This window comes from Bidens hawaiensis, unplaced genomic scaffold, assembly GCF_021521415.1.
Source record: "Bidens hawaiensis isolate Kalapana, Puna unplaced genomic scaffold, B.hawaiensis_p1.1 tig00004551_1, whole genome shotgun sequence".
NCBI lineage: Eukaryota > Viridiplantae > Streptophyta > Magnoliopsida > Asterales > Asteraceae > Bidens > Bidens hawaiensis.
In genome coordinates, this window is record NW_027491277.1 from 1227278 (window position 1) to 1299366 (window position 72089).

Consider the following 72089-nt stretch of genomic DNA (forward strand, 5'->3'; position numbering starts at 1 on the left):
ACACGTGTTCGCCTAAAACATAATATTTATGTTCTTCTAAGACACTTATTATAACAAGGTTCAAGGTGATACCTGTTGTTATAGTCATAGAAGCTTGAATATAGGCAAATTAACTTACAAGTTAAGAACACATCATAACAACTCATCTCAAACTGAAATTATCTACAAATGACTTGACAAAGTCGTAGATAATATTTTGGATCCAACAGCCCGAGGGTTGACGAGAGATGAAGTTGTGGAATGGGACTAAAGCCCGTGGGAAAAAGGAAGTATGAGGGAAACCTAACTTAGCAGACTGGAGATCCCAAGAGCTAAGTTCAATAGGACAACTTAATCATATAACCGAAGGGTAGTCACTGTGGGGGCATCGCTAATGTATATGTTTACATACAAGCTAATATATATGTTTATATATATATATATAAATATCCTCCAAAAAAAATAATAAAGGGAGTTTAATTACTTCATAGTCCATTCCTATTAACAACGGTGACATGTTGTGAGGTTAAGTATAATGTATGGTTGATGATTTTGTGTAAATCGTGTTAACCTTAATGTTTTTAACGATTTGAGATAAAATCACCTATGTGAAAGAGAAGTGGGGTCGCTTCGAATGAAACTGTGGAGGGCGCAGTTCCTAGAGCTTTCACAGAACCAGGCTAGTGTTCCATGACCATAACGGACACGACAGTGAGGGGATGTACCCAGCTAAGGAGAGTATTGTGTGAAGGCGTATTGTTGTTTCCACAAATGGGGCTCTGTTCAAAGACATCGCGTCTACAAACCTCTAGGAGGCTAAGTACGCTTCACGAAGGAAGATTTAAAGGGTAACACCTTCCTATCTTGAAATACTCATCTGTCGAAGTTTCATTGGAAATTCAGTGTGTTTTGATTGATCTCCATTCATGTGGGGGATTGTTAGAAAAATTTATTAGTGAAAATGGGTTTTTTACTAACTTTGGACATGAATAATATATTTATATATGTGTTGTATAAATATTGATTTGAGTGTCCAAAACGGATCTTAGATGAATGAATATCAATGCTCGAAGTTGTATGGTTGGAATAACCAAAGAAGAGAAAATTGGATTTATCTTTGACACCGTGTCCCACGTAGGAGCGCATGAGTGTCGCGCCTGCATTACGGATTGTAGCGAACAGTTTTTTGGACCTGGTCAAATAGTTTGTTTCAAGTCATGTCATGAATAAATATGATGATTTTGATTCACCACTTAAATCTAATTAAAAGTATTTAACCATGTTAATTACAATAATTAATTTCAAGTTTATTACAAGATTAATTATCTTGTTTATGACTAAATTAATTTTATTGTTTATGACATATTAATTTTGGTTGAGTATTTCTCATTTTGTGTAAGTATATAATGAACTTGTTGGTTCATGTTGTAATAACACTTAAAAAATTTTGGAGTCACTTACACACACTCATGACAAAATTTAGAGAGGAGCACTCTCTATACTTATGTTTAACAACTTCAACAAATTTTCCTACATCTTGATAAACACCAATATAACCGGTGACTTCCTCGGGTTCGTGGCCATCTCCGGCAATACACATACTGTTCCGGTTGTTGTACCCTGGGAGACAGACGTGCTTGAGAGTAGGCACGAAATCTGTTTTAAGGGCCCCGTGTCTAACACGATCCTCTACAAACCGTTACCCAATTTCAATAAACGAATTTTTGTTTTGAAGAAACATTTGTTGAAGACTCAAGTGATGAAAACTCGTGACATGGATGCTAGAAGAAAGCTTATGGAAGCACTCCTAGTAAGATATGGATTGAATCATTTTGGTATACAAGTTTGTATTTTATATTCTTTCTATGTACTTTTGTAAACGGTATTGTACTAATTGAATTTCCCACGATTAACGAGAGTATCGTTATTATATTTTTATTATTATCTTAACTAAAAGTGAACCATTTTCCTACACATACCAACCTTATATAAATGATAATATATATCCATGAAACTAACATAAAAAAGTATTCTTACACAGATTATCATACCTGTTAATCAATTAATATATACAATGTCATTTGAGATCATGTGCTCATGTTTATCCCAAAACATGATTATCCAAAAAACCATAGTACCTGAACTTTGATGGTATAGTTATCCTTATAATTTCAAGAATTTGAAATTGATTAATCATGATAAATTTGGTGTCATTAATATTCTGTGTATGGCAAATATTTACTTGATTTTATATTTTACAATTAACAATTGTATAATCAAGCAAAATATAATACCGGAAATTAAAATATAATAAAATAATTTTTTTTTTCATTTCATATTAATGGAAAATAAGTTAGTAGAATAATAAAGAAGATTTAAAGTTGCAAAAAGTGAATGTAGTTATTCTTATTTATAGTAGTTGAAAGTATTGGATATGGAATGTTTAAATTTTGTATACTAATCCCCTGTTATTTGTTAATATTATCGGAGTTGTTAGAATATTTAATTAATATATATATATATATATATATATATATATATATATATATATATATAAAAACTTATAGAAAAAAACAAAGATTTCGGATTCGTTGGAAGCATGGTAAATGACTTTTAACCGGATTAACTATTTTTTTTTTAAATTAATGTGAAAATATATGTTCTGAAGTATTTTGGTCTGAATTATAAAAGAAAATATTGAAAACTAAATATTGATTTCTTATTGATAAAACTATTTATACTACACAAAAATAATCATATAAATAAATGACATATACTTCATATAGCAAATCGGTATACATATAGATTATAAATATATAATTCAACTTCTATAATTTAATGCTAAACACCAAGATATATAATAAATATTCTCTATGTTTGCAATATTTATACACACATTTTCCCGAGTTTAAATGCATATGAGAAGATTTTAAATTCAAATTTGAAACCAATCTTATATAAAAAAAGTAATGCATTGTTGCTCGAATCACAGTTTAAAAACAATTTGTAGTTTACCATACAAATTTAATCTTTGACAATAATGCACTTTTATTCGCTTTAATTTGCAATTACCTGTGACTTTAAAATTATATTCTAACAAACCCCTAACGTCAATTGTAATATTTTTTTATTTCATCATTAATGTGAATGAATGAATCGATTAGGATTTACATATAATAAAAACAAAGTTGAATTAATATATTGACATGACTTAGAAGATAAGGATTATATATTGAAATAACTGGAAAAAAATGTGAGGAGGGCTATGAGGATGACAAGTGGCAAAAGTAGGTAGTCTTTTATTAGAATAGATAGATATTTTATACACAAAAATGTTACCATTTTTATGTTTTAGTAGGGTATTGAATATTAATATTAAAAAAATTGTATGTTAAAATTGGTTTTAAATGATTTCAATTATGTTCTATTGACAAATAACGGTCTCAACTTAACACTTGGCTAGCGATAGTCCCAACTAAAGGTGTATTTATTTACAACGGTTTGTGACTAACAGAACACTAACGCCGTTAGTTGCACGTCGCCGAAAAACTCACATTTTTCGTTAGGAAACTCAATCTTTTCGACTCAAGCCTCTTTGGCTCTTCGTAACATTAAATCGGACATTTATGATCATTCTTCTAGTAAAGGCCTCAATTATTGAGATCGTCGGAACCCTAGAACCACCGTCGGATTCAGTTGGTGGTGCTCAAGTGGTGGTGGTAATTGGTTGGTGGTGAGCCAGTTAATGGTGGTGGTGTTCAAGTTGAGTTTTTCCAACAAAAAAAAGTTAATTTCCGGTCAAAAACGTTTTTCCGTCAACCTGAAAACTAACGTCGTTAGGTTTCTGTTAGTCATCAAATATACCTTTAGTTAGGATCGCAAACAGACAAATGTTAAGTTAAAACTATTATTTACCAATAAAACATAATTAATATTATTTAAAAGCAACTTCTCTCACTTAAAACATTAAATGAGAATACATGGTGTTAAATAATAATTGACAAAGTTGTGAATTTATCGAATCTAATATAGCTTTTCTCAGTATCAAACTAATGCATAAAAGTTTGTACAATACAATGTCATAATCATCCTTCTAGCACCCTAGGTTTTGCCACAGCCTTCTAGTCTTGTGATTTTTGTTGGCCGCTCTTCAACCTCTACTTTTTAGGCTAAACTACAAGCTAAAGATCATGTATCATACAATGTTTTCTTAGTCGGGCTAATATGACATATAACCTGTTGATAGCCGGTCATTTTAAATACAAATTAAATTTTAATATCCAAAATACCATTCATTGATCAAGAATAACTCATCCTATCAACGTGATCAACTCTAGAGCATTCCTATCTCTTCTCCTATCTTAAGTATAAAACTATACTAAAATCAGTACACATTTTTTTCTTTTATATTAAATAATATTTTTTATATTTTTATTATTATATTTTTTTTTCTCATTGATTCAAAACCACTTTAATTTTCTTTTTTATTGATTCACAACCAATTTAAAAGAATATCAAAAGATTATATAGAGTGAACATAAACTTTTTAAATATATAGAAAAATCATTACATTTTCTTTTTTCTCTACTCACAATACCATAAATCATTCCTTAAATTATAAACATCTCGCTCACATGAAAAAGCAACTTCTTTTGTTCCTAATGAACATTTGAATGATTTTTATTACAATATGAATGTTGAATTTGAAACAACACAAATTAAAGTTAAGGACATGTAACACTAGTATCATTAATGCTTTTTGGAATGAAATTCCAAAAAATTGCAAGTAAAGATTGTCATTAGTCATACTACAAATACAATATTACGGATATTACCGGTTATAATCTGAATAGTATCCCGTCGGCCTACAATTTAAAAAAGTTAATGCTCTTTATATTATCATCTTATAACTATTATTTTATTATTGCTATATTTAATACAAAACGAAAAGAAACTTAATTGAAACACCCGCACAACTACCAGTCACCACTCAATAAACACGAGCATTGACTTCCTTAGACGGACTTAATAACAACCTCGTCAACACTCCAAAGAACTAGAACGTCATATCTTCAAGATAGTGATGCTTTGCTGCAGCTAATCAAACCAAAACAAACAATTCAGCAGGTCTGAAATTTATACGATTAGGCCTACGGTTTGAAAAAAGAATTAAGCTTTGTATTCATTTGGAGGTTATAATTACATACACGTCCTTTTAAAGGGTTATCAGATTTAAATACTTTTAACCTTCGCCTATTGGCTAGGAACATTTCTAGCTAAGGAAATGTTTTCCACAACTTTCAACTTTCACCTTATTTTCTTTTTGGCACTCCTAAACTAACGAGACATGAACTTGTGGCCATTAATTGTAAAAGAAGCTTGTGGATACGGTGGTGTTACCAGCGGTAGTCACAGGCGATGTGGGTGGGTGGTGGTGTTATGTGTAAATTTAGGGTTTTATGGAAAAGAAAAACGAAGTGCTTATGGTCGGGGAGTATATGTATACCGATTGATTTTATACCAACCACAACTTTGACTTGTCGCGACCGTTTTTACCGACCACATATGGTCGGTAAATACGGTCTGATCATAACAATTTCTTTTATAATGGGACCTGAATTTTTTTTAAATGACACAAACATGTCACTACATAAAAATTAAAAAAATGCAAAAAAACAAAAGAGTTAGTGTCTGTTAATTTTAAAGTGTTAAAAGAAAATAAGTTAAAAATTGAGAGCGATGAAATACAATTTTTAGTAATGGAAAAAAAAGTAATAATAATCCAATAACTCTTTACACTTATATGGTGTCCGACATGCATACACGTCATATATATATATATATATATATATATATATATATATATATATATATATTAATTTTTTTAGATGTTTGTTTGATTGAGATTTAACCCATATCGACCAGATAAGCTACAGTTATTATTATTAGTTAGGAGTACTCGATCACGGGTTGTAATATATGGGGGACCCTCGAGCCACTGGTTTATTGTGGAGCCTTTGGATGTTTCCCTCCATTTATTGCAACATCACATGCATCAATATCTCTATGTGGTCTACAAATTTCTTTTCTTTTTTCTTTTGAAAAATATCATACACATTTCCTTTTCAATGTCCACTCACGATTTTAAATTCTATTTGGTTTTCGGTATACGTGTTTCTTATTTTCTTAGACCATATATAACGACACATACGGGTTTGATGGACGACAAGGATTGTTGGAGGGCGGTCGTGAAGCCTGTGGTGAAGGATGCGTTTGGACGAGGCGTGTGAGATGGAGAGAAAGGCGAGGAGTATGTTTTATAAACACAAAATTATCATGAACACAATTATCTTAAATTGTTTACATATTAATAAAAAATTATTAAATATTATTTGCATTTAGAAATTATATCACCATAGTAAGTTTTATATTTGTTTGTTTGCGTTTATTTAAATGCGTTCATTTATGTTTGTTTATGTGTATCTGTGTTCGTTAATGTATGTACATATATGTTCCTTCATGTTCGTTTATCCTTGTTTAATTATGGTTGTGAACTATTCGTTTAGATTTTAAATAAACGAACAAGAACATGTTTAGTTTTTAAATAACAAACATGAACACAAATATTTGTTCGATTAAGTGTCGTGTTTGTAAAAAGTAAAATGAACGAACACGGACATGCCTTTATTCATGTCGATTCGATTCGTTTGCAGGTCTATATATGATTTATAAGACAATTACTTGTAAAATAGTTTGAAAATCGAGTGGAATGAGAAATTTCGCCACCTATAAGTTACAAACACAAAAAACAACTTAAAATTATAAAGTAACATGGTTAACCCGATTAACCCGACCTGACTAACCCGAAACGCGAATAACCCGAACTCGACTAACCCGAACCTTAATAGGGTCGAGTTGCGGGTTAGATTTTTTTAAGGAAAACCCGACCCGATTAACCCGAAACCCGATCTGTTTGACCCGATTAACACCCCTAAACACTGCCACCACCACCAATTGACTCACCACCAACCAATCAACACCACTTGAGCACCACCAACCGATTCCGACGACGGTTCTAGTGTTCCGGTGACCTCAATAATTGAGTCTTTTACTATAAAAAGGTTCCTAAAGATCCGATACAAAGTTACAAAAATGTTTAGGATGAAAATGTTGAGTTTTCCTGAAAAAAAAATGTGACTTTTCCGGTCAAAAACGTTTTGCTGTGACCTGTAACTAACAGCGTTAGGATTCTGTTATTCGCGGACCGTTGAGAACAAATACGTTAAAAGTTGTGACCGTCAGCAGGCAAATCATTAGTTGAGACTGGCAACGACCAAAAACGATATTTGGGATTAATAAAAAACCAATATACCTTTTGATAAAATGAGATTCTATATGTAATGATTGATTTCATTCCATTAAATAAACTTCCATATATTCATTCCCTCACAATAATTCATTTCATTTATCCTCTTACTCCGACATATCAAACAATATGTTAGTGTATATGATTTCTTTTTTCTATTGCAAATAAGTCACCATCTTTTTTTCGAAATATATTTTATGACTCATTGCTAGTAATTGGACATTCAACCTCATAACAAAGGTTGTCGCATATCCGTCAGTAGAGTCTTTACTCTTACCCTGCTTCCTTACTGACCTTAACTAATGCCGGTCATTTTACCATCACTAAAAGCCTGGCCTTTTGTTTGTGTATGTGTTTATTAAACAATTAGGTTAAAACCTGTGTAACACACAAACTGATAACAAAACAAAAACATCAAAATAATTAAATTTTATAACATTCATAACATGATACAACTATATGTTAATAGACTCTACATACTTCATAAATCTATAACTACTTCTCATAACATAAGTCAAATTAACTTACATATTACATTAAATAGAATCATGAAACATAAAGAATTATGAAAAATAAATGTTACAATAGTTATACATAAATTTAAGTTTTCTATAACTTAGTTTCCATCCTCTGTTATTTGATTCTTCGACCCTTGGATAATGTATCAAATTTTATCACCTTTGATTCAGAAAACGATTTCTGTTTAGGCGAATAGACGCTTGTTCATCGTTAAGAAGAGTTTCTTTTATTTACAAACTTGTGCATGACCATTGAGAAGAGTTTCTTTTAATTGTGCATATAGATTTGGAAATGATCAAACAGCCTGCACAAAGAAGAATGATATAAAAAAAACCCCTTTCCCTTTTGATTTATCCTTTAAGTTAATATTGTTCAAAATGTTACCACAAATGTTACCATTTAAGTTAAACTGTACAAAATGCCGGTCATTTTACCATCGAAAGCGTGGCCTCTTGTTTAATGTATTTGTTTATTAAAGAATTTAAGATATCTAGAATGATGACTACACCATATTAAAATTTTGTACTATGCACAAAATATATGTAAAATAATAAAATCAAGTACAATAGTTAAAACACATACATATGGATTTATGTAATGGTAACCAATGAACCTCACATTTTCCCTTTAAATAGAGCACACCCTCCCCTTCAATAGGTCACCATATTCTTGAAGAAACCCTAGTAACATTATTTGTCTTTGGCTAGCCATGGCAACTCACTCAGTTACTAGGATCTTCATCTTCTTCCTCATCTTCACCGTCACACTTTCGAATGCATGCCCAACTTGTGTACCAAAGGGTACACCCTACTGCCCTAGGGACACATTGAAGCTTGGAGTATGTGCGGACGTTCTAGGTTTGGTTAATATTGTGGTCGGGGCCCCTGAATCGAGCAAATGCTGTGCATTGCTTGAAGGTTTGGTTGATTTGGAAGTCGCGGCTTGTCTTTGCACTGCCATTAAGGCTAACATCCTTGGAATCAACCTCAATGTCCCACTATCACTTAGCTTGTTGGTGAATGCTTGTGGCAAGACCCTCCCAGAAGGGTTCAAGTGCGAATAAAGATCCGACACAGTAGAAGCTTTCGTTTAACTAATTCTTCATTTTTAATATTCGGGTTTCTTTTAACACATCGAAACCCGAAAATGGAAATGGGATTTATTAAACTAATGGGTTCTATTTTTTATTTCAGATTGTGAATTTGTTAATGTTGGTGTTCTTAATTAGGGCTTTCTTTTGTGGTTTGCATTGTGCTTTTTATTTTTTTCTTTTCTTTGATTTTCTGGATTGAAGACATGTTATATTTGTGTCAATAATTGGGCAATAATTATTGCCTGTGTGATGTAATGATTTCTTAATCATGATTTCTTTATCATGATTTTTGTAAGCCCTATTAGTTATAAATCAAATGAATTTGCATGTGCATGTGTATATATATCTTTTCTATTAAAAAATGTTTAGTAATTTATATGTTTATTATCATCTTCGCACCTCCTAACTATGGTCACAATTACACCTTCACACACCATCACACAAAATACATTGATCTATCTCCTTGAACTCCTCCCTCACCATCAAGCCACAACCGTATACTCAGTGGCGAGGCTTGGACGAAAACGCCGAGCGGCGGATGAAATACGCATTTAAAAACCATAAACGGAGGGGTCCGGGATCAAATTTTCGGTTAAAAACGGGTAAACTTACACTATGTATAAACAATGTTGGATGAAAACGGCTAAATTTACACTAATGCGTAAAAAAACGGAGAGGCCGGGGCCACCCCTGGCCCCAACTATCCTTCACCCCTGCGCATACTTTTTTTAGAATTTGTTATGTAAATAAGTACAATAGAATTGCGGACCAAGGGAGGGTCAAGAGGTCCACCAACCCATTGGTTGTCGCGAATTTGTTATGTAAATAATTAAGTACAATACAATTTTAATGAAGATTTAGTTTGACACTTCAAATTTTCAATGAGATTTTTTTTTCTTTACGAAAACATAAAATTTAATTAGGAAACGTGAACTCTTTATATGAAGACATGTATATTGAGAGGAAAAAGCAAGTTCTTTACTATCTATTATCTATGTGTAAAAACAATTTATTCCAGACTTTCGTCGTTAGAGAGATTTTGATCCCGCCACTATTTATTCTTTCCTCCTCTAAAATTTAGGTTTTCAAGGGTTTCTTGTTCAATTTGTATCTCTAAGATTTTATCATTATTCCGCAATTTGGTAGTTGGTTCAAAATCGCTTAGTGACAAGCCCTCATGGGTTCGTTGTTTCGTTCATGTGGTTTGATTTGTTGGTGGTTCATGACATGCATGGAGGGGTTCAAATCATTGTTATGTACATGGTGGATAGATTAGGTACTTGGTAATGGTAGTGATGAATCAAGAACACCTATAATAATTGATATACATACAAACTAAATACTTAATAAAAATAAGATGCCATTGTATATGTTAATTACGCGGTACAAAAATATGAGATTACACGTGAAGGAACGTAGTGGTTCATAGCAGATGATAGAGAATCTTTAGTGGGGCATATGGCACATTTCATTAGTAAGAATAATAACAAAAAAAATATATAAATGCTTAAGAAACAAATTGGACCCATTCTCTTTTACATAGATGCATGTTTGTATGTTTACAGTTTTTGTAAAGTGCTTTTAGTTTTTTTTTTAATATTAGTTATAGTTATATAACTTATATATTCTAAAGTTTATAACACATAACTCCACTCATATGTAAGACTGTAAGACTTTTCATAAATATCAATGCAATATTTGTATTTATATTTTGTTGTACTAACTAATAATATAATGTATATAATTATACGTTACTTCCAACCTTCATATAATTATATATATATATATAATTAACATAAAAGAATTGAAAAGTGTTAAATTTTAATAAGATGTGTGAGCTACAAAGGTTGGAAAGTGAAGTTGTATAAACATAGGATGCAAATGCTTTAAATTCTCTAGTCATATGCATTATTAATGTTGTAAAGGTTGCATGATCTACAAAGATTGGAAAGTGAAGTTGTATAAGCATAGGATGCAAATGCATTTAATTCTCTAGCCATTTGCATTATTTTTGCTCTAAAACATGAGGATCACATTATGACAAGGAAGAAATGAAGATAAACTTAGGCCCCGTTTGTTTTTTTTAGAGATTTAAGTCTGAATCTGAATACCACATCTGAATGTTAAGAGGTGGTTCAAATGTCTGAAATCTGAATCATTAAGAGGTGGAGGCTAGAGACGAACCTCTAGTCGTCGGAGATGGAGCCTAGTCTCCGGGTTAGAAGTTAATGGAGGCCGGAGACAAACGTATGTTTTTTTGGGTTAAGAGGTTTTCAGACCCACTAAAAGCTCTTACTGGTTCAGATGCTATTAAGACGTTAAACCTCTTAATGCCAGAAAAAAAACAAACAGCCCCACGTCTGATTACGTCTGACCGAATCAGACGTTTTCCTCTATTCAAAGAAAAGAGGCAAAAACAAACAGGGCCTTAGTCATTATACACTACCATCGATCATCAATATTTAAAATATAAAAAAAACATATTTCAAACTGTTAATTGAGTGAGCGTGTTAATTGCTAGTCTTTATTGATTGTTCTTATTTTTCGTTGGTGCATGTATTTTGTGTCCCATGTTTTTTTAATGTAATTTGGCCGTTCAAAAAACAAAACAAAAAAGAGTTAAGTGAGCATGTCTGGTCCAGTGGATAGCTTTGCTGTTTTAACATGTGAGCCATAGGCTCGATTCTTCCAAGTCCTTGTTGTTTCTTTTCTTTTTACAAGCCACATGTAGGTATTAGTTTCTATTGGTTGTCCTTTGCTGCCCTGCCTTAATATCATTTAGGTTCCTTTGTTCTTGGTATTGGGATAAAGATACAGAGATACAGAGCAGTATGTTTGGTAGTGAGTTTTTATGAGCTTGTAGCTTTAAGCTTTAAAAAAACTACTAAAAAAAATCGTGTTTGGTTGAAAAAGCTTAAAACTTTTAAATTATGAGAAAAAACTCTATATTGGAAAGCTCCTACTAGTAGTGTTTAAAAAAAATTACAGGTTTTTAATATTTAAAATTACTCAAATAACCTTCCATATACATTTAGTACTATGTTTTTTAAGTCATGCCCATTTTGGTCATTTTATCATTTCATTAAAAGCTCAAGCTACTCTGCCAAACACGTAAATATATCTAAAAGTATTAGCAACCAAATATATGTCATTCATTGTATTATATTGTTTCCATGTTAATATGCCAAATCTTATGCATAATTATCAATGTCTTGTAACTATATATGTAATTGTCAAAGATGAATGAAAGGCAATCAATTATGGTGAATATCATCTTCTAATATGGTATCACGCCTCTCTTTCATACCCTAGCCGTCACCGGCTCTTCTTCGATCCAGCCGTCACTGGCCTTTCTTTGATCCCTACCTTCCGATGTCTACCATTGTCCACCCCGCTCTCACTGTCACCAACATCCGAAACTACATACCCATTACCCTCGAACTCGAAAACGGCCAATACACCTCATGGGTTGAGCTTTTTACAATCCATTGCACCGTTTTCGAAGTTCTAGATCACATCACCGGTACACATCCGGCCACCTCGTCTTCTGCTGACAAAGAAAAAGGCAAGGAAACTTACCTTGTCTTATGGGATCGGCTCGATGCTATCGTCAAACAATGGATTTATAGCACCATATCCAACGATCTCCTTATGACCGTAATCAAACCGAAAGCAACCGCTAAACAAGCCTGGGACGCTATCGCTCACTTGTTCCAAGATAATTAAGCATCTCGCGCTATCGTTCTAAAGCACCGGTTGACAAACACCAAGCTTGAAGCCTTCCCCAACATCTCAGCCTACTGTCAAGAATTGAAAGTTCTTGCCGATCAGTTAGCGAATGTCGAGGCACCTATCTCAGATACAGATCTTGTCTTACAAATGGTCTCTGGATTAACAAACACCGAGTACGATGCTACCGGAATGTTTATCAGTCAAACACTCCCTCTACCAACATTCTTTCAAGCAAGATCTCGTCTCACTCAGGAGGAATCTAGGAGATCTGGTAATGTGGTTAACCCCATCGGTGGCACTGCTCTTCATACCGCCACAACCAACCTCAAACCCCGGACACACGTAACACTTGGCAGAACTCTGTCAGTCGTGGGTCTTCCAACACCACTACCGACAACCGTGGACATTTTGACTCCTCTATGTGTGGTCGTTGGTAGAGGCCGAAGCAGTGGCAGGGGAAGAAACACTCGTAGAAGGGGTTTTTCAAACACTTCAAATATCCATGCACAAATGTACCCAGGTTATTTTTCTCAAAATCAGTGGAGTTATCCTAACAATTGGCATACACCACCTACTCCATATCCTACTACCCCAACCACCAGACCCATATTTTCCAACTCTCAATCAGGTATACTAGGCCCACCTCCACAAGCACATTATACTCAACTCTCCAATAACAACCACTATGTGCCCATCAACATTGAGCAAGCCATGCACACCATGACGTTAAACCCGGATCTCCAATGGAACCTCGACACGGGTGCCACAAATCACATGCCCAATACGACAGGTACTTTATCGTCTTTTTCTAATAATCGCATTTCGAATAATATTGTCGTTGGCAACGGGTTCCAAATCCCAATCCTCGGAACCGGTTACACCAAACTCAACACCACATTTAAACCTTTGCACATCAATAATATCCTTTATGCACCCAATCTCATTAAAAACCTTTTATCTGTTCGTCGCCTTACTATTGATAATATGATTTCTATTGAATTTGACCCTTTTGGTTTTCTTGTGAAGGACTACCAAACGCGGATTCCTATCCTCCGCAGCAATAGTATTGGTGACTTGTACCCGCTCCATCTCACAACTGACACCAAGTTCACAAGTCCTACCACCTTTGCTGCTCTTTCACAGGACCTCTGGCATAAACGACTAGGGCATCCTGGACGGGATTTACTGCATTTTTTAAATAAACAACATGTCATTTCTGTTGAAAAACCTTATGTTAACCGTATTTGTCAGTCTTGCATTTTTGGTAAACATGTTAAATTACCGTTTTATGATTCATTATCCACTACTTACCTTCCGTTTGACATCTTACATAGTGACTTGTGGACCTCCCCGGTACTTAGTACCGGTGGTCACCGATATTATGTTTTATTTCTAGATGATTTCACCAACTATCTATGGACCTTCCCTCTAACTAATAAATCCCACGTCTTCTCTGTTTTTCTAAATTTTCAAAAATATATATATACCCAATTCAACCTTCACATTAAAACCATTCAATGCGACAACGGAACCGAATATAATAATCGGTCATTCCACGATTTTTGCACTAAAAACGGCATGTCTTTACGATTCTCTTGCCCCTATACTTCTTCCCAAAACGGTAAAGCCGAACGCAAAATTCGTTCAATTAATAATATTATTCGCACCCTCCTCACCCACGCCTCCATTCCCGAAAATTTTTGGCACCATGCTTTACAATTAGCCACCTATCTCATAAATATTCTACCAAGCAAAACCAAACATAACTACACCCCTACACATCTTCTCTACCACAAGAACCCCACCTATGATCATATCCGAACCTTCGGTTGTCTTTGTTATCCATTACTCCCCTCCACCTCAATAAACAAGTTACAAAACCTCTCCCCCCCTTGTGTTTTCCTTGGCTACCCCTCCCATCATAGGGGGTATAAATGCTATGAGCTCTCATCTAGAAAAATCATCGTCTCTCGACACGTAGTCTTTGACGAATCGATCTTCCATTTTGCCACAATGAACCAACCCACACCCACATACCAATTTCTACACAATAATCTTACGGATTCCGCTCCCTTCTTCTGGCCCACTTTTCCAATACCTCAAAGTCAACACTCCACACCACCGTCCCCTGCCACATCCTCCTCGTCTCCCTCTCAAACACTACCCACAGCCCAAAATTCTCCCATTCCAGCTCAACCCACGGCCCACAACACACCTTCGGCCCAGTCACAAACTCCACCTATTACACCACCCAACTCCCCATCGTCCCATGACCAAACTCCATTTCACCAAACAACACCATCCTCATCTCCTCCATCAACTACAGACCCTACACCAACAAATACTTCCCCACCTCCACCTACCCGTACCATGACAACCAGGAGCATGGCTGGTATTACCAAGCCCAAACAAATACTTAACCTACACACACATACCACCTTGAACCGATTCCGCGCAACCCCACTGAAGCCTTAACCAACCCGGTTTGGACTCGTGCCATGACAGACGAGTTCAATGCGCTTATTGACAATAAGACGTGGGAGTTAGTACCTCGTCAACCACACATGAATGTTATTCGTTGCATGTGGATTTTTAAACATAAAACCAAATCGGATGGCTTTCTTGAACGTTATAAAGCCCGTTTGGTATGTGATGGTAGATCTCAACAGGTGGGAGTTTATTGTGATGAGACATTTAGTCCGGTTGTCAAACATGCCACGATTCGGGTCGTTATGAGTATTGCTTTATCTCATGGTTGGGATATAAGTCAACTTGATGTGAAGAATGTGTTTCTTCACGGGAATTTATAGGAGACGGTTTTTATGCATCAACCAATGGGTTTTCGTCATCCGCATTTACCGCATCATGTGTGCAGATTAAAGAAATCATTGTATGGCTTGAAACAGGCTCCGCGGGCTTGGTATCAACGTTTCACGATTATGTGACTACTTTGGGATTCCGTCAGAGTTCTTGTTATCACTCTCTGTTTATCTATAGGCGAGGTCACGACACATCGTATCTTCTTCTCTATGTAGACGACATTATTCTCACCACTTCCTCGCCTAAGCTCAAACAACAACTTATGACACATCTTTCCAATGAGTTTGCTATGAAGGATTTAGGATCTTTGAGTTATTTTTTGGGATTATCGGTCTCCCGGGACCCTAACGGTATGTTTCTCTCACAAACAACATATGCACTGGACATCCTCAAACGTGCAAACATGGAGCATTGCAACCCCGTGTATACACCCGTTGATACTGCAGGCAAATTAAGCTCTAACGCCGGAGAGCCTCTGGATGATCCAACTGTGTATCGTAGACTTCCGGGTGCACTTCAATATTTGACATTCACCCGCCCCGACATCTCTTATGCAGTGTAGTAGATTTGCATGCACATGCATGCTCCACGGACTGCTCACATGATAGCTCTTCGTCGTATTCTACGGTATGTCAAGGGTACTTTGAATAAAGGTCTTTACATGCATCGCGAATCCGCGTCTACGTTAACCGCTTACATCAACGCGGATTGGGCCGGTTGTCCCGATACTCGTCGTTCTACATCCGGCTATTGTGTCTATCTTGGGGGAAATCTAGTTTCATGGTCATCAAAGAGACAATCCACGGTCTCTCGTTCTAGTGCGGAAGCCGAGTATCCTGGAGTAGCTAATGTCGTCGCCGAAGTATGTTGGATCCGTAACTTGTTGCTTGAACTAGGCCGCCTCCCTTCTCGGACCTCAATGGTGTATTGCGACAATATTAGTGCAATTTACCTCTCGGGCAACCCGGTTCAACACCAGAGAACCAAACACATTGAGATCGACATTCATTTCGTTCGAGAACACGTTCAACGCGGTCAGATTCGGGTGTTACATTTCCCGTCTCGATATCAGTTTGCGGACATATTCACGAAGGGATTGCCAAGAGCTCTATTTGAAGAATTCCGTTCCAGTCTAAGCATCCTTGATCCTCCACCTTAGACTGAGGGGGTATATTAGCAACCAAATATATGTCATTCATTGTATTATATTGTTTTCATATTAATATGCCAAATCTTATGCATAATTATCGATGTCTTGTAACTATATATGTAATTGTCAAAGATGAATGAAAGGCAATCAATTATGGTGAATATCATCTTCTAATAAAAAGGCTACCGCTACTAACTATAGCTACAAGCTAGCAACTTCTATCCACCAGCTAGTTTTGTCAAACAACCCCTAATATGATTATGTGCAGGTTAGATATTTTTGCTCTGTTTATGAATGTGTACACAGCAGTGAAAGATGCTGCCAACTAGTTGAACCATATCAATTGAAAGAAGCGTACGTTACTACCTTTATATGAAAATATTGATCAATCATTTGCAACCGTTTAAAGAGCCCTGGGATGTTTATGTGGTAGAGCGAGCATCTCTTGAACATGTAGTGATCCATACATGCATTGAATATTCAAACTTTCTTCACCTAAAGTTATTCGCTACTCGCTAGATATATTATCACCATATTATTCAACTTAATTTCTTCATAATCTCAATCGATTCAACCCTCATATTACAAGAGACAACGATAACGGCTCTTTTGATGGGAGAGAAGATCATCAATCAAGGTTTTTTTTAATGACTAAACTTTTACGTTGCACTCTATGGGGTTTGAACCTATGACATCCAATTTCACACCTTAATCACCTTACCATCCCATCAAAATGAAAATGACATCGATCAAGGTTTTTGCTCTTGAATAAGTAAAATGAGAAGTGTAAATTAAAAAAATGGCTAATAATGGCTTTTTTTGTTTTCGAGGTGGTAATTCACGAAAAAATAAACAGGCTTTGGGTTAGTTAACAAGACCCATTCGTTAAACAAGTCAATATGAACACCACTCATTTAATAAGCGGGTTGACATATTAAAAAAAACTCATATTTGGACTGTAGAAGTTAAAATATTCTTATTTTTTTAAACTTTTTTAAAACTATTTATAATTTATTACTACAATGGAAAATATTTTTTTCCCGAACACACTCTTCATTAAGTAGCCCTTTTCAACAACCTTATTTCACTAGTTCTAACTAATGATTCTTAAATATTTTTCATTACAACTAACAGTTGTTCAATCTTTTCTATTGTAAGTTTGTAACCAACAATTCTTTAATCTTTTACATTATGCTCCTCTAATCTCAAGCTAAGTTTTCTATAAGTTTATTAATTAGGAATGAAAGATAATGAAACAAAAATAATTAGAGACACCAACAAAATATTGATCATTCAAAAGCTTGAGTTATTTGTTTAAATTGTTAAGCCGCTAGGTACTAATCATCTTTGCAAATGAACATTAAACGGGTTGACAGAATCACGACACAATTTTAAGAGTGTGTGTGTCTGTGTGACGACACAACAGAAAGGTTGAAAGCCTGTAAGGCCCAATAATTTGAGTAAAACCTTCTTAATCATTTTAACTAGGCCCAACTAGGCCCCAAAAGGCTTAATCACTAAATTTTAAGTCTCACGTTTACAACTTACAAGGATCATCATGTCCTTTAGACTGGCGAAGAGGCAAAAGGAAAGATGTCACAGCAATGTGGGACAACACCCAACTTGATGTTTAAAGTAAAGCGTAGTCATGAATCATATATAGGGACCGTGTACGATTTCCATCTAATCTACCACATCCAATAGTAAGTAGTAACACTACTAAACTACATGTTTAATAAAGATGTCCGGTCCCAAACGTCTTACTTTTAAGGTAATTAATTTTTACCCTCATCACTAGGGGTGTTCATCATAACGGAAAAAGGCTATTCGGGTTGTTTGTATCGATTTGTTCGGATTTGAAAATTTTCTTCCAATATCCTAAAACCAAACCAAACCGATCCGAATTCAAAATTCTCTAACCAACCCGAATACATCCGAATATGGATGTTACAATATTGCTTCTATTATTAATTATATATATGAACTTATGTAATTTATCAATCCCCTCCTATATGGATGTTACAATATTTGCTTGCATCTATAGTCTCTACTCTCTACTGCTACATCTTATAACATATATCCAATCACTAGAATATTCACAAACTATGAAAGTTGATATATATTCAGCACCACTAAATACATGTAAAACAAAGCATTCAGCTATATACATAAGGATTCAAGACTGCAAACACCTAATAAAATCAACCATAACCAAGGTTTGACTGACAGTGTAGGTTATGACTTTTACATTCAAGAATTACCTGGAATTAGTAGTTGTAGCAACCCCTTCTTTGAAAATAATATTAGCCATATTTGAAGGAAGCCATTTTGCATTTCCCATATCACCGCCCCGCTGAGCCTCCCCGCTTTCAGACTTATGATTTCTTGATTTCCCTATTTTCTTCGGGACAGAAACCCCCAACTTAACCACAGTCAACAACCCTAAAGAAACCAATAACGGTCTTACAGCCCAATGAAAATCCTCGAGATGCTGGTACTTTTTCATCATATTATCACTCGTACTAAACGACACCAATTCAACTTCAGCAGGATCAGCCAAGAAACAACTCGTTTCATCACCAAGCTTTAGTTTACCCGGGAACTTAACAACCAGACACCCATTCGGTAACACATGAGAAACCCGACCTGTGGCCCACTCGCACCCTCGTTTTCCTAACCACTGAAATCTCGGGCTAAAAACGTTACGTTTTAGCCTTACAAACTGGCCTGGACAATAAGTTTCTGCCATCTGGAGATCGGAATAAACGCCTTTCCAAGCTGTTTCAAACCCGATAACACCAACGGATACGTTTCCATCACGGGTAATCGAATGAACGACACCAACAGGAGAGTGTTTCTTATTTTCTTTCGTTAAACGGACCCAATCCCCTGCTGCTAGCCCAAATGTGACCCGCTCCAATGTTGATCCATGGACCCTGACTGGATCGTGTATGCCATGTACACGTACCAAAACATAACCGTTTTGATCACTGTCGGTGTCTAAACCGACGATTGTCCCTTCTGGGACCAACATGTTTTCAGGCTTGCATGAATTTAGGGGCTTTCTGGATCGAACTGTATCACTCACTTGAAGATGGTCTTTTGATAAAAACCATTCTGTGTACCCATTCCAGTTTGATTTGTCTAAAATGCCCCTGCTACCAATATTTATCCAATTCCCATCTTGGTAAACTGCATTTTTTGAGCTGTAAAAAAATTGTATAAAACAGATTAGATTATAAAAGTTGATTTGGCTCGGTTATGGGTTGGTTGGTTAACCATGAACTAGAATCACTCATGAACTATGCTATCAATAGCGGTGCTATAGCGGTTATCGGTCCGGCGGTAAAATAGCGGTCGAAATTTCGGTCCAAATAGCGGTTCCGATATTTGTGGCGCTATTTACCGCTATTTCGCCGATATTTGGCCACCGATATATCGGAAATAGCGGTGAGATTATCAGTTTAATATTTTTGACCCAATTGTTACTTTTTTTGGCCCAAACTGTAAGCCCATAGCCCAATTTCATTATGATTATTATTGGACGATCAGCTTATTGCCCTAAAAATACCTTAATCGCTGCTGATGCTCATCTCCGATACCCGTTTCTTCAGCCGCTGCTGATGCTTATATATTTATGGCTTTCGATTAAGTGATTAAATCATGTCTTAAATTAAAAATATTGTTACTTTGTGTTTTGAACTATTGACTTCTATATTATTAGATAACTTTTGGTGTTATATATATATACATACATACATATATATATATATATTGTACCGCTATCCCACCGCAATAACCGATATCTCAGATATCGGTCATTGACCGATATCCGCTATTTTTTGGCATTAACTGCATAGCTCATGAAATGATTGGGCCTGAAAATTTTGGCTTGAAATTTTAAACCACTTAAGAAATTGTTAACAGACATTTGGGCCTGAATAATTTGAGCTTTACCATTTGATAGTGGTACAACTTCAGTTTTGTTGGTTTTGAAAATAAGTCAAAACCAACCCATCGGTTTCTGGTTAGATGTGGTTACATCGGTTCAGTTAGTTTGGTTAAAACAGTAGATTTAAAATACGAAACATATATGTATTATGTACATATACATACCTTTCGAAGACACGTAACATTTCTGACATTAAAGGACGACTCCGGAAGTCATACTCAAAACAACCAAGAATTACGCTCTTGACATTGGGTGGAAGACCATTTGGAAGTTGTGGTTTTTCTTGCTTTCTAACAACCGAGTCATATATCTCGTCAATAGACTTACCACACCAAGGTTGTTGACCGGTCAACATTTCCAGAATGGTGCAGCCGAAACCCCATGAATCAGTTTCAAAAGCCAAAGGACCTCTAACATCAGGTTGCCATTGTTCAGGGGCCATATAGTTAGGTGTGCCGAGTCTTCTGGTCATATCTGAACTAGGTAACGGTACTCCTAAAAGAATATAAGGAATTCCCAAATCACCCAAAATTGCTTTGTTGTCTTCATTTATGAGGATATTGAACGGTTTAAGATTAAGAACTAAAATCTCTTTTGAATGAATTTCCATAATTCCCTGTGCCAGATCAATTCCATACCTGTAAATATTATCATATTGATCAATAACTAAACAAAGTAAAATAATATTATTACATCGTAATATAGCAATATACCTCAGCACATCACTCGAAGAAAACTTTCCTTCTTTAAGACGGGCCATCTGGTCACCAATTGACCCCTCATAAAACTTCATAATAATGCATATCTGAAATACATGAAATCTTTTAACAATAGTAACTTAAAAAATTCATAAATTAATCATATGTACTCATTCTGTCATTCACACATTAGTAATTAATACAAAATACTGGCATCAAACATAGGCCTGTAAACGAACCAAGAGTTTAGAAACCGTTCAGCCGGAAGTTTGTTTATGTTCATTTATTAACGAACATGAACACATGTCTCGTTTGTTAATTTAGGTTCGTTCATTTAAATTAGTTTATGTTTGTTTGTTCACGTTCATTTATGTTCGTTACTATACATTTTTGTAAGTTCGTTCGTTGCCCATTACAATTTTGTCTGGTTTTAATATCTTTTTATGTCCAACACATTGTTGTTTCACATTTACTTATTATTGGTTTTAGGCTTGCTCAGTTATGTCTGTTCACCTTTGTTCAGTTAGGTTCATTCGTTTACGTTCATGAACCGTTCATTTACCGTTTACCATTAATGAATGAACAAAAACGAGCACGAACAGCCGAACACTTCATTTTTTTAACATACGAACATGAAAAAGAAACCCCGTTAGTTCAATTGTTTGTGTTTGATTGTTTTTTCAGTTGAAGTGAAACAAACGAACATGAACATGCTCCATTCATGTTCGTTCGGTTCAGTTCGCTTACAGGCCTAATTAAACGCTCATAATAAACTGAGAGAGATCAAACATTGTATTTATTTTGAGAGTTAAGAAAGAGGAAATATAATAACATTAAAGGAAAAATATGCTTATTTACCTTTCCATTAATAACTGAAACACCATGTAACCAACAAGCACCTTGTAATCCTTGAGATTTGGAAAACAAAACATTAAGTTTATCCAACACAGTTTTAATGTTATCTTCCTTAATATGATGTAACATCTTAACAGCCACTTCATGATACTCTTCATGATCTTCAGCAACTTGATGACGAGTTGCTAACCAAACATCACCAAACGGACCCCTTCCGAGTCGATGTCTGAGTTTAATAGATGCAGGATTTATCCATGGATTTACATGGTTAGTAGATGCCTCAATAGTTGTGAGCTGATCATAATCCTTATCAACAATCTCAAAGTCAAAGGAGGTTGGCGGTCGATTTTCAACAACTTTTGCAGCCATTGATTCTTGATGGAAGACAAACTGATCACATGTAATTAGCACAAGATAAATAAGAAACACATCAAATATCATTTATGAGCAATATTCGTAATAAAACTAGCTATTTAAAGGCTGTATAAGGTCCAAGTTCATAATCATATGATGAAAATTTAACCATAATCCCATGAGGTTTATAATTAGCTCTTGGGCTGTAATTCTGTAAACAAACCGACCCAACCGAAAAAGGTCTTGTTCATGTTCATCCATTAAGCTTTTATCGGACAAGCGAACAGTTCACGAACAGTTAACCAAACGAAATTTCTTGTTTGTGTTCGTTCATGTAAGGAGATGAAATTTTTCATGAGCGGTTCACAAACACAAATGAACACAAAACAATATCTATTTGATTTGGTTAACCGAGAATGGTCAGTGTCAACAGTTTGGTCCGGCTACCAAGTCTGTGTTGGCGTTTTTTTAGCATTCAAATCGAAGTTTTATATAATTTACTATAAAACGATTACAATAAAGTGGCAGGCAAACGGGCAACAAGCTGCACCGCAAGCCCCTTTTGAACAGCAAAGCCAATCCTGCTAAAAACGAAGCTTTGGGACCTAGAAGCTGAAGAGGTTCCGTGTACGACGCGCTGAACCCTACTCAAAAATTTCACAGCCTTTGGAGCCAGAAAACCAAATGTATCAAAGGCAAATGGTAGAAAGACATGTTGATTATCTAAACAAGCTTTCTCGTGTTTAACAACTTTGCCCGATTCAGCCTTCAACCCAGCCTGACCCACAACAAACCCACGGTCCCTGAGCCCAACAAGAGGAGACACTCCTGTAAGATCCACACAGGCGTGTTTCCCCCATGCCCACCCGAACACAAGAATATCAGTTGGTCGTAAAATAGACCTCCCTTCAATAGGATCCGTGAGAAAGTTAACAGGGGCCTCCTTTTTAACAGAAATCCCTGCCCGTTTAAGAACATCACACAGAACATCCCTAACCAGATCATGTCTGTATTTAAAGCCAGGCAATTCTTTGCAATGCACCGCATGGTCACCAAAAGAATCCAAACAGACCTTGCATTCAAATTCATATGTTAATTTCACATATATATTTTTGTTTTATAGTTGGTAATTTTGCTTAAATCTGTATAACAAGAGTAGAAAAAGTATTAATAGCCTTTAATGAACGAACGTAAACAAACAATCATTAACCAACACAAACGCACATAAAGGAACGTAAATGAATACAATTTAACGAGCATGGCCTTTGTTCGTGTTCGTTCAATCATTAAACGAAAGAGCATAAACGAACATCTCACCGAACAATTCACAAACAGTTACTCTCCTTTGACATAATTTAAAACAAACAAGGTAAGCAGATCCAAAAATCATTCTAAAGACAGATTTACAGAAGCAACTACACTATAATTTGTTTCTCTTGTTGGCAATTTGAGCCCTAACTGTTTAATTAAACTATAACAGTAGAAGCATAATAATCGAAAATTAGGGTTTAGGGATTGAAAACTTGAGTTTTAGACGAATTGTTAACTATAAGTTTAGAAAGTGATCGCGAGTGAAATTGAAAGAGAGTTACAGAGTTTACCGAGAGAGAGTGTGACGAAGAAGACAATCAATCGATTGTTAGTTTCAGTGATTAATCAACAGCTGTGAAGTGCATCCATGGAACTGAACGAATTTCATATTATGTATGTATACTGAATATTCTTTCTTTCTTTCTTGTTATATTTTCTAAAAGCCCAATTACTCACCTGCCCAAGGCCCATACAATGTAGGGGTCTACTACCGGATCAAAATTTTTGCCAACATGGCAACATGTAAGAATTGGATTGAAAACCGGTTTAGAGGCAAGAAAGTTCACACTGATCAGATTGATTTTAGATCCAGCAACTCGTTTTCTTGACATACTTTTCAAATCGGGTCATGTTCTAACCGGTTTGAGGGAATGGGATTGCGAACTAGTATGGTGTAGTGGCACCTTGGGTCAGGTTCTAACCAATTTTTATGGTGTAGTGGGTCGAGTTGACTGGTGTTTTTGCACACTTGGCTCTAATTGTAGGTTTGTTTAATACTAGTTTGAAACAAACATAACTTGATTTTAAATGAAATTCGGACTTATACTGGTCATGCATCAAATTACTTTTTATTCGTTGGGTGTCCGGCTATATTCGAGGGTACATGTGTATTTATTAGTTTATTAAAAATTACCGTTAGCTCTCTCTCTCTCTATTATTTTAACTTTTATGTAATTTTATTCTTCAAAAAATAATAAAGAAACAAAAGTTAGTGGATTAATTGATTAGCAAATTATTCTATTTCCTAAAACAAAGAATAATGAAAAAAGATTTACGGGTATGATTGAAGGGGGAAGATTATATATGTTTGGAGTTGTTAATCCAATAACCAAATACATGTTTTGATGTTTTAGGTCGGGTTTTATGATATTTTCAACTATCATGGCATCATTCTTCGATTAAGAGTAGGAGCGATTGTGCGTCAATTCGATTATGAGCTAGCCACTACCGAGCCACAAGTTATGTTACAACTTACAACTTTTAGATTGTCACAATCGATCTTTATCAACAGATGACTTTGTTCTAGTAACAAGTTTTTTTAATCTTCATTTGCGGTAACTTTTCATCAATGAAAACGTCCTTTAATCCTTACAAGTTAGGAAACAATTGATTTTGGATACTATTAACAATCCTTAATAATTAAGGGTAAAGTTAAAATACAAAAGACAACAAAAATGAGAAGGATGAGAAGGAATCTAATCCATTGATCTTAGATTTGGATGGTGGAGATTAATTCAAAATAAAAATAGATGAAAAGGGCATGAAGGTAATAACCCACTTATGAAGACATTCTCTCTCCACATGCAAGGCACATGTCAATTCTTTCATCATTTTAAAGCGTCTATAACTTTTTCATACGACATTTTTTTTAGAAAATTTTTTTTACCATAATAACAAGCGTTTTTTTATCTTTAATATGAATATCATACTGTTATATAAAAATAAAAAAAAGTTTGTGGGTTTTTTTATATTGTGTTACTAGTTTTAGAACCCGTGTAATACACTGGATTCGTTAAAAGCTGAAATAAATAAATGAATTCCCTTGTTCATTGAATATAAGAAGTTTTAGATCACATCTACTGGTTACTCTGGATAACTATAAGAAGTTTTAGACATCTACCGGTTAGTCTGGATAACTAAAATACATGGCATTCGTTAAATGTTCAAATGAATAAAATGAGTTAATTAAATAACAAAATTAAAGGTAAAAGATAAATGTGTGTGTGTGTGTGTGTGTGTATATATAAGCAAAAATAAAGTATTCTAAAATCTAAAATTTACAAATTTGAGAAAATCTCTTTGTAAACAACATTTGTTGTTTTATCACAAGTATTCTCATCTTCATCTAATATAAGAAGTTTTAGACCACGCCTACTGGTTACTCTAGATAACGCAACATATAGTTGTTCATGGGAAAAAACCGGGCATCGTAAGAATAAACCAACCCTAGAAAGAGACTGTCCTTGGCTCTTGTTAATCGTCATAGCAATGCATACCGAAAGCGGAAACTGTCTTCTTTGAAATTTGAATGGGAACTTTTTATCAGACGGAGTCAAAGTAACTCTATGAATAGCATGGCGTTTGTCGATGTCACTGCCTGATATAACCTCTACCTCTATAACACGATTACCGAGAGATGTAACTTGTAATCTTGTTCCATTACATAATCCATTCTTTTGATCAATATTTCGTAGTAACATGACCGGTACACCAACTTTAAGTATCAACTGGTGATTAGGACACCCAGGAAATTTTAAGCCATTGAGAACATCAGGTGAATATAAGCTTGGATCAAAGTCTTCGCTTATGTAATCTGAGTTACATATACCATCAAAGCTCAGGTATTCCTTTTGTTCTCCGGGAAACCTTTGTAGTAACATATCATTGATCTCTTGAACCACTTCATTTTTTTGTGCTAGTATGGCTCTCTCTTGAAAAAAAAACCCTTCTTTTTATAATTTTGAAGTATTGATGGGTAAACAAATTCAATTAAATCAGAAGTCGGATCAATAGAATCTTTAATAAGAATATCATGAGGAATATCTATTTGCACTTCACCATGATTTGGACCACCAAGTTTCCCTTCCCCAGTTTTTAAAAGCCATTCAGCAAACAATCTTGTTTCCTCAATATTCGGATCTTTACTTCCAACTGTTAACCTCATGTTTTTGGTAAGTTTATGGACTTTGCAACTTTTCCAAATGTAGGACGAACTTAGAGACGCGTTCACTATTTGGTGTCTACTTCCATTAGTAAAAACCGGTAGTATTTGTCTAAAGTCTCCTCCAAATACGACAACCTTTCCACCAAATAACATATCCCTTTTTAAAATGTCCCTAAAAGTTCTATCCATAACTTCAAATGCATGCTTGTGAATCATTGGCGCTTCGTCCCAAATAATCAAACTGGTTTGTTTTATCAGACTTCCAACTTCGCTTTGCGGATCAAAGGAACAAAAAGAATCCTCAGTCAGATTTATTGGAATTTTAAATCGAGAATAAGCAGTACGACCACCGATCAATAATATAGAAGCAATACCACTGGAAGCAACATTTAAAACAATAAGTCCTTTTGATCTGACGGATGATGCTAATGTCTTCCATAGAAATGTTTTACCGGTTCCTCCATACCCATAAACAAAAAACACACCACCCTTTCCTTTTTCAACGGCTTTAATTATTTCATTATAAACACCACGTTGTTCATCTGTAAGTGTAGCAAATAGAGTATCAAACTCATGTTGTAGACTTTGACGATCATAAGACGTCTCTTCCATGATAAGGTGATTGATTGCTGAATCTACAGATTCAAGGTCAGGAAAGGGCATCGTATTAAATCTTGTTAATGATGAATTGTTACGAAGCAGAATTTTCTCAATTTCAAGCAAAGTTAAATTCTTGATTTGCTCTTCGTTAATTGATAGGCCTGCGTTTTAATAGTAAAATAATCACATGCATTATTAATGACGGATAAAAATATTTTTGAAATTAAAGATCTGGATATCTTAATATTAATAATATTGTTTAAAGATAATACCTGGACATTGCAAAATATGTTGTTGTTTGTGTAATGTCTTCTGCCAAATACTTCCATGTTTTGTCCCAAACAACTTCAGGTCTAGAAAGACTTCTACACGTTAGCATCGTGCAAAATAAAGTTCTTAAGTAAATCCCACTTCCGGTATTGCTTGCTTCCACAATGCATTCGATATACTCATTGCCATCGTCTAAAAGACCAAGAGCATAACATGCGTCTCTAAAGGTCGGAAGGAGATTGCCATCAACTGTGCGAATGTCCTCAAATGATTTTGGACCTTTGACTTTATTTAAAAGAATTCGTAGATAGTAGCCTTCGCCGGCTACAGGTGAAACAGCATGAATTCTACCAATTGAAAGACCTTTTTTTCTTCGTTGCCATTTCTTTTCTTTAGCTTTCCAAACGAAATAGGATGGAAATTGAACATAGGAAAGCTTTCGAGCTTCTTCAGACTCACGGTTTGTGGTCATCCAAGATGAGAACATTGATGAAGAAACAGAGGCTTTGTCAAGGACATCGTCGATATTTTGATCTTCACCATAAACAATTTGTTGTTGTCCGGGAAGATGAAATGGAAGTCTGACAACAGATGGTGTTCTGTAATGAACGTCAAATGAGAATATACGCCATGAAGCTTCACAAGCAGACAAATATCGACAATCGTAATACTCTTTGATTTCATCAACCGCTTGTTCAAGAACATCTTCTCTGTCACCTTGTTCTAATAAAAGAGTTGCTCTGTCTGGACCTTTAAGCAGCAAACAATTCTCAAAACATTCATTCAAACCAAAAATCTTAAATGTAATTGTTCAAAACCAACATAGAAATGCAAATAAGATCCAAATTGTTTTAAAAAAACTTATAATATAAGAAATCTTATTTCTCCAATTTTGGAATGAGTAGTTTTTGGGTAGGACCAGCATTGTGACCTTGTTGAGAAGTGTTGCGGGCTTTTGTAGCCGAATTCCCTTCATACTCATCAACATCATATACTTCAACCAAATTCCTTTTCAGCTCACGCGAAGCAGCCGCACTAGTATCAACAGTTGTATCAGCAAGATGAGACTTGCCATTTGGTTTGCTGTTAACAGAAATAGGAGTTTCAGTGTCACCAGTAGATGAATTGGACAATGAAATAGAATCCTACCAAAAAACAATAATAGAACTTTGTTAGATATTTATTAATATTAAATATTTTTCATATTATATAAATAATGTAACAAAAATCATTGGTTACCTTAAAGTTGTTTAACTTTTGGTCCAGCTCATCAATAATTTCCACATCATCAGTTGTTTTTTTGGTAACCTTGAAATACTTTGATTGTTTTAACAGGTTATAATCGGTGACATCAACTTTAAAGGCAAGTTTCTTCTCGAGAAGAGATTCAAATTCCTTTGGCCAGATTTGAGTTTCATCATCCTGGGAAAGACATAAGTTTTTATTAGTAAGAAATAATAATGTCTGATTTCAAATAAAGTAGTATGTAGATACTTCAAATATTTTGTTATATATGTTATAAAGTTCTTCCGCTGAGATATTTATAAGCTTCTTCAACACTTGTTCAAACATGGTCAAATAACCAATACCAGTTGAGTCCTGTACGGTAACAGTAACGCAAAACCTATAATTTTACAAAAAATCAAACATCAAAAGGGTATAATTTATAATAAGGATCTACATAGCAAAAGTAACGCCCTACCTGCGGTGTGCACATATAATGTATATATGTGTGAACCCTCGGGTGGGCAAAAGTAAAATTGCACTAATTTTGACGTTATTTTACTAATCTCGTGAAAATAACGTTAAAAGTGGCGGAAGGTTAATCAGGCATCATGTGGTGGCGTTGATAGCCGAAAGACAAGGGCACATGCACCGATCAGCCGGCGTCCCGATGATTGAGTGCTATGTGCCTTATGTCCAAGGCTTGATGCAAAACTACTATCGAGCCGGGGGTCTCACCGGAAGCAGCCTCTCTATCCCTATGGGATATACTGAGTACGATGATGATGATGATGATGATGATGATAGCAAAACTATATAATTAAATGTAGAGTTTCAAATTAAGTGTTGGATATATTACATTTTAATAAAAGATGTTTCCTTAGACTTGCACTTTTCAGATCCACAGGATAAAGTAGAATTCACAACTGACTCAGTGTTGTCTTCCGTAGAATATTTTTCCTCAACCTTCTTCATGCAATAACTGCACCCTAAATAATACCAGCGTTTATCTTGCAAGACAGACTTGATTGTTCCAAGGAGAATGACAGTTTGAACCTATAAGTAGTAAACGAAATTATATAAACATTCATCAGATAATAAAATGTATAAATTATTTAATTTAATTGTTAAGTCATACCTTTAACAATTTATTCACCTCAGCTATGCAATTGAAATCATTCTTATGCAAAAATTCATTCTTTATATCATTGACAATTGTCTCACAAGTCAAACTTTGGCTTGAAATTGGTCCATTATTAACCCTTGAAAGCAAACTGTGAGTATAAATATAAACATCATTAAATTTCGCATCGTTTAATAAGTTATAACATATTGGAAATAAAAATAATGATATAATATTAATATACGATTTATTAACATTATAACAACCTGTTTTTAAATGCTTCTATCTCTGGAAGTTCGGTATTGATATAAAGTTTGCTACCAAAATACATATTGGACACTGATGGACCGGCTGCAAAACAGATAAAACATAAAAGTAAAATTTATAAGTGTTCAACAATAATATACTTGATATTAAACAAATGTTGGTTTTACCATCCCATGTTTTGTACTTTGCAAATTGCAAAATTACAACGACTGGCTCAACAGTGGGATTTTTTCTCTTGTAAGTGGTGAGTTGAACTGCATATTCATCCCATAATGTCAACTGCAAGTTGTTTCCCCTGCAACATTTAAATAAAACTATTAAATACAATCTTTATATGTTATCTTTACTACACAAAAGAAAAGAATGTGTGAAATAGTGAGCACTCCAAATAATTAATTGTCGCAACACAATGCTTGGCATCCTTGCCATTCTTCAGTTTCAATTCCTTTATTTCAGAACATGTAGATACATATGCAATTATATCTGGAAAAAAAATAAATGTTAATTTTAGGTTAAAATTGAATTATAAGAAAAAATAAAGTTAAATAATTTATTATGAGCCTAAAGATAAATCAGTTGGAAGTTTGTAGTGTTTGATATCTTCAAAGGAGACCAAGTTGAAGCCGTGAATGGATCCTCCAAAATCCTCACAAATAGTAACCTTTGTATCATCAAATAACGAAATCTTGTGGGGAATGGGGATTGTCACAAAACTTTTGATTGCCTTTATTAGATCCAAGTTTAGCATTTGAAATTTGTAGGCATAATCTTTCTTGCAAATATCTTTTGAACTTAGACACATATTGATTAAAAACGATGACCTGAATCTTGGAACCCTATATGGTAATCAAAGGTGCGTAATGAACAAGAACGAAGAAAACAAACAATATGGCTAACACCCAGTATTATAAATGATCAAGAAATCTGACTCAAAAACTTGATACAATATCTCATACCCTAAACACGGTATATATAAACTAACCTAAACACGTTAGAATATATTTAGGATACAATAAAATAAACACGATAATTATTTCCATCTAAACCTAAAATAGATTATTCCATAAAATAACTATCCATAGATAACCGATTACTTGCACGCCAAGATAACCAGTTTCTTGTATCCCAAGTCGCTCCACGCATAGCCATAAGTCGACTCGGTAATTCCCAACAATCACCCCCTGAATTTCTGAGTCGTACAAGGGAGATCTTCCAACTTTAACAATGCTTGCATCTCCTTGAATTTAATCCGCGCGAGAGCAACCAAAATCCGCATCTTCTTGATTCGTGCTTCCGGGGCGAACACTTTGTCATAGTCAATCCCGGGTTGTTGCACGCATCCTTTCACCACAAGCATCGCCTTGTGTTTGTTTATTGACTCGCCGGGACTCCGTTTTACCTTGAATACCCGTTTACCGATTGGTTTAACTTCTTTTGATAACCCCGTTAAACTCTGCGTCTTATTTTTCTCGAATGAATCGATCTCGGCCCGCATCTCTTTCATCCACTCGGGCTTCGATTTCGCTTCATCAAAACTACTCATTTCATAATTCAATAACACTAGTAATTCTCCGAGTTCTTCATTGGAGTTATTAACCTTACTGCAGTTTGCGACAAAGCTGTTGCTATTAGCGACACCTTCATTGCCGCTGTTGTTGTTGTTTGCGACAGCCTCACTACTGTTTGCGACAGTTTCACTGCTGTTAGCGATGGATGTGTCGTTGTTGCTATTGTAGGCTGAACCGTCGCTATTGCTTCTGTCAGTTTGGGTTGAGTTCGATTTCACTCGTCCAGATCCGACATCTATTGGCCCGCAAACACCGGAGAACATACCTGGTAATTTTGCTTGTAAACACGTTGGGTTCCCAATATCTAGTCGGATTTTATAAAGCATCTTGGAGTTCCTCGTTACCTTTATTAGTAACATTACACTACTATCATGCATCGTTAAGTAGTTACTCCTCATCCGAATATCACAACCCGACTCGGCTGCTTGACCCAAACTAATCACATTACATTGCAAACCCGGAATATAATAAATATTGGTCATCAATTTATGTTCTCCACTTTTACCTTGAAAAAACAATCGAACCCTTCCCTTTGATCGGTACACACGAACCGTCTCCGAACCTTACTCGTCCGTCTATTTGTTCGTTTAGTTCCGCAAAATATTCACGGTTTCCCGTCATATGGTTACTTGCACCATTATCTAAGTGCCACATGTCGGTCTCACCCGAATCGGTATCGTACTTCGTCGGAATTACTTTATCTTCGTTAAGGTATACGGTTTCCCGAACACCTTCCATCATGAAAAACGAAGCATCTAAACCATTTGTTTTATTTTCTTCTGTTCGGTTTAGATTTACTTCATCTTTCTGAAATCGGTCGGGGCACCTCGAAACAAAGTGCCCAAATTCATTGCACCTGTAGCATTTAATATGTGACAAATCTCGTTCCATACCTTTTCCTTTCTTATCATCTCGACCGCGTCCCCGTCCTCTTGAAGCATAGGATCCTCGACCTCGACCCCTGCTAACCGGTTCAGATTTGGTGAACATTAACCGACTTTGACTGCTCTCTGTTTGAAGATTGTCTTCCTTTATCCTCTCTTCATAGGCTTTTAATCGACCCATCACATCATCAAACCCAACCGTCTTTAAATCTAGAACTTGTTCAAGTGATGCAACTATATGAATAAAACGTCTCGAAAGACTCGTAAGGAATTTTTTTACCATTTTTTCTTCCGAGAATATCTCTCTGAGCGTGGCGGCTTTTGACGAGTAACTCGATAACGTGGCTTCATACTCATCAATCGTCCCTGTTTCTTTCATCTTCAACCCGTCGAACTCTGAAGTTAGGGTTTGGAGCTTCGCCTCCTTCACCCGTTCTGCACCTAGATGTCGGGTCTTTAACGCTTCCCACATCTCTTTCGCCGTGCGCAGATTACCCACTTGTAAAATCTGTGCTTCAGGGATCGACTGAAAAATCAAAGCGATTGCAATATTGTTTAGTTTTGCATCGCCGCTACCTGGATCGATCGTGTCCCACACGCCATGCACATTCATCAGCACACGCATATGCATAGCCCAGACCGTGTAATTCGTTGTTGTTAGTTTCGGACATTGAAACGAGTTCGGATTCGTGCTCGTTTCTTTTTTCGGTTGATCACCCATCGTCGATTACTGGTCTTGATCGAACCCCTCGATTGGTCAGATGTACCAGCCCCTTAAATCACAGTTGGTTTCTCCGGCAGTCCCTTGAACACGGACTGTTATGGTTACTGGGTTGAAATCGACTTCAAGTTTGATTGCTATGATATTAATATAAAATATTAATATTCCGTTGTTATGCAATTTGGGGACCTTTTTCTTCAACGCTGCCCTTTCTTTATATTAATATTAAATCTAGATATCAATTCAATATTAATAAGTGATCAGCGGCTCCCTTGACTTGAGCGCTAATAATGGATAACAAAACCACAAGCAGCTGCTCCTTAACTCGAACGCTGATTTCCGATCTCGGTGTCTTGATCGATGGTGGTTGTTGGATCTTGTCTCTGATACCAATCATGGTAATCAAAGGTGCGTAATGAACAAGAACGAAGAAAACAAACAATATGGTTAACACCCAATATTATTAATGATCAAGAAATCTGACCCAAAAACTTGATACAATATCCCATACCCTAAACACGGTATATATAGACTAACCTAAACACGTTAGAATATATTTAGGATACAATAAAATAAACACGATAATTATTTCCATCTAAACCTAAAATAGATTATTCCATAAAATAACTATCCATAGATAACCGATTACTTGCACGCCAAGATAACCGGTTTCTTGTATCCCAAGTCGCTCCACGCATAGCCATAAGTCGACTCGGTAATTCCCAACACCCTATACATATTATTACAATAAAGACATATCAAATTATGTGGACGATAACATACATTACTCAACATAGCTTAAAATTATTGAAAAACTAATTGTGTAATACCTGTGTGTCGAGAAGTATTAGTTCAATACTATATGTTTCTGATGGTTTTTTATTGACAGGTTGTCTCCATAAACGTATAACTCGCCCTTTTAATATGAAATCCGACATCTGATTATTTAAATCCTTAAGTGATTTTTGATGAAGCCATTAACCTGAAGTTGGAATTTTGGTATGTAATTGCATGATAAATTAAATGAAAAGACATAAATAAGAAATAAAAAACTTACAATACCAAAGGTGTATCCAGAGCACAATGATCGATTGCAATAGTTATATTCTCAATTGATTGTATATTTATATATAAGAGGGATTAGAGTTGGGTTTTGTAAAAACAATTAACATTTTTTTATGTTAAACGAATATTTGGTTGATCAGCCATTTAGGTAACAAATAAAGGAAATCTATGTTTTTCTCCCTTAAAAAAAACGTAGGTGTATCTTTTCATAAATCAAGTTTAAAAATATATTGTTCCTTTCTATGTTTTAAGTATAATGTTTATGAATATAATATTGTTAGAATTTGAAAACATAATTTTATTAATTGATATAAATTGAAATATATATATATATATATATATATATAATAAATTGACAACTTTAAAACTAAAATCCTAAATGCAGGTAATATCATTTAGAATACTTATAATTTAGTCATTTAATATTCAATTAAATAATTGATTGAATGTGTTTTCGTAGGTTTGGAATGAAATCAACTAAATTATTAAAATTAAACTAAAAGTAAAAAAAAAACTTACTATGGATTTTGTTACCAATAGTGAATTTGTCATTTAAGTTAGAAAATATCATTATATAAAACAACTCGTTGTGACTCGAACTCATTCTGATCATAACATGTTTCAACCTTGACCAAAAAGCGTTACTTGACTGTTAAAGCAAACAAAGTCTTTAACCAAACACCTATTTCGCTCAAATCAACCTAAATTTCCCAAACAAAGTCTTTTAATTTTGTATTGAAATTAAAAGAAAATTCGGAACCCTAAATTCACCAATCAGAAATATGAATAGCAAATGAAGAAGCAATAGTCTAATGTTGAAGTAAATTGAACCTGCAAATATTCGATTCTTCAACAACTCATAAAAACAAACTAATTGCATATATTTATTCTTCAATAAGTCTTATAAACGTCTGAGTAGGAAAAGATATTAGAAATGGTGATGAGAGAAGAGAAGAATATAGTGATGAAGCCCTAGGATTGGAAGGATCCAGATTTTGTTATCGGGTAATCATTAACCCAATGGTTTTGGCGGGATTTTCATTGTGAGAGTAACCCACATCATGACATGTGTCTCATTTATTTTATTTTATTAGAATAGGTAGATTTGGTTGTTCATTGTGTTTTTAATTAAGTTTTTCTATGCATTGTGTTATATATTTCAGTTATTGTGTTTTTCAATTGATACTCGTATGAAAGATAAAAATTAACACAAAGATTACGTCATTGTGTCTTTCGTGCGTCATTATGTCTTTGTGCTCAACATTTGTCTTTATACTTATCTTTGTGTTTTAGTCATTGTGATCAATATTCACTTAATTTAAGAAAAATAGTATTATGTTGTTTGTGTATTACATTCAAGGCATTGTGTAATATATAGATTCCATTGTGTCTTACGTTTCAGCCATTGTGTTATACGCATTTACCATTGTGTCTTACGTTTCAGGTCATTGTGTTATACGCATTTACCATTGTGTCTTACGTTTCAGGTCATTGTGTTATACGCATTTACCATTGTGTCTTACGTTTCAGGCCGCTGTGTTATACGCATTTACCATTGTGTCTTACGTTTCAGGCCTTTGTGTTATACGCATTTACCATTGTGTCTTACGTTTCAGGCCATTGTGTTATACGTATTTACCATTGTGTCTTACGTTTCAGGCCATTGTGTTATACGTATTTACCATTGTGTCTTACGTTTCAGGCCATTATGTTATATGCATTTACCATTGTGTCTTACGTTTCAGGTCATTGTGTTATACGTATTTACCATTGTGTCTTACGTTTCAGGCCATTGTGTTATAATCATTTACCATTGTGTCTTACGTTTCAGGCCATTGTGTTATACGCAGTTACCATTGTGTCTTACGTTTCAGGCCATTGTGTTATACGCATTTACCATTGTGTCTTACGTTTCAGGCCATTGTGTTATATGCATTTACCATTGTGTCTTGCGTTTCAGGCCATTGTGTTATACGCATTTACCATTGTGTCTTGCGTTTCAGGCCATTGTGTTATACGCATTTACCATTGTGTCTTGCGTTTTAGGCCATTGTGTTATACACATTTACCATTGTGTCTTACGTTTCAGGCCATTGTGTTATACGTATTTACCATTGTGTTTTACGTTTCAGGCCATTGTGTTATACGTATTTACCATTGTGTCTTACGTTTCAGGCCATTGTGTTATACGTATTTACCATTGTGTCTTACGTTTCAGGCCATTGTGTTATACGTATTTACCATTGTGTCTTACGTTTCAGGCCATTGTGTTATACGCAGTTACCATTGTGTCTTACGTTTCAGGCCATTGTGTTATACGCAGTTACCATTGTGTCTTACGTTTCAGGCCATTGTGTTATATGCATTTACCATTGTGTTACGTTTCAGGCCATTGTGTTATATGCATTTACCATTGTGTCTTACGTTTCGGCCATTGTGTTGTTATATGTATTCATTATTGTGTTTTACGTTTCAGGTTATTATGTAATATGCATTCATCATTGTGTTTTATGTATTAGATCATTTGTTAGTATATTTCATTATATATATACTATTGCACAACGGTGTTATTAGTATTTTAAAAAAACAAAATGATCAGATGAAAAACACAATGGCGAAAAAACACAATAACAAACAGAAAGACACAATGACGAAAAAAGACACAATGGTAAGCAAAAAACACAATGACGTAAATTATTTTTTATTCTTATATAACAAAATTATACTCATATTAAAGGTAAAAAAACGCTTGTTATTATGATGAATTTTATTTTTTAAAAAATATCATAAGAAAAAGTTATAGACGTTTAAAAATAATGAGGGAATTAACATGTGACTTGCATGTGGAGAGAGAAAATGTATAATATTACTTTTATACCATTTTTTCTTTGGTCCCTACATGACACATTTCAACTAATTATAGCTTCTCATTTTCTCATTTTCGTTCCCCTTTTATATAGAATAAATTACCCTAATAATTAATACCAAAACAACATATGGCTCATCCACAACTATTTAAAGAAAGTGTCAAATTACCTTGTCATTAAAACACGCATAAGCAAACGCTTCCTCCCTCCATATCCATATCCAAATCCAAACTTCAAACCCTAACCGGTTTCCGCATCCTTATCATAAATAAATTAATTCATATATATGCATTCATCATCCAATCCATATATAATCTGTTTTTATCAAATTATAACAACGTACGTACCATAATTTACTTATGTTGATAACTTTCTCATACTTTAAAGATGTTACATTCATCGAACCAGCTAGACAATGATGAACGTTATAATTACGATTATGAACGTAAGGTTCAGTTTGAGATAAGCCGATCATCGCCTTTTACGATTGGCACAACTCCATGCACTTTCCCGCCATTGTTGCATGAAAAAAGAAGCTATTGGAAGGGGGTTGGGTTTGGAAGATTCTCCTCGCAACCAATCAGGCTCTCTATTCTCAAATTAGACGGATCGACGTTTGGTAATTAACATTTAATGATTGATTGATTGATTTGTAAAAAAAATTTTATTGCATTGTATCATAATATTATTCTTGGCAAACGGGTCAGGTTGGGTGGGTTCAGGCTATCATTTGAAACGTGTCAATTCGAAAATATTTTGGTTTGGGTCGGAATGGGTTTCTGGTCAAAGGGGTTGGTTTAAAAAAAATACTGTGCGTTTTAGCTTTGCTTCTGGTTTTTGACACCAGTTACGCGTGTTTAAATGGTGGAAATGCACGTAACTTGGCTCTGGTACGTGCTTAACTCAGAGCTTCTCATGAATAACCAGCTTCAGTGTGTTTAATGCCAGTTTATGTTTTCTAATCTTGAAATTAGAAATAATGTGTGATATGTGTGATTCAGATATTACGGTTACGAAGAAATCAACAGTTGCTAAATTGAAACAAGCAGTTGAGGCTGCTTTCAATCATATACCTAGACAAGAAGATTGCAAGATTTCATGGTATGCATGTTTATCCTATCTAAAACACTTAAACACTCATGATTTATGGTCTATAATATCTATTGGATCTGAAAGTTAAATTGTATAGGATAATGCCATAATCACCTTAGTTTGTAGAGTTTATTGTGTTTGCAGGCCACATGTATGGGGGTATTTTTGTCTATGCTTTGAGCATATGAAGCTCCTTCGTGATCGTGATCCTATTGCGCGTTATGGGATCAAGAATGGTGATCAGGTGAGGTGGAGTACTACCAGATATTCATATGCTCTTAATTCTTATATACTGAAACTTATATAGATTAAGATGATTTTTCTAAACATCACATTTGATTTTTTTTTAACAGCTTGAGTTTGTTCGACATACACCATTCTACAAGATTGCCGGAGAAACACCGGTGGAACTCACTTACGGCCAAGATGAGTCTGAGGGGTAAGCTTTCTATCGATTAAATCTTAATACTCTAGCCCATTTTTGTCACATACACGTTACGGGCATGATTTGACAAGATGTACTTCATATTTGTCCAAGAAAATGAATAAAGTTTATACATTTTCAATAGGTCATCAAGCAAATCAGATTTGTGTAGAAACATGAAAAACAAGCAAAGTATTGTGAAAAGTGAAGTTACTAAAGGATATGAAGGTTTCGGTGCTAATAAGAAATATAGGTCCAAATTCGTTTGCACAATGAGAGGGTTGCTTTCAGACCGAAGACAAGAAGGCCCGACAAAGAGGAATTATCACGTTGTAAGACTCGGGCACCCATTGCCAAGTGAAGATGCAAAAAGTAATGAAAGGAGAGAGGTTTTGCGCAGATTGGATATGTATCCATCCGGCTCATTTTGTGATTATGTTGGAGGTTTTGGTTATCCAACGGGTTATTGTTTGAAGTAATGTTGCGGGTTTTCTCACTGCACGAAACGAAGATTAACTTTTAGTTTGAATAAATGTGATTGCAACGTGCAATATCAACCAAATAGCTTTTACGAGTATCACTCAATGAGAATGTTCGGTGAATTGGTGTTACTCAATTGTCGGATATGTAAATAATAATAGTACTACAAAGACAAGCATCTAATATTATTTGATGTGTAACCTTTTTATGGGTGTCTTGGTACTATATGTCTATATGGCCATGGGTAATTGGGCATGTTCAAGGGAACCATGTCTAGTTAATAGTTAAATGCGAACACCACTTATATATTTGTTCGGATAATGGATTACAGATAGAAATCTTAACCTCAGCCATAAAGTTGTGTTTTTAATGGTTTTACCTGTTTGATATATTCATATATTCAGTTACGGACATGGGCGAAAGATATTGAGGGTCAGGGAGGCCCCACCCCCCTTTTGTTTAGCTTGTTAAATAAGCTAAACCTTAAAAATATAAGTTATTCCAAACAAACCCTAGAACCCTCTCACCTGTGTTCTTCAAGTTCCAGCCAAGGTTTGAGGTAAACCATCCAATTTTAATTGATTTCATACTTGATTAACATAGTTTAACCATGAAAAATTAATCCTTGATTAGTTTTAAACATGTTTAACCATCCAAAAACCCTAAAAATCAAGTAAAACCATGTTTTGATGTTAAACATGTTTACAAACCAGGAACATATACTTTTTTGGTCAAAAACGCGGATTAGAACATGAATACAACGTTTTTACGGTTAGAAAGTTCGGTTTGAACCCAAAACCGAAACCCCAATTATCAAGGCTGTCACATAGATGATTTATGCTTGGTTTGATGTTATATGATATGTAGATACATTGAGTTTGCAACCCGAGACCCGGAGAGTTGTTTAAGCTAGCAAAACTCATCGAAAACCGACAAGGTAAACCCGTAACACTCGTTTAGGGGCTGTTTAGTATTAGGTTGTGACGTGCTTGTTGTTAGCTTGTGAAAAATTTCAGGGATATTAGGGATCATATAAATGAGTCCCTGTTCAAATTTGGAATTTTTCGATAAACGGAGAATATTTGGTGAATTTATTTCCGTTTTTATGAGCGTTTATTTGGGAAAAATAGCTAAACATATTGAAAAATTATGAAACTTGGTTTTGGAGTTTAATATGTGATGGTAAGATCACTGGTAAAGTTTGGGGATCATTGGAAATGCCTAAGTATGGTTTGTGCAATTATGATTTAACCGAATCTTAACAGCCGAAAAACGCACAAAAAGGCATTTTGTCAAAAGAGTTAGGTTCTGGAGATTTTGCAGGGGCTATGTAATAACATTGAGGCCATTTGTAAAAATTATCGGATTTTTCGGAGGTCGTTTGATATAAACGGGCCATTTATTACACGATTATAACCTATTAAATGAATTTTTATAAGTAAATAATTAATCATAAAATTTCTGATAATATTTTTATAAAATTCTACATGTCTTAATGTATTTTTACAAAAATTTACATAATTTATATATAAGTACATATTTAGTTATGATTAATCAAAGATTTAAATTATAATTGTTTTAACGAAACCGGCAGTTTTGTGTTTAACGGACTGACTGGTATGTCAAAATGTCAAAAGTGGTCAAATATCATATTTTTGAATGATATTGATAAAAACGAATTCTTTACGCCGGACAATTCGGGTGGATTGTGCGCGTTTTGTATAATCAAACCCGTGTGAAAACGGAAACGAACCCTGCGATCAAACCAGATACCGAAACCTTAAAATTCTTTCATAAATCAAATCATTTTATCAATCAATATATTTACTTAAGTTTATGTGATCTTACCTAATCCCGAAACGTATAAACAATCAACTTGGCTAGACTCGGGAAACGGTGAAACTGAGCCAAATCCAGTTTTAAACATTTCATAGTATACAACGTCACAATCTAAGACTATGGTCATGTTCTGGGCCTAACAGCTATACCCAGATTATCTATACAGCCCGATTTGGTTTAAACACTGTACTAGTATTAACAGTACGATACCGGTTATAGGATTCAAGCTATAATCGAGACATTCTAGTTACCGATACGTACCACCAGCTCGAACAACATTAAGGTGAGTTTCACGACCCCCACTTTCTAAACTGTTTTACGAACTTTTGGTGTGAAAAGCATGTTTACATATACTTATATACTTGAAAACGTGTGATGATGTGGATTATCTAAGTACTAACACTTGACAAGTCCCCACAAACACAAGTGATTAACTTCGTGCCGGTGACGTGTGGATAGTACTATCGGTTTGACAAACCCAACTGACAGGGCCGGAGGGGTATGCCGGAACATATGTAAACCCAGTTGCACATTGTCATTATATTTTTACATACTACTATGTGGTGTTAGACATAGTACATACTTGGGGCAAAGTGGCTGTTAAATGCCAACGGGAGTGCATGGGCAGTGGAGGCCATGCGTTATAGCTCGTTTCGGTTTCACTTGTGGCTTAGTATAATACATCATACACATACATATATACATACACACTGTAAACTTTACGAACTCGTGTACTGATTTCGCTGATACTCGTGAAACTTGAAACTCACCAACTAGACGTAGTTGACCCGTTTTAACATGCTTTTCAGGTAAAGCAGAAGTGGAATGATTTGCTTACGTGCTTGGTGTTAGAAAAAGAGTTGAATAGCTGTGAATAGACGCAGATATATAATATTAAATAAAAAGCTCGTAAACCTGTTATGTGATTCTCATCTACTTTGTAAACATAGTACCAACCCATGTAATATGATGTAAATTAGTTGTTGAATTTCTTTATAAACAATGTTGTTGATACCAGTGTTATCTGTTACATTCCCGTATTACGCTTCCGCAAATACCTAGTCGGGGTGTGACACGGCACATGGCATGGATTGAACGGCTGGCATCTGAAGATGGAAGAAACGATGTTTTAAATATGATATTTTATGTTATGGTTTTAAAGAAAAGATTAATTGTTTTGTAATAAACGGTTAAAGTTTTATATTCCGCGAAAGTTTAATAAACTCTGATTTGTAGAACTGTGTTTATGAGTAAATCCGACGCTAAAGTAGGGCTACCGGGTTCGGGGCCTTACAAGTTGGTATCAGAGCATAAGTTCGAGAGATTTAAGCATCCTAAATGCTTAGACTCGAACAGAGAATGGGATTTAAACTAAGAAAAGAAAGAAGATGCCAGTTCAAGATAGCCATGTGTCACTCAAGCAAGCTCAGTAACGGTAAAGTATTTTAAATATTGTATAAGGATGTTAACTTAATTATTAAAGAAAGGATATATGCAGGTTAGGGATAGGATTTCTCGAGTGTTTGATTGATTAACTGATTATCAGTAGAAACTAGCACAAGTGAAATCATAAAGGGAAGCATGTAGAACCTGAGAAGTAATGCAAATAGTTAATTACACTTGATCATTGTCATTAACTACTTACCTTACAAATCATGTGCTAACTAATTCCTAGAGTGATGACGTTTGTGTTTTCCCTTTTAGAATACTAATGGCTGAAGCTGGAGAAATTGCTGGAACTGGAAGACGCACTGGACGTCGTGGCAGGCCTCGTCTTGTCCGTCAACCTTCAGTAGAGGCAGATTCCAACACCGGAGACGAAGGAAGCGCTGGAGGAAACCCGAGCAACAACGAAGGGGTTCAACTTGACCCTGCGGTTCATGCAGCCATTGTTCAAGCTGTAGTAGCTGCTGTGAAGAACATGACTCCGGGAGGGTCTGCTGGAGGTCGTGAAAGAAGTGCTGAAGGATCAGGAGAGAATGGTAGGAAAGGTGGTGAGGGAGTGAAGGGTGACTCGAGTGAAGCTGGATCTGTCAAGGTTGGTGATGGAAGGGTAGGTCGAGGTGGGTGTACCTACAAGTCCTTCAAAGGATGCGACCCGCCGAAGCTGACTGGTTTGGGAGACGCAATCGCTACTCTCCAATGGATAACCACTATGGACAAGATTATCCGAATTAGCGAGTGCCGTCCCGACCAAGCAGTGGGTTATGCCACTCAATCATTTGAAGATGAGGCTGGTGGGAAACGGTGGAACAAAGGAAGACCCGAGAGGAGATTGAGGCAATGAGGTGGAAGGACCTGAAAGAGTTGGTGATGAAAAGGTTCTGTGCTGATGCTGAGGTTGAGAGGACCGAGATGAAATTTCTGAATCTAAAGGCGGGAAAGATGACACACCGCGAGTATACTACTGAATTCAACCGACTATCTAGGTTGGTGCATGACATGGTCGACACTGAGGCTAAGAGAATCAAATGTTATGTGAGGGGATTGCCACAAAAAGTCCGCATGTTAGTCAGGGAAAATAAACCTGCTACTTTTGACTCTGCTGTTGAGCTTGCAGAAATGGTTTATGCTGACCTGGCTGAGGACGATGTGGTGGTGGAGGAAAAGAAGGAGAAGAAATGGGCTACCTCTGCTAAGCGGTCTGGCGAGATGGTGACAACAACTGATGAGAGGAAGGCCAAGGTTGGGAACAAGGATGCATGTAAGACGTGTGGGCAAGTGCACCAGGGAGAATGCAAGACTGGGACAGACAGGTGCTATCGGTGTGGAAAGAGTGGGCATTACTCTCGAGAATGCCCTGATCGTCCAAAGTGCTTCAAATGCGGAAAAACTGACCACATGGCTAGGGATTGCAAGGAAGCAGGGGCGGGAGGTGCGAAAGGATAAAGACTTGGGGAAACTGCAGAGAGGAACACTTGATGAAGGAATAATTGCTCATGCAATGGTTTTATTTGTTTAAATTACATTTGCTTAAGAACTTGTTTTGTGTTAATGTTTAAAACCTATGTTTATCAGTGACGTGTAATATATTGAGTTTGGTTATGAATGATTATTATGTTATGATAAAATGTCGTTTTAGACAATAGTGTTAAAAGTACTAAACGAAGCCCTTGGAAGGATGAGATGAGTCTTGGTACATCGAGGGTCTCATGGACAAGCTACCTTAACAGCTAAAACACATGATCACCGCTCGATGACTGCAAGTCGGGAGTAAGAAGGATAACCCATAAAGCGGGGGGCGAATCAATAAAGTGTGCGAATATAAGAAGTGTTCCTTTCACGAGGAATAAGTTAGGTTTCGGGGACGAAACCTCTTTAAGGGGGGAAGACTTGTAACATCCCGAAATTTCTAAGAATATTATAATTAAATAAATTAATATCAGTGGAAAAGTTTACTCGGGTTAGTCGGAAAAAAAATTAATAGAGTAGAAGCTAGTATGGGTCGGGCTAGTGTTGGGTAATGGATATGGGTTATGGACTTGGGAAGGAAGGAAGAGGCCATGGGCTTAAGCCCATGATCCATAATTATATAAACCTTAATCCCCATTTTCCATTCATTTCACACATAATCCATACACCACCAAAACACACACTTAGCTCTCTCTCATCCTACTCTCTCTCTCTCTCTCTCTAGCCGAAATCAAGAGGAAGAAGAAGGATAATCGATTTCCGACCCGAGGTAATGATAGTTTAATATTGTACGAGCCTAAAACGTTAGTTATAGTCGCGTAACGACGAGCCGACACCGTTAAACCGTTTAAATCACAAGATCCGGGTGGAATCGGGTATAAACCGGACCTAAGATGAGTTTAGGGATCACCCTAGCTCAAATCTGGATCAAACGGGACGAAAAACGATGAAACGGTGGAAGAACGAGTGAGATCTCGTTTTTCCGACCAAAACGCGATTTTCCGGCGATGACAGCGCCGGAAAAGATAAAGGTGTCAGGGAATGTTCCCTGACCTAACCCTAGTTCGCTAAGGAAACTTAGCGAATCAGAGGGTGATTCTTTAGCTAGTTCGCTAAGAAAACTTAGAGAACTAGAGGGTGATTCGCTAGCTAGTTCGCTAAGGAAACTTAGAGAACTAGAGGGTGATTCGCTAGCTAGTTCGCTAAGGAAACTTAGAGAACTAGAGGGTGATTCGTTAGCTAGTTCGCTAAGGGAGCTTAGAGAACTAGAGGGTGATTCGTTAGCTAGTTCGCTATGGGAGCTTAGCGAATCAGAGGGTGATTCGTTAGCTAGTTCGTTATGGGAGCTTAGCGAATCAGAGGGTGATTCGTTAGCTAGTTCGTTATGGGAGCTTAGCGAATCAGAGGATGATTCTTTACCCAATTCGTTAAGGGCAAAGTAAAGAACTAGGAGTTTAATATATAGGCAGAATGGTCCCTGGACTTAGAAAGGAATGAGATAATTACATAGTAGCCCTTGGACTTTGATAATTTATGAAAGATGCCCTTAAAGGATTAACGAGTAACGATTAACTAACCGGGTAATGATTCAATGAAGTAAAATCGGCTTAGACACGTAAGACTAATTAAGTAGTAATGAGGATGGCTAGAGTAGTATTTGATATTCAATTATTAAACTGTTAGACGCGCACGGCTCGAGAAGGAATAATCAGTAGCCGAAGAAGTAACCAAGTTCAGGTGAGTTTCTAGCCCCATTCATTGTTATGTTTTCGGGGCTGTGTGCATACTCGATGTGTTGTTAATACATTTATCCTAAGTGATAAGTGTATGCCATATGTGATATATGTGATGGATATGAATGATTGCTTGTCGGTACGCGAACGATCTTCGGATATTGCGCGTACTGTCAGGTTAAAAATAAAGGTACGAATATTATATATCGAAGATGTATGAGCATTACAAATGAACACTTGTCGGGGCGTGAACGATCTTCGGATATTGCACGTATCGACAAGGGGTATGGTTGTTAAATGAATGATGTAAAGAACGCCTAGAGTGTTCTTATGCTATAATGTAATTATTGTATATGTGAAGTATGTGTGTACAGGTACACTAATGGTATGTGAGTCCTACGTTCGACATAGTAAGTTAGGATGGCGAATCCCTCTAACTTCTGTTGGACATAGACTTGGCAGGTGATGGCGTAGTTAAGGACTGCGGGCCTTATACGTGATGTAGATGATAGATGTAAACGTAGATAGGGACGGTGGGCCTTATACGTGTTATAGGAGATAGACGCCAACGTAGATAAGGACTGCGGACCTTATACGTAATGTAGATAGGCGTCAGCACAAGAAAGGACTGTGGACCTTATACGTGCTATATTTGTGTTGTGGTAGCATAGGGGAAGACTGCGGACTTCGTACGTGCTATGGTTATAGGTGATAGACGCCAACGTAGATAAGGACTGCGGACCTTATACGTATTATAGATAGGCGTCAGCACAGGAAATGACTGTGGACCTTATACGTGCTATACTTGTGTTCTGGTAGCATAAGGGAAGACTGCGGACTTCGCATGTGCTATGGGTTAGGTTGCAACATAGGGAAGGACTGAGGACCTTGTACGTGTTGTCAATATAGGATGGTACAGGGAAGGACTGCGGACCTTGCACGTACCATAACTGGTGAACATAGGTAAGGACTGCGGACCTTTTACGTGTTCACGATCTTGAGTACAGGTATAGACAGCGGACTATGAACGTACTCTCGGTAGACTGAGGTTAGTGATTGTAGATATGTATGTATGTATGGTAGTAGGGTAACGGATTAAGTATGGATATGTATCTTCGGATATGTATGTATGTGTATGTATTGTATGGCGTCTGATTAACTAGAACTCACTCAGCGTAGCTGACTTTTAGTATGCACGCAGGTGAGCTGATCATAGAGTTATCATGAGGACGGCACATGGCATGGATTGAACGGCTGGCATCTGAAGATGGAAGAAACGATGTTTTAAATATGATATTTTATGTTATGGTTTTAAAGAAAAGATTAATTGTTTTGTAATAAACGGTTAAAGTTTTATATTCCGCGAAAGTTTAATAAACTCTGATATGTAGAACTGTGTTTATGAGTAAATCCGACGCTAAAGTAGGGCTACCGGGTTCGGGGCCTTACACTTCCGCCACTTTTAACATTATTTTCACGAGATTAGTAAAATTACGTTAAAATTGATGAAGTAGTAGCTGATGCTTTAAGCCGAAAAGACAGAGTCAAACCATTAAGGGTACGAGCACTCGGAATGATTGTTCAAAGTAGCTTAACCGAACAAGTTCGTGTTGCACAAGATGAGGCCTTGAAGGCAAATCAGCTAGAAAAAGAAGAACTAAATGGGAATGAAAGGAATTTTGAGAAGAAAATTGATGAAGTATGCTATTACAAAAACCGGGTCTGGATTCCTACACTTCATAAACTCCGCGAGCTTATTCTTGATGAAGCACACAAATCCAAATATTCTATTCATCCAGGTACTGATAAGATGTATAAAGATGTTAAAGAATTTTACTGGTGGCCTGGTATGAAAAAGGATATAGCCGTGTATGTAAGTAAATGTGCAACATGTGCAAGGGTGAAGGCGGAATATCAAAAACCTTCCGGAATGTTACAACAACCCGAAATCCCACAATGGAAATGGGAACAAATTACCATGGACTTTGTGACACACCTTCCTAAAACCTCCCGAGGACACAATGCTATCTGGGTAATTGTTGACCGATTAACCAAATCCGCACACTTTATCCCCATCCGTAACAACTACACCGCCGAAAAACTCGCTCAAATTTACATCGATGAAATTGTATCTCGACACGGAGTACCTCTTTCGATTATTTCAGATCGAGACAGTCACTTTACTTCACATTTCTGGCAAGCAGTACAAGAAGCCTTGGGAACCCGAATCGACCTAAGTACGGCTTACCATCCCCAAACCGATGGTCAATCCGAACGAACCATCCAAACCTTAGAAGATTTACTTCGTGCTTGTGTACTGGACTTCAAAGGGAATTGGGATCAACACCTCCCGCTCATTGAATTCTCTTACAATAACAGTTATCACAGTAGTATACAAGCAGCACCTTATGAAGCTCTATACGGGCGAAAATGTAGATCACCACTATGTTGGACGGAAGTGGGTGATACCCAAATTTCAAGGTCAGATTTAATTCAGGAAACCACCGATAAGATTCACCAGATTATGCAAAAATTGAAAGCTGCCCGCGATCGACAAAAGAGTTATGCCGATGTTCGCAGAAAACCGTTATCCTTTGAAATAGGTGATAAGGTGTTTTTAAAAGTATCGCCATGGAAGGGTGTTATAAGATTTGGAAAGACTGGTAAACTAGCCCCGAGATACATCGGACCTTTTGAGATTATTGAAAAAATTGGTCCCGTAGCTTACCGATTAAAACTACCCTTAGAACTGAGCACTATTCATGACGTGTTTCATGTATCGAATCTGAAAAAGTGTTTGACTGATGAAACGACAATAGTACCACTGGAAGATGTTCAGATCAACGAAAAGCTCAACTTCGTAGAGGAACCGGTAGAAATTGTAGACGGGAAAACCAAACAGTTACGACACAACAAAATTTCATTGGTAAAAGTTCGGTGGAATTCAAAACAAGGACCCGAATATACTTGGGAACGAAAGGACGAATTCCGAAAGAAATACCCACACCTGTTCCCTAAAAAGAAAACCGATGACACATTAAATTTCGAGGACGAAATTTCTTAACGGGGGGAGAATGTGACATTCGCGACAAAACGAGTTATACTATATTCACAACATAACTAGTAAACGATAAATCGGTTAATTCGTAGTGCTTAAACAAGTAACCGACCGATACTAATTATGACCCGTATACATACTGAGGGGTCATATACGAGTTATATATATGTTATAGAGGCTAACATATTGATATTTAGGCCCCAGTACGTTTAAAACTCTTTAAACGAAAAAGGTTTCGTTTATCGATACGCTATAAGCTTAAACGCAATCGTTAATATCAAAACGAGCATTGTAGCATCCGTTAAGCCGAAAAAGATTTATAAAACACTTATATGACATGTTCTAAGCAATCCGTGAAAATATTTTGGAATTTTACAACGAGTCAGTACGTTTTTCTTATTTTACAAAACTAGGATGAAAAACACTCGTTTTCGCGCTGGTTTTCGCACTCGAACTAGTTTTCTTGCGAAAAACCGAACCCGAACTAAATTTTGGACCGAATTTTACGCGTGGCACGAAAACCGAGGCACCATTGGGCCAAAAAGAGGCCCAATGGGCCCTTATATCCTTGTGGCCGCTAGAAAGGGAATGGACCCCCCTTTTGTTTAGCTTGTTAAATAAGCTAAACCTTAAAAATATAGTTCCAAACAAACCCTAGAACCCTCTCACCTGTGTTCTTCAAGTTCCAGCCAAGGTTTGAGGTAAACCATCCAATTTTAATTGATTTCATACTTGATTAACATAGTTTAACCATGAAAAATTAATCCTTGATTAGTTTTAAACATGTTTAACCATTCAAAAACCCTAAAAATCAAGTAAAACCATGTTTTGATGTTAAACATGTTTACAAACCAGGAACATATACTTTTTTGGTCAAAGACGCGGATTAGAACATGAATACAACGTTTTTACGGTTAGAAAGTTCGGTTTAAACCCAAAACCGAAACCCCAATTATCACATGGATGATTTATGCTTAATTTGATGTTATATGATATGTAGATACACTGAGTTTGCAACCCGAGACCCGGAGAGTCGTTTAAGCTAGCAAAACTCATCGAAAACCGACAAGGTAAACCCGTAACACTCGTTTAGGGGCTGTTTAGTATTAGGTTGTGACGTGCTTGTTGTTAGCTTGTGAAAAATTTCAGGGATATTAGGGATCATATAAATGAGTCCCTGTTCAAATTTGGAATTTTTCGATAAACGGAGAATATTTGGTGAATTTATTTCCGTTTATGAGCGTTTATTTTGGAAAAATAGCTAAACATATTGAAAAATTATGAAACTTGGTTTTGGAGTTTAATATGTGATGGTAAGATCACTGGTAAAGTTTGGGGATCATTGGAAATGCCTAAGTATGGTTTGTGCAATTATGATTTAACCGAATCTTAACAGCCGAAAAACGCACAAAAAGGCATTTTGTCAAAAGAGTTAGGTTCTGGAGATTTTGCAGGGGCTATGTAATAACATTGAGGCCATTTGTAAAAATTATCGGATTTTTCGGAGGTCGTTTGATATAAACGGGCCATTTATTACACGATTATAACCTATTAAATGAATTTTTATAAGTAAATAATTAATCATCAAATTTCTGAAAATATTTTTATAAAATTCTACACGTCTTAATGTATTTTTACAAAAATTCACATAATTTATATATAAGTACATATTTAGTTATGATTAATCAAAGATTTAAATTATAATTGTTTTAACGAAACCGGCAGTTTTGTGTTTAACGGACTGACTGGTATGTCAAAATGTCAAAAGTGGTCAAATATCATATTTTTGAATGATATTGATAAAAACGAACTCTTTACGAGAATTTCGGACAATTCGGGTGGATTGTGCGCGTTTTGTATAATCAAACCCGTGTGAAAACGGAAACGAACCCTGCGATCAAATCAGATACCGAAACCTTAAAATTCTTTCATAAATCAAATCATTTTATCAATCAATATATTTACTTAAGTTTATGTGATCTTACCTAATCCCGTAACGTATAAACAATCAACTTGGCTAGGCTCGGGAAACGGTGAAACTGAGCCAAATCCAGTTTTAAACATTTCATAGTATACAACGTCACAATCTAAGACTATGGTCATGTTCTGGGCCTAACAGCTATACCCAGATTATCTAAACAGCCCGATTTGGTTTAAACACTGTACTAGTATTAACAGTACGATACCGGTTATAGGATTCAAGCTATAATCGAGACATTCTAGTTACCGATACGTACCACCAGCTCGAACAACATTAAGGTGAGTTTCACGACCCCCACTTTCTAAACTGTTTTACGAACTTTTGGGGTGAAAAGCATGTTTACATATACTTATATACTTGAAAACGTGTGATGATGTGGATTATCTAAGTACTAACACTTGACAAGTCCCCACAAACACAAGTGATTAACTTCGTGCCGGTGACGTGTGGATAGTACTATCGGTTTGACAAACCCAACTGACAGGGCCGGAGGGGTTTGCCGGAATATATGTAAACCCAGTTCCACATTGTCATTATATTTTTACATACTACTATGTGGTGTTAGACATAGTACATACTTGGGGCAAAGTGGCTGTTAAATGCCAACGGGAGTGCATGGGCAGTGGAGGCCATGCGTTATAGCTCGTTTCGATTTCACTTGTGGCTTAGTATATTACATCATACACATACATATATACATACACACTGTAAACTTTACGAACTCGTGTACTGATTTCGCTGATACTCGTGAAACTTGAAACTCACCAACTAGACGTAGTTGACCCGTTTTAACATGCTTTTCAGGTAAAGCAGAAGTGGAATGATTTGCTTACGTGCTTGGTGTTAGAAGAAGAGTTGAATAGCTGTGAATAGACGCAGATATATAATATTAAATAAAAAGCTCGTAAACCGGTTATGTGATTCTCATCTAGTTTGTAAACATAGTACCAACCCATGTAATATGATGTAAATTAGTTGTTGAATTTCTTTATAAACAATGTTGTTGATACCAGTGTTATCTGTTACATTCCCGTATTACGCTTCCGCAAATACCTAGTCGGGGTGTGACACGGCACATGGCATGGATTGAACGGCTGGCATCTGAAGATGGAAGAAACGATGTTTTAAATATGATATTTTATGTTATGGTTTTAAAGAAAAGATTAATTGTTTTGTAACAAACGGTTAAAGTTTTATATTCCGCGAAAGTTTAATAAACTCTGATTTGTAGAACTGTGTTTATGAGTAAATCCGACGCTAAAGTAGGGCTACCGGGTTTGGGGCCTTACAAGTTGGTATCAGAGCATAAGTTCGAGAGATTTAAGCATCCTAAATGCTTAGACTCGAACAGAGAATGGGATTTAAAGTAAGAAAAGAAAGAAGATGCCAGTTCAAGATAGCCATGTGTCACTCAAGCAAGCTCAGTAACGGTAAAGTATTTTAAATATTGTATAAGGATGTTAACTTAATTATTAAAGAAAGGATATATGCAGGTTAGGGATAGGATTTCTCGAGTGTTTGATTGATTAACTGATTATCAGTAGAAACTAGCACAAGTGAAATCATAAAGGGAAGCATGTAGAACCTGAGAAGTAATGCAAATAGTTAATTACACTTGATCATTGTCATTAACTACTTACCTTACAAATCATGTGCTAACTAATTCCTAGAGTGATGACGTTTGTGTTTTCCCATTTAGAATACTAATGGCTGAAGCTGGAGAAATTGCTGGAACTGGAGGACGCACTGGACGTCGTGGCAGGCCTCGTCTTGTCCGGCAACCTTCAGTAGAGGCAGCTTCCAACACCGGAGACGAAGGAAGCGTTGGAGGAAACCCGAGCAACAACGAAGGGGTTCAACTTGACCCTACGGTTCATGCAGCCATTGTTCAAGCTGTAGCAGCTGCTGTGAAGAACATGACTCCGGGAGGGTCTGCTGGAGGTCGTGAAAGAAGTGCTGAAGGATCAGGAGAGAATGGTAGGAAAGGTGGTGAGGGAGTGAAGGGTGACTCGAGTGAAGCTGGATCTGTCGAGGTTGGTGATGGAAGGGTAGGTCGAGGTGGGTGTAACTACAAGTCCTTCAAAGGATGCGACCCGCCGAAGCTGACTGGTTTGGGAGACGCAATCGCTACTCTCCAATGGATAACCACTATGGACAAGATTATCCGAATTAGCGAGTGCCGTCCCGACCAAGCAGTGGGTTATGCCACTCAATCATTTGAATATGAGGCTGGTGGGAAACGGTGGAACAAAGGAAGACCCGAGAGGAGATTGAGGCAATGAGGTGGAAGGACCTGAAAGAGTTGGTGATGAAAATGTTCTGTGCTGATGCTGAGGTTGAGAGGACCGAGATGAAATTTCTGAATCTAAAGGCGGGAAAGATGACACACCGCGAGTATACTACTGAATTCAACCGACTATCTAGGTTGGTGCATGACATGGTCGACACTGAGGCTAAGAGAATCAAATGTTATGTGAGGGGATTGCCACAAAAGTCCGCATGTTAGTTAAGGAAAATAAACCTGCTACTTTTGACTCTGCTGTTGAGCTTGCATAAGTGGTTTATGCTGACCTGGCTGAGGACGATGTGGTGGTGGAGGAAAAGAAGGAGAAGAAATGGGCTACCTCTGCTAAGCGGTCTGGCGAGATGGTGACAACAACTGATGAGAGGAAGGCCAAGGTTGGGAACAAGGATGCATGTAAGACGTGTGGGCAAGTGCACCAGGGAGAATGCAAGACTGGGGCAGACAGGTGCTATCGGTGTGGAAAGAGTGGGCATTACCCTCGAGAATGCCCTGATCGTCCAAAGTGCTTCAAATGAGGAAAAACTGACCACATGGCTAGGGATTGTAAGGAAGCAGGGGCGGGAGGTGCGAAAGGATAAAGACTTGGGGAAACTGCAGAGAGGAACACTTGATGAAGGAATAATTGCTCATGCAATGGTTTTATTTGTTTAAATTACATTTGCTTAAGAACTTGTTTTGTGTTAAGGTTTAAAACCTATGTTTATCAGTGACGTGTAATATATTGAGTTTGGTTATGAATGAATATTATGTTATGATAAAATGTCGTTTTAGACAATAGTGTTAAAAGTACTAAACGAAGCCCTTGGAAGGATGAGATGAGTCTTGGTACATCGAGGGTCTCATGGACAAGCTACCTTAACAGCTAAAACACATGATCACCTCTCGATGACTGCAAGTCGGGAGTAAGAAGGATAACCCATAAAGCGGGGGGCGAATCAATAAAGTGTGCGAATATAAGAAGTGTTCCTTTCACGAGGAATAAGTTAGGTTTCGGGGACGAAACCTCTTTAAGGGGGGAAGACTTGTAACATCCCGAAATTTCTAAGAATATTATAGTTAAATAAATTAATATCAGTGGAAAAGTTTACTCGGGTTAGTCGGAAAAAAAATTAATAGAGTAGAAGCTAGTATGGGTCGGGCTAGTGTTGGGTAATGGATATGGGTTATGGACTTGGGAAGGAAGGAAGAGGCCATGGGCTTAAGCCCATGATCCATAATTATATAAACCTTAATCCCCATTTTCCATTCATTTCACACATAATCTATACACCACCAAAACACACACTTAGCTCTCTCTCATCCTACTCTCTCTCTCTCTCTCTCTAGCCGAAATCAAGAGGAAGAAGAAGGATAATCGATTTCCGACCCGAGGTAATGATAGTTTAATATTGTACGAGCCTAAAACGTTAGTTATAGTCGCGTAACGACGAGCCGACACCGTTAAACCGTTTAAATCACAAGATCCGGGTGGAATCGGGTATAAACCGGACCTAAGATGAGTTTAGGGATCACCCTAGCTCAAATCTGGATCAAACGGGACGAAAAACGATGAAACGGTGGAAGAAAGAGTGAGATCTCGTTTTTCCGGCCAAAACGCGGTTTTCCGGCGATGACGGCGCCGGAAAAGATAAAGGTGTCAGGGAATGTTCCCTGACCTAACCCTAGTTCGCTAAGGAAACTTAGCGAATCAGAGGGTGATTCTTTAGCTAGTTCGCTAAGAAAACTTAGAGAACTAGAGGGTGATTCGCTAGCTAGTTCGCTAAGGAAACTTAGAGAACTAGAGGGTGATTCGCTAGCTAGTTCGCTAAGGAAACTTAGAGAACTAGAGGGTGATTCGTTAGCTAGTTCGCTAAGGAAACTTAGAGAACTAGAGGGTGATTCTTTAGCTAGTTCGCTAAGGAAACTTAGAGAACTAGAGGGTGATTCGTTAGCTAGTTCGTTATGGGAGCTTAGCGAATCAGAGGGTGATTCGTTAGCTAGTTCGTTATGGGAGCTTAGCGAATCAGAGGGTGATTCGTTAGCTAGTTCGTTATGAGAGCTTAGCGAATCAGAGGATGATTCTTTACCCAATTCGTTAAGGGCAAAGTAAAGAACTAGGAGTTTAATATAAAGGCAGAATGGTCCCTGGACTTAGAAAGGAATGAGATAATTACATAGTAGCCCTTGGACTTTGATAATTTATGAAAGATGCCCTTAAAGGATTAACGAGTAACGATTAACTAACCGGGTAATGATTCAATGAAGTAAAATCGGCTTAGACACGTAAGACTAATTAAGTAGTAATGAGGATGGCTAGAGTAGTATTTGATATTCAATTATTAAACAGTTAGACGCGCACGGCTCGAGAAGGAATAATCAGTAGCCGAAGAAGTAACCAAGTTCAGGTGAGTTTCTAGCCCCATTCATTGTTATGTTTTCGGGGCTGTGTGCATACTCGATGTGTTGTTAATACATTTATCCTAAGTGATAAGTGTATGCCATATGTGATATATGTGATGGATATGAATGATTGCTTGTCGGTACGCGAACGATCTTCGGATATTGCGCGTACTGTCAGGTTAAAAATAAAGGTACGAATATTATATATCGAAGATGTATGAGCATTACAAATGAACACTTGTCGGGGCGTGAACGATCTTCGGATATTGCACGTATCGACAAGGGGTATGGTTGTTAAATGAATGATGTAAAGAACGCCTAGAGTGTTCTTATGCTATAATGTAATTATTGTATATGTGAAGTATGTGTGTACAGGTACACTAATGGTATGTGAGTCCTACGTTCGACATAGTAAGTTAGGATGGCGAATCCCTCTAACTTCTGTTGGACATAGACTTGGCAGGTGATGGCGTAGTTAAGGACTGCGGGCCTTATACGTGATGTAGATGATAGATGTAAACGTAGATAGGGACGGTGGGCCTTATACGTGTTATAGGAGATAGACGCCAACGTAGATAAGGACTGCGGACCTTATACGTAATGTAGATAGGCGTCAGCACAAGAAAGGACTGTGGACCTTATACGTGCTATATTTGTGTTGTGGTAGCATAGGGGAAGACTGCGGACTTCGTACGTGCTATGGTTATAGGTGATAGACGCCAACGTAGATAAGGACTGCGGACCTTATACGTATTATAGATAGGCGTCAGCACAGGAAATGACTGTGGACCTTATACGTGCTATACTTGTGTTCTGGTAGCATAAGGGAAGACTGCGGACTTCGCATGTGCTATGGGTTAGGTTGCAACATAGGGAAGGACTGAGGACCTTGTACGTGTTGTCAATATAGGATGGTACAGGGAAGGACTGCGGACCTTGCACGTACCATAACTGGTGAACATAGGTAAGGACTGCGGACCTTTTACGTGTTCACGATCTTGAGTACAGGTATAGACAGCGGACTATGAACGTACTCTCGGTAGACTGAGGTTAGTGATTGTAGATATGTATGTATGTATGGTAGTAGGGTAACGGATTAAGTATGGATATGTATCTTCGGATATGTATGTATGTGTATGTATTGTATGGCGTCTGATTAACTAGAACTCACTCAGCGTAGCTGACTTTTAGTATGCACGCAGGTGAGCTGATCATAGAGTTATCATGAGGACGGCACATGGCATGGATTGAACGGCTGGCATCTGAAGATGGAAGAAACGATGTTTTAAATATGATATTTTATGTTATGGTTTTAAAGAAAAGATTAATTGTTTTGTAATAAACGGTTAAAGTTTTATATTCCGCGAAAGTTTAATAAACTCTGATATGTAGAACTGTGTTTATGAGTAAATCCGACGCTAAAGTAGGGCTACCGGGTTCGGGGCCTTACACTTCCGCCACTTTTAACATTATTTTCACGAGATTAGTAAAATTACGTTAAAATTGATGAAGTAGTAGCTGATGCTTTAAGCCGAAAAGACAGAGTCAAACCATTAAGGGTACGAGCACTCGGAATGATTGTTCAAAGTAGCTTAACCGAACAAGTTCGTGTTGCACAAGATGAGGCCTTGAAGGCAAATCAGCTAGAAAAAGAAGAACTAAATGGGAATGAAAGGAATTTTGAGAAGAAAATTGATGAAGTATGCTATTACAAAAACCGGGTCTGGATTCCTACACTTCATAAACTCCGCGAGCTTATTCTTGATGAAGCACACAAATCCAAATATTCTATTCATCCAGGTACTGATAAGATGTATAAAGATGTTAAAGAATTTTACTGGTGGCCTGGTATGAAAAAGGATATAGCCGTGTATGTAAGTAAATGTGCAACATGTGCAAGGGTGAAGGCGGAATATCAAAAACCTTCCGGAATGTTACAACAACCCGAAATCCCACAATGGAAATGGGAACAAATTACCATGGACTTTGTGACACACCTTCCTAAAACCTCCCGAGGACACAATGCTATCTGGGTAATTGTTGACCGATTAACCAAATCCGCACACTTTATCCCCATCCGTAACAACTACACCGCCGAAAAACTCGCTCAAATTTACATCGATGAAATTGTATCTCGACACGGAGTACCTCTTTCGATTATTTCAGATCGAGACAGTCACTTTACTTCACATTTCTGGCAAGCAGTACAAGAAGCCTTGGGAACCCGAATCGACCTAAGTACGGCTTACCATCCCCAAACCGATGGTCAATCCGAACGAACCATCCAAACCTTAGAAGATTTACTTCGTGCTTGTGTACTGGACTTCAAAGGGAATTGGGATCAACACCTCCCGCTCATTGAATTCTCTTACAATAACAGTTATCACAGTAGTATACAAGCAGCACCTTATGAAGCTCTATACGGGCGAAAATGTAGATCACCACTATGTTGGACGGAAGTGGGTGATACCCAAATTTCAAGGTCAGATTTAATTCAGGAAACCACCGATAAGATTCACCAGATTAAGCAAAAATTGAAAGCTGCCCGCGATCGACAAAAGAGTTATGCCGATGTTCGCAGAAAACCGTTATCCTTTGAAATAGGTGATAAGGTGTTTTTAAAAGTATCGCCATGGAAGGGTGTTATAAGATTTGGAAAGACTGGTAAACTAGCCCCGAGATACATCGGACCTTTTGAGATTATTGAAAAAATTGGTCCCGTAGCTTACCGATTAAAACTACCCTTAGAACTGAGCACTATTCATGACGTGTTTCATGTATCGAATCTGAAAAAGTGTTTGACTGATGAAACGACAATAGTACCACTGGAAGATGTTCAGATCAACGAAAAGCTCAACTTCGTAGAGGAACCGGTAGAAATTGTAGACGGGAAAACCAAACAGTTACGACACAACAAAATTTCATTGGTAAAAGTTCGGTGGAATTCAAAACAAGGACCCGAATATACTTGGGAACGAAAGGACGAATTCCGAAAGAAATACCCACACCTGTTCCCTAAAAAGAAAACCGATGACACATTAAATTTCGAGGACGAAATTTCTTAACGGGGGGAGAATGTGACATTCGCGACAAAACGAGTTATACTATATTCACAACGTAACAAGTAAACGATAAATCGGTTAATTCGTAGTGCTTAAACAAGTAACCGACCGATACTAATTATGACCCGTATACATACTGAGGAGTCATATACGAGTTATATATATGTTATAGAGGCTAACATATTGATATTTAGGCCCCAGTACGTTTAAAACTCTTTAAACGAAAAATGTTTCGTTTATCGATACGCTATAAGCTTAAACGCAATCGTTAATATCAAAACGAGCATTGTAGCATCCGTTAAGCCGAAAAAGATTTATAAAACACTTATATGACATGTTCTAAGCAATCCGTGAAAATATTTTGGAATTTTACAACGAGTCAGTACGTTTTTCTTATTTTACAAAACTAGGCTGAAAAACACTCGTTTTCGCGCTGGTTTTCGCACTCGAACTAGTTTTCTTGCGAAAAACCGAACCCGAACTAAATTTTGGACCGAATTTTACGCGTGGCACGAAAACCGAGGCACCATTGGGCCAAAAAGAGGCCCAATGGGCCCTTATATCCTTGTGGCCGCTAGAAAGGGAATGGACCCCCCTTTTGTTTAGCTTGTTAAATAAGCTAAACCTTAAAAATATAGTTCCAAACAAACCCTAGAACCCTCTCACCTGTGTTCTTCAAGTTCCAGCCAAGGTTTGAGGTAAACCATCCAATTTTAATTGATTTCATACTTGATTAACATAGTTTAACCATGAAAAATTAATCCTTGATTAGTTTTAAACATGTTTAACCATCCAAAAACCCTAAAAATCAAGTAAAACCATGTTTTGATGTTAAACATGTTTACAAACCAGGAACATATACTTTTTTGGTCAAAGACGCGGATTAGAACATGAATACAACGTTTTTACGGTTAGAAAGTTCGGTTTGAACCCAAAACCGAAACCCCAATTATCACATGGATGATTTATGCTTGATTTGATGTTATATGATATGTAGATACACTGAGTTTGCAACCCGAGACCCGGAGAGTCGTTTAAGCTAGCAAAACTCATCGAAAACCGACAAGGTAAACCCGTAACACTCGTTTAGGGGCTGTTTAGTATTAGGTTGTGACGTGCTTGTTGTTAGCTTGTGAAAAATTTCAGGGATATTAGGGATCATATAAATGAGTCCCTGTTCAAATTTGGAATTTTTCGATAAACGGAGAATATTTGGTGAATTTATTTCCGTTTATGAGCGTTTATTTGGGAAAAATAGCTAAACATATTGAAAAATTATGAAACTTGGTTTTGGAGTTTAATATGTGATGGTAAGATCACTGGTAAAGTTTGGGGATCATTGGAAATGCCTAAGTATGGTTTGTGCAATTATGATTTAACCGAATCTTAACAGCCGAAAAACGCCCAAAAAGGCATTTTGTCAAAAGAGTTAGGTTCTGGAGATTTTGCAGGGGCTATGTAATAACATTGAGGCCATTTGTAAAAATTATCGGATTTTTCGGAGGTCGTTTGATATAAACGGGCCATTTATTACACGATTATAACCTATTAAATGAATTTTTATAAGTAAATAATTAATCATCAAATTTCTGAAAATATTTTTATAAAATTCTACACGTCTTAATGTATTTTTACAAAAATTCACATAATTTATATATAAGTACATATTTAGTTATGATTAATCAAAGATTTAAATTATAATTGTTTTAACGAAACCGGCAGTTTTGTGTTTAACGGACTGACTGGTATGTCAAAATGTCAAAAGTGGTCAAATATCATATTTTTGAATGATATTGATAAAAACGAACTCTTTACGAGAATTTCGGACAATTCGGGTGGATTGTGCGCGTTTTGTATAATCAAACCCGTGTGAAAACGGAAACGAACCCTGCGATCAAATCAGATACCGAAACCTTAAAATTCTTTCATAAATCAAATCATTTTATCAATCAATATATTTACTTAAGTTTATGTGATCTTACCTAATCCCGTAACGTATAAACAATCAACTTGGCTAGGCTCGGGAAACGGTGAAACTGAGCCAAATCCAGTTTTAAACATTTCATAGTATACAACGTCACAATCTAAGACTATGGTCATGTTCTGGGCCTAACAGCTATACCCAGATTATCTAAACAGCCCGATTTGGTTTAAACACTGTACTAGTATTAACAGTACGATACCGGTTATAGGATTCAAGCTATAATCGAGACATTCTAGTTACCGATACGTACCACCAGCTCGAACAACATTAAGGTGAGTTTCACGACCCCCACTTTCTAAACTGTTTTACGAACTTTTGGGGTGAAAAGCATGTTTACATATACTTATATACTTGAAAACGTGTGATGATGTGGATTATCTAAGTACTAACACTTGACAAGTCCCCACAAACACAAGTGATTAACTTCGTGCCGGTGACGTGTGGATAGTACTATCGGTTTGACAAACCCAACTGACAGGGCCGGAGGGGTATGCCGGAATATATGTAAACCCAGTTGCACATTATCATTATATTTTTACATACTACTATGTGGTGTTAGACATAGTACATACTTGGGGCAAAGTGGCTGTTAAATGCCAACGGGAGTGCATGGGCAGTGGAGGCCATGCGTTATAGCTCGTTTCGATTTCACTTGTGGCTTAGTATATTACATCATACACATACATATATACATACACACTGTAAACTTTACGAACTCGTGTACTGATTTCGCTGATACTCGTGAAACTTGAAACTCACCAACTAGACGTAGTTGACCCGTTTTAACATGCTTTTCAGGTAAAGCAGAAGTGGAATGATTTGCTTACGTGCTTGGTGTTAGAAGAAGAGTTGAATAGCTGTGAATAGACGCAGATATATAATATTAAATAAAAAGCTCGTAAACCGGTTATGTGATTCTCATCTAGTTTGTAAACATAGTACCAACCCATGTAATATGATGTAAATTAGTTGTTGAATTTCTTTATAAACAATGTTGTTGATACCAGTGTTATCTGTTACATTCCCGTATTACGCTTCCGCAAATACCTAGTCGGGGTGTGACACGGCACATGGCATGGATTGAACGGCTGGCATCTGAAGATGGAAGAAACGATGTTTTAAATATGATATTTTATGTTATGGTTTTAAAGAAAAGATTAATTGTTTTGTAATAAACGGTTAAAGTTTTATATTCCGCGAAAGTTTAATAAACTCTGATTTGTAGAACTGTGTTTATGAGTAAATCCGACGCTAAAGTAGGGCTACCGGGTTTGGGGCCTTACAAGTTGGTATCAGAGCATAAGTTCGAGAGATTTAAGCATCCTAAATGCTTAGACTCGAACAGAGAATGGGATTTAAAGTAAGAAAAGAAAGAAGATGCCAGTTCAAGATAGCCATGTGTCACTCAAGCAAGCTCAGTAACGGTAAAGTATTTTAAATATTGTATAAGGATGTTAACTTAATTATTAAAGAAAGGATATATGCAGGTTAGGGATAGGATTTCTCGAGTGTTTGATTGATTAACTGATTATCAGTAGAAACTAGCACAAGTGAAATCATAAAGGGAAGCATGTAGAACCTGAGAAGTAATGCAAATAGTTAATTACACTTGATCATTGTCATTAACTACTTACCTTACAAATCATGTGCTAACTAATTCCTAGAGTGATGACGTTTGTGTTTTCCCATTTAGAATACTAATGGCTGAAGCTGGAGAAATTGCTGGAACTGGAGGACGCACTGGACGTCGTGGCAGGCCTCGTCTTGTCCGGCAACCTTCAGTAGAGGCAGCTTCCAACACCGGAGACGAAGGAAGCGTTGGAGGAAACCCGAGCAACAACGAAGGGGTTCAACTTGACCCTACGGTTCATGCAGCCATTGTTCAAGCTGTAGCAGCTGCTGTGAAGAACATGACTCCGGGAGGGTCTGCTGGAGGTCGTGAAAGAAGTGCTGAAGGATCAGGAGAGAATGGTAGGAAAGGTGGTGAGGGAGTGAAGGGTGACTCGAGTGAAGCTGGATCTGTCGAGGTTGGTGATGGAAGGGTAGGTCGAGGTGGGTGTAACTACAAGTCCTTCAAAGGATGCGACCCGCCGAAGCTGACTGGTTTGGGAGACGCAATCGCTACTCTCCAATGGATAACCACTATGGACAAGATTATCCGAATTAGCGAGTGCCGTCCCGACCAAGCAGTGGGTTTGCCACTCAATCATTTGAATATGAGGCTGGTGGGAAACGGTGGAACAAAGGAAGACCCGAGAGGAGATTGAGGCAATGAGGTGGAAGGACCTGAAAGAGTTGGTGATGAAAATGTTCTGTGCTGATGCTGAGGTTGAGAGGACCGAGATGAAATTTCTGAATCTAAAGGCGGGAAAGATGACACACCGCGAGTATACTACTGAATTCAACCGACTATCTAGGTTGGTGCATGACATGGTCGACACTGAGGCTAAGAGAATCAAATGTTATGTGAGGGGATTGCCACAAAAGTCCGCATGTTAGTTAGGGAAAATAAACCTGCTACTTTTGACTCTGCTGTTGAGCTTGCATAAGTGGTTTATGCTGACCTGGCTGAGGACGATGTGGTGGTGGAGGAAAAGAAGGAGAAGAAATGGGCTACCTCTGCTAAGCGGTCTGGCGAGATGGTGACAACAACTGATGAGAGGAAGGCCAAGGTTGGGAACAAGGATGCATGTAAGACATGTGGGCAAGTGCACCAGGGAGAATGCAAGACTGGGGCAGACAGGTGCTATCGGTGTGGAAAGAGTGGGCATTACCCTCGAGAATGCCCTGATCGTCCAAAGTGCTTCAAATGAGGAAAAACTGACCACATGGCTAGGGATTGTAAGGAAGCAGGGGCGGGAGGTGCGAAAGAATAAAGACTTGGGGAAACTGCAGAGAGGAACACTTGATGAAGGAATAATTGCTCATGCAATGGTTTTATTTGTTTAAATTACATTTGCTTAAGAACTTGTTTTGTGTTAAGGTTTAAAACCTATGTTTATCAGTGACGTGTAATATATTGAGTTTGGTTATGAATGATTATTATGTTATGATAAAATGTCGTTTTAGACAATAGTGTTAAAAGTACTAAACGAAGCCCTTGGAAGGATGAGATGAGTCTTGGTACATCGAGGGTCTCATGGACAAGCTACCTTAACAGCTAAAACACATGATCACCGCTCGATGACTGCAAGTCGGGAGTAAGAAGGATAACCCATAAAGCGGGGGGCGAATCAATAAAGTGTGCGAATATAAGAAGTGTTCCTTTCACGAGGAATAAGTTAGGTTTCGGGGACGAAACCTCTTTAAGGGGGGAAGACTTGTAACATCCCGAAATTTCTAAGAATATTATAGTTAAATAAATTAATATCAGTGGAAAAGTTTACTCGGGTTAGTCGGAAAAAAAATTAATAGAGTAGAAGCTAGTATGGGTCGGGCTAGTGTTGGGTAATGGATATGGGTTATGGACTTGGGAAGGAAGGAAGAGGCCATGGGCTTAACCCCATGATCCATAATTATATAAACCTTAATCCCCATTTTCCATTCATTTCACACATAATCTATACACCACCAAAACACACACTTAGCTCTCTCTCATCCTACTCTCTCTCTCTCTCTCTAGCCGAAATCAAGAGGAAGAAGAAGGATAATCGATTTTCGACCCGAGGTAATGATAGTTTAATATTGTACGAGCCTAAAACGTTAGTTATAGTCGCGTAACGACGAGCCGACACCGTTAAACCGTTTAAATCACAAGATCCGGGTGGAATCGGGTATAAACCGGACCTAAGATGAGTTTAGGGATCACCCTAGCTCAAATCTGGATCAAACGGGACGAAAAACGATGAAACGGTGGAAGAAAGAGTGAGATCTCGTTTTTCCGGCCAAAACGCGGTTTTCCGGCGATGACGGCGCCGGAAAAGATAAAGGTGTCAGGGAATGTTCCCTGACCTAACCCTAGTTCGCTAAGGAAACTTAGCGAATCAGAGGGTGATTCTTTAGCTAGTTCGCTAAGAAAACTTAGAGAACTAGAGGGTGATTCGCTAGCTAGTTCGCTAAGGAAACTTAGAGAACTAGAGGGTGATTCGCTAGCTAGTTCGCTAAGGAAACTTAGAGAACTAGAGGGTGATTCGTTAGCTAGTTCGCTAAGGAAACTTAGAGAACTAGAGAGTGATTCTTTAGCTAGTTCGCTAAGGAAACTTAGAGAACTAGAGGGTGATTCGTTAGCTAGTTCGTTATGGGAGCTTAGCGAATCAGAGGGTGATTCGTTAGCTAGTTCGTTATGGGAGCTTAGCGAATCAGAGGGTGATTCGTTAGCTAGTTCGTTATGAGAGCTTAGCGAATCAGAGGATGATTCTTTACCCAATTCGTTAAGGGCAAAGTAAAGAACTAGGAGTTTAATATAAAGGCAGAATGGTCCCTGGACTTAGAAAGGAATGAGATAATTACATAGTAGCCCTTGGACTTTGATAATTTATGAAAGATGCCCTTAAAGGATTAACGAGTAACGATTAACTAACCGGGTAATGATTCAATGAAGTAAAATCGGCTTAGACACGTAAGACTAATTAAGTAGTAATGAGGATGGCTAGAGTAGTATTTGATATTCAATTATTAAACAGTTAGACGCGCACGGCTCGAGAAGGAATAATCAGTAGCCGAAGAAGTAACCAAGTTCAGGTGAGTTTCTAGCCCCATTCATTGTTATGTTTTCGGGGCTGTGTGCATACTCGATGTGTTGTTAATACATTTATCCTAAGTGATAAGTGTATGCCATATGTGATATATGTGATGGATATGAATGATTGCTTGTCGGTACGCGAACGATCTTCGGATATTGCGCGTACTGTCAGGTTAAAAATAAAGGTACGAATATTATATATCGAAGATGTATGAGCATTACAAATGAACACTTGTCGGGGCGTGAACGATCTTCGGATATTGCACGTATCGACAAGGGGTATGGTTGTTAAATGAATGATGTAAAGAACGCCTAGAGTGTTCTTATTCTATAATGTAATTATTGTATATGTGAAGTATGTGTGTACAGGTACACTAATGGTATGTGAGTCCTACGTTCGACATAGTAAGTTAGGATGGCGAATCCCTCTAACTTCTGTTGGACATAGACTTGGCAGGTGATGGCGTAGTTAAGGACTGCGGGCCTTATACGTGATGTAGATGATAGATGTAAACGTAGATAGGGACGGTGGGCCTTATACGTGTTATAGGAGATAGACGCCAACGTAGATAAGGACTGCGAACCTTATACGTAATGTAGATAGGCGTCAGCACAAGAAAGGACTGTGGACCTTATACGTGCTATATTTGTGTTGTGGTAGCATAGGGGAAGACTGCGGACTTCGTACGTGCTATGGTTATAAGTGATAGACGCCAACGTAGATAAGGACTGCGGACCTTATACGTATTATAGATAGGCGTCAGCACAGGAAATGATTGTGGACCTTATACGTGCTATACTTGTGTTCTGGTAGCATAAGGGAAGACTGCGGACTTCGCATGTGCTATGGGTTAGGTTGCAACATAGGGAAGGACTGAGGACCTTGTACGTGTTGTCAATATAGGATGGTACAGGGAAGGACTGCGGACCTTGCACGTACCATAACTGGTGAACATAGGTAAGGACTGCGGACCTTTTACGTGTTCACGATCTTGAGTACAGGTATAGACAGCGGACTATGAACGTACTCTCGGTAGACTGAGGTTAGTGATTGTAGATATGTATGTATGTATGGTAGTAGGGTAACGGATTAAGTATGGATATGTATCTTCGGATATGTATGTATGTGTATGTATTGTATGGCGTCTGATTAACTAGAACTCACTCAGCGTAGCTGACTTTTAGTATGCACGCAGGTGAGCTGATTATAGAGTTATCATGAGGACGGCACATGGCATGGATTGAACGGCTGGCATCTGAAGATGGAAGAAACGATGTTTTAAATATGATATTTTATGTTATGGTTTTAAAGAAAAGATTAATTGTTTTGTAATAAACGGTTAAAGTTTTATATTCCGCGAAAGTTTAATAAACTCTGATTTGTAGAACTGTGTTTATGAGTAAATCCGACGCTAAAGTAGGGCTACCGGGTTCGGGGCCTTACACTTCCGCCACTTTTAACATTATTTTCACGAGATTAGTAAAATAACGTCAAAATTATTGCAATTTCACTTTTTCCCCACCCGATGGTTCACAAATATATACATTATATACACATATATACATCTATATGGCAAGATATATTGGTTTTTATTACAACAACAACCACCATGCCTGGTATGATCCCACAAATAGCAATATACTGATTTTTATTAATCTTAACTATAATCTTTTGGTCGTTGGCGATTTCAACTAACGAATTGGCTGCTTATGGTCCCATCTTTTAACACATTTGTTCCCAACGGTCCATGACTAACAGAATCCTAACGTCATTACTTGCAAGTTGCCGAAAAACATTTTTGGTCAAAAAAGATATTTTTGACAAAACACTCAACCTGAACATCGCCACCACCACCAACCAACTCCCAACACTTGAACACTATCAACAGAGTCTGACGATGGTTCTAGAGTTTCGACAACCTAAATAATTATGGTTTTTAGTTTTTACTAAAAAAAATGTTCAATACATATAAAGAAAGATGTTTTTGCCGGAGTAAATGACAATTTTGGACATGGAGAATTAGTTTTGAAATTTTTGTTTGTTGGCAATTGGAAACCTCACCTCACCTCACCTCACATAATCTAAAATCATTTTGTGTGGCAGAAAAACAAGATAAGCAAGCCCACATTCCTCTCATCTTCTTCCCACCCCAGACTCCAACCATTTCCATCTCTGCATTCTCACCCTCCATGGCCAACATGATCACTGCCTCCTCCAAAACCCTAATCACCACTCCACCCACACCCAAATCAACCCCCACCACCACCACCACCAAACCCAAATTCTCATTCTCCATCACTCCCAAAACACTAACATTAGCAGCCACCACCGCACTCGCCGCCACACCGCTACCTTCACTCGCTGAAGAGTTCGAAAAGGCTCAGCTCTTTGACTTTGACCTCACTCTCCCAATCATCGCAGCTGAGTTCTTGTTCCTCATGTTCACTCTCGACAAGTTATATTACTCTCCCTTAGGTATATTTATTTCATTCTACTTTAGGGGCCGTAGGTAGGCACTAGCCATTAATCGAGATTAATTTGGAGGGGTTAATTGGATTTAAATTTATATGTAACTTTTCAAATATATAGCAAATTTTATATGTAAAATATTCAGTTGTGACCGATTTTGACTAAATAGAATTAATGTGCAACTAGTCGGTTTGGGATTTTTATAACCATGTTATGGGCTTTTGCCGTAACCAAAACTGACATTTTCGGTTGGGGGTGGGGGGGGGGGGGGTTCAGTTAACCGTAGGCTATGGATTAGTTCTCATAAAAGTTATTTTTTTAAATGCAAATTTCTTGTGTTTTCGAAAACTCGAATTCATGATCTTTGGGTGTTTTCTTTGCCACTCGCCACCAACCGAAGATTAGTTCGGTTAATTAACCAATGTATTTTGCTTGAACTTTAAATAAAATTTGAATTTACAATTTTTTGTTGGGCTAGGATTGATCTTTAGTAATTAATATTGGGCCGGTTATTTTAAATGAAGATATGAATGGCTAACTCGGTTAATTCGATTATTTTAAATGAAGATATAAAAAAACCATCTCCGAAATCGAGAATTCGGTCTTCTAAAAAATATAAAATGTTTGGTTTTTTGGTTACAGTTTGGTTGGTTAATTCGTTTTTTCTCATCTTAGGTAACTTTATGGACAAACGAGACGCTGAAATCAAGGAGAAGTTAAGCAGCGTGAAGGACACTTCAACAGAGGTGAAGGCGTTGGAGGAGCAGGCAGCGGCGGTGATGAGGGCTGCCCGGGCGGAGATATCGGCAGCATTGAATAAGATGAAGAAGGAGACAGCGACAGAGGTGGATGCAAAGTTAGCAGAGGGACGAAAGAAGGTAGAAGCGGAGTTGGCAGAGGCGTTGGCGAGTTTGGAGAAGCAGAAGGAGGATACGATCAAGTCGCTTGACTCGCAGATTGCGGCTCTTAGTCAGGAGATTGTCAACAAGGTCCTTCCGGTTAAGTGATTTAAGTAATTAGCCAAACACTTGTTTATAAGGTTCGGGTTCGGGTTCGAATTTGGATTCGGATTATATTTGTAATGAAGTTGTTAATTGTTAAATAATAATTTTGTTTTGGTTGATATCTTTTGGTAAGTACATATAGAATGCCTAATAATGGTTTCGGTTTAAGTTGTATTATTGTACAGATTAGAAAATTAAGTATGGCTATAAGCGAGTCGAACCGAAAGATGTTACTCCGTATAAACTTATAGAATGCCTAATAATGTTTCCTGTCGTCAAGTTTAAAAGCGAGTCGAATTGGGGCCCTGGCTTTGCTACTTTATCTTCACGAGCTAAATTATTAAGCCCAACTCGGCTCGTCAAAAGCTAGAGTCAGCTTGTGACTTGTCGAGCTGGCTTAATATTTTATTTTGTATTTTTTTTTCACATATTGATATGTAATTTTTATATTTTTTTTCGACTATTGATGTTACCTACCTTAGCTCGTGATTGGTTCATATACAATTGTGACGATTTTGAACGAGCTTTTTTTTGCTAGTGAGGTTACCTTGGCTCGGGCTTTGTTTGTTTACAATTGAGATGATTTTGCACGAGCCCTTTTACGAGTAAGGCTACCTTGGCTCAGGCTAGACTAATTTACAATCGAGACAAATTTGAACAATTTTTTTAGTGGGGTTACCTTGGCTCGGTTCAGTTCATTTTCAATCGAGACGATTCTGAACGAGCCTTTTTTCGAGTGACCTCAATCTGGGAGGTTTTTCAGGACCCGTCAACTGAGTGTTAAGTCACCATCCAACTGTTAGATTTAAGTATCCAATGAGAGTTTTTGGTGACTTTTGAACACAATCAATCAACATAATGCAAACAATCTGGTTTCCTGTCGTCAAGTTTTAATAAACTTATTGTAGGTTCCCAGCCGGATCTACACGGAATATCTCGTTCTACGTAGGTGCGGAATCCCTACGTAAGACGTCACGAGCGTAGAAGACGATACGAGTTAACACGATCAAACACACGTTACAATAAACAAAGACACGTTGTATTGCAACCGAAAACACGTGATATCAATCACAAACACTGGACTCGTAAACTCGATACAATGAATAACCCCTTTTTAAACAAGCCGTAACCTAATGTTTATATAACACGACAACTTCGCCTGGCATGTTCAGGCGAAGTTGTTCCTAACTTCGCTTGTACCACAAGTTCGCCTATATCAGCGAACTTGTGAGAACTTCGCTTACATCCAAAACACAAATCCAACTAACTCGATTACAGACACTAGACACTGAACTACCGACATCATGTACCAACAGACTCCCCCTTGGCAGTAGCTTCATATCTCTAACTTCAAGCACGTGTCTGGTAATCTTCAACAATCTTGTATCTTTCATCTTCAAGCATGAACTCCCTCTCGTACACATACCGAAACAACTCTTTGATATTTATTCGCTTCGTCTTTCCAAGCAGGAATATAAAATATCTTCTTCTCATTCAGCACCTGCAGATCAGCTTGAGACAAGTTCACTAGATGCATTGGATCATACACTCTCAGCAGCTCTTGTTCATCTTCGTCCTCCATTACTGCATCAGCTGTTTCACAATCAACATACCACCACTTCAGATCTTTGAGCACATCCTTGGGCATTTGTTTCATCGGCACTTCTTTTAAACACCGGATTGGCTTATACTTCATAATCATCCAAGGCTTGCCATCTGCTCTCAATCCTCTATCTTTGTCTTCAATAAGTTTTCCCTTTTGTGGTTTCAACAGCTCGAACTTCTTCTCTTTTATACTTTCCTTCCAAACAATCTTTCCAATGACTCTAGCCATGTTATCATCACTCCTGTTTATCAACCCCAATCTGGCTAAGTCCTTCACTTCACACTCAGGCAACGTGTTCAACGATCTCAACATCCTCTTGAAGTACTGAACACCATCATATCTTTTAATCACAAAGAGCCTCAACTGCTCATCATATATCCAGCATATAATCCCCTTTCTCGATTCAGCATAACCTCTAATGTTGTAACTCTTCTTAAACATAGTAGGGACCGCCGGTTTCTTCGTTTTTACAAACCATTGAGCGTATCCTTCTTTCCATCTTGGCTGCTCTTCCCATTCCGTCTCATCATTTCCCATATCTTTACTCATATCTGCCTTATCAACATCCGGAATCTCATGCTCAATATTCTCTTCTATAATCTCTCCCTCTTCAATATCATTATCAATAACAATCTCTGCACCAATCTTCTCTATCTCTTCAACTGATAATACATCATCATCACCTATAAACTCATCATCCATCTCCTCAACATCCACGACCACCACCTCATCACCTGTACCGCCCGCTGCACTTGTTGACTCCCCCTGAGATGTGGAAGTCCCAAGAGCTTGTTCAGTTCTTGGAAACTCTCCACCTGCACCTTTCGATGCATTGGGATCATCGTCTCGATCATTACGCTTCTTCGTCCTCAGCTCATCACCCTTACAGCTCGTCTCCCCCTAAGATGCCAAGAACACCTTCAAAGCATCAATGATTTTGCCATGTTCGATCAGCAGGGACGATTGTATCTGATTCTCTGCAACGAGGCGCTGAATAGCATGGGTCTGGATAAGATTTACCCTTGATTGTTTTGCCACGACCCGTTCAAGCGCTGCTATTCGTTCTGAGTCGGATAAGGTTGCATCGAAATCAAACCTCAGATGTGATATATCTTGAGTGTACTGAGGAGGGATTTCCATTGTAACCGGGACCTTAGAAGTAGGCGTAAACGTAACCGCAGGTGGTATCGTAACTGGCAACCCTGCAGTAGCCACCACTGTCGACTCAATAAATCTTGCCACGACCTCCGTTGGAGTAAGAGTTGGAGGTGGCAAAGATACAATCTCCGGAGCCGAAAGTTGGAATGAAGTGGGTGGGATGCCAAACGAGGATGAAGTAGCCACCACGGGAACGTCCGTGGCACGTGGCCTTGTAACTTGCAATGGTGTAGGAACCATGGTCATACCGGACAGTGCGGGTGGAGTGAAACGTACCACCCTCGAGCTCTCACCAGCTCCCGAACCTGCACCTGCCCGTTCCCTTCTTGATCTACGAATCAGCTGATGTACTTCTTCCTCAAAATCTGACTCACTGTCATCATCAGCTCTTTTTCTTTTCCCATGAATTCGTTCTTGAGTTACCAAAATTCGTCTCGCTTCACCCACATCATCATCTGAATCAGAATCAGCCACCGTCTGAGCTGGCCTAGCAATATTCACACTCGAAACCCTTTCAACAGAGACTTACACATTTTCTTCAGGATCAACACGATCCAT

General features: G+C 37.3%; 3 protein-coding genes and 1 pseudogene across 6 annotated transcripts; 2 read left to right on the top strand and 2 right to left on the bottom strand.

The window, feature by feature from the left end:
- Nucleotides 1–8573: 8573 nt before the first annotated feature.
- Nucleotides 8574–8927, top strand: LOC143626976 (14 kDa proline-rich protein DC2.15 pseudogene; annotated as a pseudogene).
- A 9635-nt stretch (nt 8928–18562) lies between these two features.
- Nucleotides 18563–22600, bottom strand: LOC143627002 (protein KINASE OF THE OUTER CHLOROPLAST MEMBRANE 1-like). The gene is made up of 4 exons (XM_077096910.1): nt 22168–22600; nt 21325–21416; nt 20776–21249; nt 18563–19865 (listed from the first exon to the last, which is right to left on the bottom strand). Exons 1-4 carry the CDS (start codon nt 22531–22533, stop codon nt 18917–18919), a joined length of 1881 nt encoding a protein of 626 aa, XP_076953025.1. The 5' UTR covers nt 22534–22600; the 3' UTR covers nt 18563–18916.
- A 5794-nt stretch (nt 22601–28394) lies between these two features.
- LOC143627003 (replication protein A 70 kDa DNA-binding subunit A-like) lies at nt 28395–34731 on the bottom strand. 4 transcript variants are annotated; one of them, XR_013152525.1, is made up of 9 exons: nt 34261–34731; nt 30819–31093; nt 30641–30740; nt 30425–30552; nt 30257–30341; nt 30006–30141; nt 29727–29923; nt 28952–29267; nt 28395–28726 (listed from the first exon to the last, which is right to left on the bottom strand). XR_013152525.1 is itself a non-coding variant. In XM_077096912.1 (8 exons), the coding sequence occupies exons 2-8, from the start codon at nt 31057–31059 to the stop codon at nt 29218–29220; spliced, it is 912 nt and encodes a 303-aa protein (XP_076953027.1). In that variant the 5' UTR covers nt 31060–31093; nt 34261–34731; the 3' UTR covers nt 28395–29217. The 4 variants fall into 4 exon arrangements, 2 of the variants coding, with proteins under 2 accessions (XP_076953027.1, XP_076953026.1); XR_013152524.1 differs by having other exon boundaries at nt 28395–28788; nt 28883–29267; XM_077096912.1 differs by having other exon boundaries at nt 28395–29242.
- A 32706-nt stretch (nt 34732–67437) lies between these two features.
- Nucleotides 67438–68886, top strand: LOC143626948 (ATP synthase subunit b', chloroplastic-like). Its single transcript, XM_077096870.1, has 2 exons — nt 67438–67769; nt 68439–68886. Exons 1-2 carry the CDS (start codon nt 67484–67486, stop codon nt 68768–68770), a joined length of 618 nt encoding a protein of 205 aa, XP_076952985.1. The 5' UTR covers nt 67438–67483; the 3' UTR covers nt 68771–68886.
- The last annotated feature ends 3203 nt before the right edge of the window (nt 68887–72089 follow it).

Coding starts and splice junctions, on each gene's coding strand:
- LOC143627002 (XM_077096910.1), bottom strand. CDS start 22,533: ATGGCTGCAAAAGTTGTTGAAAATCGACCGCCAACCTCCTTTGACTTT. Junction 21,250..21,324: donor TCTTCGAGTGATGTGCTGAG/GTATATTGCTAT, acceptor TAATATTTACAG/GTATGGAATTGATCTGGCAC. Junction 19,866..20,775: donor ATGTTACGTGTCTTCGAAAG/GTATGTATATGT, acceptor ATTTTTTTACAG/CTCAAAAAATGCAGTTTACC.
- LOC143627003 (XM_077096911.1), bottom strand. CDS start 31,059: ATGTGTCTAAGTTCAAAAGATATTTGCAAGAAAGATTATGCCTACAAA. Junction 30,342..30,424: donor AAAGTACAAAACATGGGATG/GTAAAACCAACA, acceptor TCTGTTTTGCAG/CCGGTCCATCAGTGTCCAAT. Junction 30,142..30,256: donor ATAGAAGCATTTAAAAACAG/GTTGTTATAATG, acceptor TTATACTCACAG/TTTGCTTTCAAGGGTTAATA.
- LOC143626948 (XM_077096870.1), top strand. CDS start 67,484: ATGGCCAACATGATCACTGCCTCCTCCAAAACCCTAATCACCACTCCA. Junction 67,770..68,438: donor GTTATATTACTCTCCCTTAG/GTATATTTATTT, acceptor TTCTCATCTTAG/GTAACTTTATGGACAAACGA.